The 72089-nt window shown below is 48.3% G+C and overlaps 4 protein-coding genes across 8 annotated transcripts in view; all 4 read right to left on the minus strand.

Moving 5' to 3' along the window:
• Positions 1 to 116, minus strand: part of ILF2 (interleukin enhancer binding factor 2) — a 5825-nt gene extending 5709 nt beyond the window's left edge. Inside the window, exon 1 of the mRNA XM_088460979.1 lies at positions 1 to 116. This exon is cut by the window's left edge and continues 12 nt beyond it. The gene's annotated coding sequence lies outside the window, so the exon portion shown is untranslated.
• Positions 117 to 3016: 2900 nt separating this feature from the next.
• Positions 3017 to 7736, minus strand: SNAPIN (SNAP associated protein). The gene is made up of 4 exons (XM_088460970.1): positions 7455 to 7736; positions 4175 to 4221; positions 3893 to 4011; positions 3017 to 3759 (listed from the first exon to the last, which is right to left on the minus strand). The coding sequence occupies exons 1-4, from the start codon at positions 7580 to 7582 to the stop codon at positions 3655 to 3657; spliced, it is 399 nt and encodes a 132-aa protein (XP_088317096.1). The 5' UTR covers positions 7583 to 7736; the 3' UTR covers positions 3017 to 3654.
• A 7853-nt stretch (positions 7737 to 15589) lies between these two features.
• On the minus strand, positions 15590 to 58351 carry LOC148454353 (SMAD family member 4-like). 5 transcript variants are annotated; one of them, XM_088460977.1, is made up of 13 exons: positions 56665 to 58351; positions 51914 to 52009; positions 49213 to 49461; positions 22456 to 22630; positions 22345 to 22365; positions 22004 to 22255; positions 19896 to 20051; positions 19699 to 19803; positions 19562 to 19615; positions 19295 to 19478; positions 19001 to 19169; positions 16673 to 16811; positions 15590 to 16576 (listed from the first exon to the last, which is right to left on the minus strand). In XM_088460977.1, the coding sequence occupies exons 3-13, from the start codon at positions 49447 to 49449 to the stop codon at positions 16365 to 16367; spliced, it is 1704 nt and encodes a 567-aa protein (XP_088317103.1). In that variant the 5' UTR covers positions 49450 to 49461; positions 51914 to 52009; positions 56665 to 58351; the 3' UTR covers positions 15590 to 16364. The 5 variants fall into 5 exon arrangements, with proteins under 5 accessions (XP_088317103.1, XP_088317102.1, XP_088317099.1 ...); XM_088460976.1 differs by lacking the exon at positions 51914 to 52009; XM_088460973.1 differs by lacking the exons at positions 51914 to 52009; positions 56665 to 58351 and adding an exon at positions 50750 to 51875.
• A 4133-nt stretch (positions 58352 to 62484) lies between these two features.
• The window catches only part of CHTOP (chromatin target of PRMT1), a 15168-nt gene continuing 5563 nt past the window's right edge, over positions 62485 to 72089 (minus strand). The window contains 3 exon segments of the mRNA XM_088461002.1: positions 62485 to 63173; positions 63294 to 63428; positions 63509 to 63692. Coding sequence (XP_088317128.1) covers positions 62971 to 63173; positions 63294 to 63428; positions 63509 to 63692 — 522 coding nt within the window. The 3' untranslated portion in view covers positions 62485 to 62970.

Consider the following 72089-nt stretch of genomic DNA (forward strand, 5'->3'; position numbering starts at 1 on the left):
CTTTCGGTTCCTCACGCTCCCGGACAATGAAAACCCGCTCTACCCGCGAGGCAGAGACACTGGAAAGTCTGGACCAACAATCCGGCGTGCAATTGGCTATAAGCGCCGGGTAGCCGCCCAATCACAGCCGCTCTTATTGAAGCACCACCCCACTAACGCTTTGCCACCAATCACGAGCACTGGAGTGACCCGGTCCCTGTAACGGACATTACCCCTGTCCAACCAAACGGCGGCATCACAGCCCCGCCTACACGAGCTTCTCCGCTGCAGTGGCGGCGGATTCAGCAACAAGGAAAAACTTTATTGATGTTAGACCCTCTGTACACGAACAACCCACAATGTGTGAAAATCAGATGTGGGACTACAAGTGCCAGCAAGCCCTGCCTGTTATGAAGGGAGCCAGCACCAGGCTCCAGCCTCTTTGCTGCTGCTCTATGGGGAATAAAAAGGGGGGGGAGGAAATGGTGGATAGTAAATGATAGCAGCTGCCTCATGACAGGCCCCCTCCCATCCCTGACATTATTATATTATTATTCTCCTCATAGGGGTTTATTTATCAAACTAATTCTGACCCTTAAACATCTGGCAACAGCTGCGTCCATGTTGTAGGCAGAATAAAGTAAAGCGATAGTAATGGCGTTCGTCGCAATCGCCCTCATACTTCACTATGGGCCGGATATTTAGCCATCTCCGAAAAACTTTGTGGTGTCTAGCGCGTTAACCCACTGTTCCCTATGGTGAAGCCCAGCTCGAGCAGGATCCTACGATCCCTCCCAGTCGGCTGGAGAGTCTGCGATGGCCGCCACAACTTTTTCATGCGTGTGTAGTTTCGCGGTCAGGTCCAAACCCATAGCGAAGGTGATCGCGTTACTGACCACCGGGATGGCTCCTATAGAGGGCCGTGCCACGGCGACTTCACAGAGGTAAAGGCCACCGAAGATATATTCCTTATTGCTGTGATACACCGACATAAGGATCGGTCATTTTCAGGGGCTCATATATTATTTTTAATAGTGGTTACAGGGGGTCCACAAACAGGACCACAGCAATATCACATGAGGCGACAACAAGGTCACACACTGCTGAGTAATGGCGGTAATACAAGTCTATTCCCAGCACCGCACCTCCTATTGTCTCTCTCTGTACCAGAGCTCAGCACATCCCCCCTCTGACTGAAGGGTCACAATGGGTCTGATTCAGGTTGGAGTAATATCAAAAGAAAAAACAAACAAAAGAGCAATTTACACCTTGGGAAAACCCGGTTACTGTGCAGGTGCGGCAGATGTAGGATATGCAGAGAGATAGGGATGTATATACACAAAGCAGCTGCTTTTTGCAGGGCCATCGCCACTGAAGGGGATTTGAGCTCCAAATTGAAAGCGGCACTAATATATACTGCAATAAACGCCAGGCTTTGTACTTATCATTATATGTCAGAACAAAGTATGTAATGGTGCCGGCAGTTCTTTCATGTAGTAATAGGAAGATTGTTACCATGACAAATGTATTACAGGTTGAGTCTCCCATAACCAAAATGCTTGGGACCAGGGGTATTTTGGATATCGGAATATTCCGTATTTTGGAATAATTGCATATCATAATGAAATATCTTGGGAATGGGACCCCAATATACACACAGAATGCATGTATGTGTTATATAGACCTTATACACACAGCCTGCAGCTCATTTTATACAATATTTTCAATAATTTTGTGGCTCAAGCAAAATTTGTGTACATACATAAAATACATTTGTTTCATTTACACCCTATACACACAGCCTAAAGGTAATTTTATACCATATTTTTAATAATTTGTACCTTAGACAAAGTTTGTGTACATTGAACCATCAAAAATCAAAGGTTTTATTATCTCAGTCATGCCAAAATTATTCCGTATTTCGGAATATTTGGATATGGGAGACTCAACCTGTATATATGTATATATTCCTAACATCCACTTTTCTTCTTACAGGGAACAAATATTGCTTATTACAGAATACCAAACCCAGTTACTGCAGTTTAACAGTCGGGGGGAAATATTCCATCACAGCAAATGCTGAGTTATATTTCTCATTACAGAAATAAATTGCTCCAGTCCTGACCTAAATTAGGTTTAACCACCAGCTACAAATTATTGTACCCAAAACATCACTTCCTTCATACATTGATTTTCTGCTGCCATCTGTGACAATAAGATTACACTGCCGGCCCTACCCCCACCAGACTACGCTGCACAACATGCAAATACTCTGACGTCTATTGCGTTTTATCGGCACTTGTGACCATTCATTCAAAGCTACCAGCGTGGCGATGTCACTCACAGACATTAGGAACGTAGCGCCCAAGTTGCTTCGCACAATATGTCTTCATGAATATTTCCTCCGAGTTATTAAGTGCCGCACAATAGAAGAATACAGACTTCAGATGGGAGCAGCCATGCGGAATAAACACTGATTTGCAGCAAAAGGGGTTCCCTGGCCAGTGTGAGGGGATCGTTCTTTAATGTAATGGTTTCATCGACCCCCTCCTTGCATTAGAATGCAAGCACAACAAGGCCAGTGGGTACGCAGCCATCCATTCACTATGGAACTACAAGAACCAGCACGGGATGGAACTCACTGAAAGAGGATTGAGCCCTGAGAGTCTCAGCACAAGAGTGGGACCACCTGCAAGATGCTACAACGTGGGAGACGATGGTCACTTGGTGCCTCCGTTAAGCAGCAATTAGCGTAGATTTTAAGTGAATAGCCGACACCCAGCCCATCAGCCCCTGCCAGGTAACTGTGCCCACATTAACGAACCACCACATCTGAAAGAAAGTATTATTTTGTGGCATGTTATTGTGCAGCAGTACAGGGTTGGTGGAATACTGTACACCGCTATCGTAACAGCATGAAACCGTGGGCGTAGGCAAAGAACCGCCATCTGCTCTAATGGGGAAACTGCGATGTTCATGATTTCCACATACGCAACTTACACAAAAGGAATATATATTCACAAACAGATTCAGGCAATGCTTTAGCTGATAACATTTATTGAGATACAAGAGCAGAGATCAGGCAGAGCAGCCACAAGCTGGATATCACAGTACAAAAGATGGGGTCAGCCATGGGATACAATTTATTGCACGATCAAGATGAGGGGTACACCCCACGCACGGACTGTAAACATCCTCCAATGTACTTCGTCTCGGATCACAGCTCTAACCCCCGGTAACGTGACTAACGCAACTGTATACATAACACACTGCTCTACGCAGGACGAGAGGCCGCCTAGCGCACCATTCCCTGTGTGCGGATCACGGGACGCAGGCTAAATCCAGACATACAAATGGAATGCTGGGAAATGCGACAGAATTCTCAGGAACGTCTGATTGGCAGCTGGAGGACAAAGCACCACGCCCCTCTATTGCCATGGGAACGATGATGATTGCTACAATATTAGGTATCATGCATCACACCGGAATATAATTCTCCTAGTGCTGGCAGTTGATCGATTCGGCAGTTGTTGCCCCCCACATTGGGCTGCTAAGCGTTTGGCCCCCTGGAAGGGGTAACAGAGGGCCGCCTGCACACACACCGGGGCTGGCAGAAATCTTATCCACCGATGTTAAAGAGAGAGATGGTGCAGCGCCAGGATTCCCCCCTCTGCCTCATTTGTTAGGGGACGTTGGGGAGGGATGGCCTCCAGAATCCAGCATTGCCCTTCTCCGGGCCGTCTCTTTCGCCACACTGTGATTGAGACGCCTCAGTCTCTCCTACGAGGATAGAGAAACACAGGTATAATGTTAGGGGGTCATAGGAGACGGCTACTCGGGGTCCGAGCTGAGTCCCCCTGGCGCCCAGCCATTACGCACCTGACCAGGCCATGCCCTGTGGTATCAGCCTTACCTGCGCGTTCTGCAGGATGTTATTCACTAAGACGACTCGACGACGTGCGTTTAGCAGCTTTTTCACGTACGGGTCCAGGTCCAGAGCCACCTTTTGGTCCTCATTAATCTTGCAGAGCTCTAAAAGAAGGGAGACATGTATGTTCTGACAAGCGGCGGCACCTGTGTGTACCCTCACAAAGCCACAAGCACTGAGAGGTTGCCCCTAGGTGACGCACTGGGACAATATATGTCGCGGTCAGGCTGGGTCCCATGTTGGTGATCTCCCCGGACTCGCACTCACCTGACGCCAAGCTGTCAATGTGCTCTCGCAGGTCCACCTGGCTCTCTCTGCAAACAGAGGGAAAATAGTAATACAACCAAAACGTACTTATGTGGGGGACACTGGAAGACCCCAAGTCCTGTTTTTGTGAAAATTTGGTCTCATCAAAGGTGGAAGATTTGGGATAGATGATGATAAAGTAATTCCCCAGCAAATATAAACTTGATGGCTGACACCTACCTCTTCACCAGGTGGCACCCTAGCGTTCTCTGTAACCCCCCACACATCATTAGAATAGACAACCCCACCCTCATTTCTTATAACAGGGTTACACAGTGCAAACACCTCATTACAAGTGGACACAGCGCTTTCATCATTCCTCATCACAGTACTCCTCATTACCGGGGGGGACACACCGTCACCAGCACTCCTCATTACCGGGGTACACACAGTCACCAGCACTCCTCATTACGGGGGGACACACTACCAGCACTCCTCATAAACAGGGGGACACACTGTCACCAGCACTCCTCATTACGGGGGGATACACTGTCACCAGCACTCCTCATTACGAGGGGATACACTGTCACCAGCACTCCTCATTACGGGGGGATACACTGTCACCAGCACTCCTCATTACGGGGGGATACACTGTCACCAGCACTCCTCATTACGGGGGGATACACCGTCTCCAGCACTCCTCATTACAGGGGGGGATACTGTCACCAGCACTCCTCATTACGGGGGGATACTGTCACCAGCACTCCTCATTACAGGGGGGATACACTGTCACCAGCACTCCTCATTACAGGGGGATACACCGTCTCCAGCACTCCTCATTACGGGGGATACACCGTCTCCAGCACTCCTCATTACAGGGGGGGATACTGTCACCAGCACTCCTCATTACAGGGGGGGATACTGTCACCAGCACTCCTCATTACGGGGGGATACACTGTCACCAGCACTCCTCATTACAGGGGGGGATACTGTCACCAGCACTCCTCATTACAGGGGGGGATACTGTCACCAGCACTCCTCATTACAGGGGGGGATACTGTCACCAGCACTCCTCATTACAGGGGGGGATACACCGTCACCAGCACTCCTCATTACAGGGGGGGATACACCGTCACCAGCACTCCTCATTACGGGGGGATACACTGTCACCAGCACTCCTCATTACAGGGGGGGATACTGTCACCAGCACTCCTCATTACAGGGGGGGATACTGTCACCAGCACTCCTCATTACGGGGGGATACTGTCACCAGCACTCCTCATTACAGGGGGGATACACTGTCACCAGCACTCCTCATTACAGGGGGATACACCGTCTCCAGCACTCCTCATTACGGGGGATACACCGTCTCCAGCACTCCTCATTACAGGGGGGGATACTGTCACCAGCACTCCTCATTACGGGGGGATACTGTCACCAGCACTCCTCATTACAGGGGGGGATACTGTCACCAGCACTCCTCATTACGGGGGGATACACTGTCACCAGCACTCCTCATTACAGGGGGGGATACTGTCACCAGCACTCCTCATTACAGGGGGGGATACTGTCACCAGCACTCCTCATTACAGGGGGGGATACTGTCACCAGCACTCCTCATTACAGGGGGGGATACACCGTCACCAGCACTCCTCATTACAGGGGGGGATACACCGTCACCAGCACTCCTCATTACGGGGGGATACACTGTCACCAGCACTCCTCATTACAGGGGGGGATACTGTCACCAGCACTCCTCATTACAGGGGGGGATACTGTCACCAGCACTCCTCATTACGGGGGGATACACCGTCACCAGCACTCCTCATTACAGGGGGGGATACACTGTCACCAGCACTCCTCATTACAGGGGGATACACCGTCTCCAGCACTCCTCATTACGGGGGGATACACCGTCTCCAGCACTCCTCATTACAGGGGGGGATACTGTCACCAGCACTCCTCATTACAGGGGGGGATACTGTCACCAGCACTCCTCATTACAGGGGGGGATACTGTCACCAGCACTCCTCATTACAGGGGGGGATACACCGTCACCAGCACTCCTCATTACAGGGGGGGATACACCGTCACCAGCACTCCTCATTACGGGGGGATACACTGTCACCAGCACTCCTCATTACAGGGGGGGATACTGTCACCAGCACTCCTCATTACAGGGGGGGATACTGTCACCAGCACTCCTCATTACGGGGGGATACTGTCACCAGCACTCCTCATTACAGGGGGGATACACTGTCACCAGCACTCCTCATTACAGGGGGATACACCGTCTCCAGCACTCCTCATTACGGGGGATACACCGTCTCCAGCACTCCTCATTACAGGGGGGGATACTGTCACCAGCACTCCTCATTACGGGGGGATACTGTCACCAGCACTCCTCATTACAGGGGGGGATACTGTCACCAGCACTCCTCATTACGGGGGGATACACTGTCACCAGCACTCCTCATTACAGGGGGGGATACTGTCACCAGCACTCCTCATTACAGGGGGGGATACTGTCACCAGCACTCCTCATTACAGGGGGGGATACTGTCACCAGCACTCCTCATTACAGGGGGGGATACACCGTCACCAGCACTCCTCATTACAGGGGGGGATACACCGTCACCAGCACTCCTCATTACGGGGGGATACACTGTCACCAGCACTCCTCATTACAGGGGGGGATACTGTCACCAGCACTCCTCATTACAGGGGGGGATACTGTCACCAGCACTCCTCATTACGGGGGGATACACCGTCACCAGCACTCCTCATTACAGGGGGGGATACACTGTCACCAGCACTCCTCATTACAGGGGGATACACCGTCTCCAGCACTCCTCATTACGGGGGGATACACCGTCTCCAGCACTCCTCATTACAGGGGGGATACTGTCACCAGCACTCCTCATTACGGGGGGATACTGTCACCAGCACTCCTCATTACAGGGGGGGATACTGTCACCAGCACTCCTCATTACAGGGGGGGATACTGTCACCAGCACTCATTACAGGGGGGGATACTGTCACCAGCACTCCTCATTACAGGGGGGGATACACCGTCACCAGCACTCCTCATTACAGGGGGGGATACACCGTCACCAGCACTCCTCATTACGGGGGGATACAGGGAACATAGCACACCTCCCAACCCTCATCACAGGAAGACACAGTACTTCCTCTACCCCTCATTACGGGGGCACACACCACATCCCCCGCCCCTCATTACACCCTACCACCACTAATTACAGGGGAACACCCCCTGATGGAGGCTCGGGGCTCCCCGCACCTCACGGCGTGCACATGGGAGTCCAGCTGCTGCACCGCCGGCTTCAGCAGCTCCAGCAGCCCCTCCGCGAACACATCCCGCCCCGGGGACACCGGCACCGCCATCCTGCACCGGACCGGAAATGACATCACACCACCGGGAGCTCCGGGTGACGCGGTCACTAGAGTACCCTGTCTCCTGTTTCCGCTGCCGCCGCCGCCATCTTGTGGCCCGGAGACCGCTGTCAGCGCAGGAGAGACGTCTACACAAACATGGCGGCGCCGCGCTGAGAGCTGGCAATGCCCGCAGGACACCCCCTCCCCCACACACACTCTGCTTCTCCCACTTCTTTCCTTAATGCAGAAACCGATAATACAGGGGTTCATGTAGAGGTTCCTAAATGCGGTCCTGCAGGCACCCCAACAGTTCAGGTTTTAGAGATATCCCTGGTTGGGCACTAAATGGGTCACCTGTGGTCAAGCATGGATATCCTTAAAACCTGTCCTGGACTGCTAAGCCCCGTACACATTGGATGATGTGTGTATCTGAACGATATAGTCATCGGCGGGCCTGTTGGGGGTGCCAACATGATTACAGCGTAGATGTACCCTGACGCCATCAGTTACTGTCCAACGTCATTCCCTAACATCCGTGTGGGCATAGAGGGGGAATATACTCTTGTAGCGAGAACCGTACATCCGCCCTCACTTATGTCACTTCCAGGTATAAAATCAATAGGGGAAATATACCTTACCGTGCCGGCATTGGCAAGTGCATCCACACCTGCCGATGCTGGCAACGTCGATCATCGACAGCGGGGGAGCGGAGCCATGCTGCGTTCGGCAGCATGGCATTGTTATCGATATCCCCAGATAGGACCGAATGTACAGACAACTGGGGATATCATTAACGACTCGCAGGAGCACGCATTGTCCATTGTTTACTGCATATACACTCAATGATATATCGTTATCGTTCATATAGTTCATAGGAATCGTCCAGTGTGGACGGGGCTTTAGGGTGCCTTGAGGACCAAGTTTGGGAACCTCTGGGCTAGTGTCAAATGCCTGTAACTTCCATTCACTCTCCTGTCTCCTAACATGGCACATTCCTGGACTCCCCCTACATCTGCGACGGATTGGTGGGCGATCAGAAATTTCCGATCACGTCCCTGCATCGTGGCGATCGGTCGCAGCTTAATGTATGATTGTAGCCACCTGTGGGGACCTAGGTCATTGATGAGACAGGTGTTCCCCCACAGGTGGAACATCGGGGAAATGCCCGAATAACGGGACTGTCCCACTGAAATTGTGAGGGGTGCGTGCTCTATGGGGTGGCGCCCCTGTACGACCGCACTGGTCGAACTTGCCTTGAGCCGGCCCTGGTAATCAGTCCCCTTAATTATCCTTACGTCACAGCCGTTTACATCACAGGTTCTCAAACTCGGGCCTCAAGACCCCAAACAGTGCATGATGTTCAAGTCTCCTATCAGAATCACAGGTGTAATAATTATCTCCACTTGTGGATCTTTTAAAATATGTCAGTGAGTAATGACTACACCTATGCACCTGCTGGGTGACCTGGGATATGTGTCAGTGATTAATGACTACACCTGTGCACCTGCTGGGTGACCTGGGATATGTGTCAGTGAGTAATGACTACACCTGTGCACCTGCTGGGTGACCTGGGAAATGTGTCAGTGAGTAATGACTACACCTGTGCTCCTGCTGGGTGACCTGGGAAATGTGTCAGTGAGTAATGACTACACCTGTGCACCTGCTGGGTGACCTGGGATATGTGTCAGTGAGTAATGACTACACCTGTGCACCTGCTGGGTGACCTGGGAAATGTGTCAGTGAGTAATGACTACACCTGTGCACCTGCTGGGTGACCTGGGAAATGTGTCAGTGTGTAATGATTACACCTGTGCACCTGCTGGGTGACCTGGGAAATGTGTCAGTGAGTAATGACTACACCTGTGCACCTGCTGGGTGACCTGGGAAATGTGTCAGTGAGTAATGATTACACCTGTGCACCTGCTGGGTGACCTGGGAAATGTGTCAGTGAGTAATGACTACACCTGTGCTCCTGCTGGGTGACCTGGGAAATGTGTCAGTGTGTAATGATTACACCTGTGCTCCTGCTGGGTGACCTGGGATATGTGTCAGTGAGTAATGAGTACACCTGTGCACCTGCTGGGTGACCTGGGATATGTGTCAGTGAGTAATGATTACACCTGTGCACCTGCTGGGTGACCTGGGAAATGTATCAGTGAGTAATGACTACACCTGTGCACCTGCTGGGTGACCTGGGAAATGTGTCAGTGAGTAATGACTACACCTGTGCACCTGCTGGGTGACCTGGGAAATGTGTCAGTGAGTAATGATTACACCTGTGCACCTGCTGGGTGACCTGGGAAATGTGTCAGTGAGTAATGACTACACCTGTGCTCCTGCTGGGTGACCTGGGAAATGTGTCAGTGTGTAATGATTACACCTGTGCTCCTGCTGGGTGACCTGGGATATGTGTCAGTGAGTAATGAGTACACCTGTGCACCTGCTGGGTGACCTGGGAAATGTGTCAGTGAGTAATGACTACACCTGTGCTCCTGCTGGGTGACCTGGGAAATGTGTCAGTGAGTAATGAATACACCTGTGCACCTGCTGGGTGACCTGGGAAATGTGTCAGTGAGTAATGATTACACCTGTGCACCTGCTGGGTGACCTGGGATATGTGTCAGTGATTAATAATTACACTTGTGCACCTGTTGGGTGATCTGGGGAATGTGTCAGTGAGTAATGGACTACACCTGTGCATAGCATATAGGGTCTCATTCAGACCCGGTCGCAATCGCTGAGCGCTCGCAACCGAGTCGATGTTAAGGCCCTGGGCACGCGTAGCGGCCGCACTGCGCGTGTGGAAGCCCCGGAGCGAGAGAGAAATTCTCTCGCTCCGGAGCTCACTACAAAAGGGGCGGCTGTCGATGTTGATCGACAGCTCGCCCCGTTTTGTAGGCGGGGCTGGGGGTTCCTGACAGAACGCCTGCCGTTTTGTGGGCGGCCGCACTGACATCAGCAGTGATGTCAGTGAGGAGCTTCCTGCTCGATCAGAGCAGGAAGCTCCCTGGGGCTTGCGGTTGCCGAGACCCAACCTTAGGGTCTCATCGCAAGCCCCGATGGACGCGATGGTCTTGACCATCGCGACCATCACCCTGGTCGGTCGTTAAGCTGTGGCTGGTAACCCACAGCTTAGCTAGCGACCAGGCGGCCCCACTTGAAAGGGCAAGAGGCCGCCCTCATTCAGAACGAGCGGTCACTTCTTGCGATCGCCTAGAATGAGGGCCATAGTCCTGAGCATAGAGTTTGAGAACCACTGGTCTAGATCACAGGACTGCACTGCTTTTCCGACACCGTCCCTCCGTACCACCCAGAGGCCTCAGTGTTGGGGGCATTCACAGAGCAGGGAGAGAGGCTGGGGGAAGCACAAGGCACAACTCCAGCGTGACGAGAGACCGTGGTGTGATGCGTGGGCACAGCCACTGCTTGGTGATTCACAATTTGCCAATCCCAATAGTAGGGATGACCATCAAAGGCTCTGCCATAGGTTTTATCCATCATGGTTAAGCCACCATTGCTTTATTTCTGAGCATGCACAGATGGTGCCCACAGCCGGCACTGACCATCTGTGGGTCCCCATCAATGGTGAAAACCCCACCCGGCCGTTGATGGCCAACACTACACAAGAGTTGGGAGGTATGTACCCCCCATATAGCAGGGATCGACCAGTGATAGGCAACATGTGGGCGGCAGCTCCTTAATGCTTTGCCTGCTGGTGTGTTATTATAGATAAGGGTCTTTTCCATTGATGTCCTTAAATACAATTTACATTAACTTTGCAATAGAGATTAAGATCAATGTGCCGGCCAGTGTGCCCTTCCACTGTGTATCTGGTTGTGCCGGCCAGTGTGCCCTTCCACTGTGTATCTGGTTGTGCCGGCCAGTGTGCCCTTCCACTGTGTATCTGGTTGTGCCGGCCAGTGTGCCCTTCCACTGTGTATCTGGTTGTGCCGGCCAGTGTGCCCTTCCACTGTGTATCTGGTTGTGCCGGCCAGTGTGCCCTTCCACTGTGTATCTGGTTGTGCCGGCCAGTGTGCCCTTTCACTGTGTATCTGGTTGTGCCGGCCAGTGTGCCCTTCCACTGTGTATCTGGTTGTGCCGGCCAGTGTGCCCTTCCACTGTGTATCTGGTTGCCTATCACTGGTCCTGGCATGCGTTTGGTGCTTGTGGGAAAGCGTGTCTACAGTCAGAGGTGAGGCTACGCCGCCCCCCCCCCCGGTGCGCTAGTTATTTAATAACTTATACGTTGTGTGCCACTGTGAAGTGGCGTTGTATGCACTGGGGGAGTGGCCACAGCCAAGTGGGGGTGTTGCTATGCCCCCCTGCATTCACAGGCCCCTATAGAGACCTAGGCCTGCGTAAACCTACCCATCTCCCTCTCGGCTCCCCTGTCACTGGTTTAGAGTCACATCTTCTGATCTTGGTCCCATTAACACACTAGTGCAAAGAGGTGGCAAAGCACTGCCTATTTCACAAAAGATGGGATGTGTTAGTATTACAGCAGGAGTACCCAGTGCTCCCAAAATACTAGTTTGCAGCCCAATATATTGTGATACACAATAAAATGAAAGTCATTCCCCAAGCCACCACAAGATGGGGCAAAAACGACGTCAGGAATATCACGCTTTACACATGAGGAGACCTGTGAGGGTTATATAGCGCTGGACACATGAAGAAGAGACCTGTGAGGGTTATATAGCGCTGGACACATGAAGAAGAGACCTCTGAGGGTTATATAGCGATGGACACATGAAGAAGAGACCTATGAGGGTTATATAGTGCTGGACACATGAAGAAGAGACCTGTGAGGGTTATATAGTGCTGGACACATGAAGAAGAGACCTGTGAGGGTTATATAGTGCTGGACACATGAAGAAGAGACCTGTGAGGGTTATATAGTGCTGGACACATGAAGAGACCTGTGAGGGTTATATAGTGCTGGACACATGAAGAAGAGACCTGTGAGTGTTATATAGTGCTGGGCACATGAAGAAGAGACCTGTGAGGGTTATATAGCGCTGGGCACATGAAGAAGAGACCTGTGAGGGTTATATAGTACTGGACACATGAAGAAGTGACCTGTGAGGGTTATATAGTGCTGGACACATGAAGAAGAGACCTGTGAGGGTTATATAGTGCTGGACACATGAAGAGACCTGTGAGGGTTATATAGTACTGGGCACATGAAGAAGAGACCTGTGAGGGTTATATAGCGCTGGGAGCATGAAGAAGAGACCTGTGAGGGTTATATAGTGCTGGACACATGAAGTAGAGACTTGTGAGGGTTATATAGTGCTGGGTACATGAAGAAGAGACCTGTGAGGGTTATATAGTGCTGGGCACATGAAGAAGAGACCTGTGAGGGTTATATAGCGCTGGGCACATGAAGAAGAGACCTGTGAGGGTTATATAGTACTGGACACATGAAGAAGTGACCTGTGAGGGTTATATAGTGCTGGACACATGAAGAATAGACCTGTGAGGGTTACATAACGCTGGGTACATGAAGAAGAGACCTGTGAGGGTTATATAGTGCTGGACACATGAAGAAGAGACCTGTGAGGGTTATATAGCGCTGGACACATGAAGAAGAGACCTGTGAGGGAAATATAGTCCACACCCGATAGGACAATGTAATGCATTGAAGTCATCCTTAAAACGGTAACATAATCCTCAAACTTCTTGCTATCAAATCATGTTAGACCGTGACAAAAGAAGGGTCCAAGAGTAGGACCTGCTGACGTGGATCAGAGATGGCAGCAGTGATTAGTTTTGTTTACCAGGACCATCTGGGACCTAAATTCTAGCTGATGAATAATAACCGCATCACTTATTGCCGGGGGTAGGATCCAAGGAATGAACAAGGTCAGGGTAGAATAGATATATAAACTGGAATGGCAACATAAGTGCCAGTGCGGCAACGAGATATGCCACCAGGTTCAAGCGACAAAGAGGGGAAACTTGTGATTTAGTATCAAACAACAAGAGAGCCAAGTCTAGGGACCACCAGATCAGGAGGGTCCATGCAGTCTGAATATCCGCTCTTTGAATGTAGGTTGCGGATGTAGTAGGAACAAATTGTTCTGTGCACGGTCGGATAGAGAAATCACCATTACAGCATTGTAGACACTGACTGCTCAGTGCTTGTGGGATGTCAGTAAGGTGGACTCCTGAGAAGACCGTGGCACCCGGACACATATGAAAAATTCATTGCTCTCCATCCCAGGAGACTGGCTTCCATAGTGACTTCCTGCTACACTAGAATATGGAAGGATCTTCCTACCCCTCTCCACCCACTACCAAGCAGAGGTAACCATCCTTGCAAAACAGCCAAGTGGGACTCTCAAGATGGCCAACAACGTGTTCTACAAAACAGGAAGCCATTTTGAATGGAGTATATGTGGAATTACATGTAACACACTGCTTCCATAATGAAGACTACGGTCGCCATGTCCATCATACTGCACTGCGCAGGGTTAGCCAGAAGTGGGGATATTGGCGGCTCTAGGGAGTTCCATGTTAAAACGGAGATCCAGGAGCACCCTGGGAGGTAGACAGGGGCTGTGAAGATTTGGGAGGGTTTATGATGCAGCTGTGTGTCTTCTAGGGGTGCATAGAAAGCGGGAGATGGTGAGCTGCCAGCTCCCTGAATTAGGTTTTCACCTGAATATTGCCTATGCATGGAACAATCATGGCTCACTGATGACACAAATGACCCTTGGTTCTAGCTGGTGGTCAACAGGACTTGCTAAGGCCGCCATTGTTTGTGAATCCAGAAACGTACTTTATAGAGATTTGCTGCTCTCAAGGAGGTGACGGAGTAAAAGGAGCTCTACGAACATGAAGTAGTTTAGGCTTATTCTGAGGAAGAAACGGTTCTCACACATTGCATCTCTATCTTCTCCAGTTATGGTCCAAAGAAGAACTTCCATTAAAATAAAAAATACAGTAGAACATCAAAGTATTGTTCACTGACCCACAGGAATTTGTGCACCACCACTAAGCTAAGCCAGGATTTGGCCGCTAGTCTGGCAGAACTATGACCTGCTCTCTCTGTGTGGTTGGGAGAGAATTCGCTCTGCTCCTGGATAGCTGCGAGAACTGCGGGATAGTATAGCATTTCCACAAACTTATGGAGAACATGTTCAAGTTCCGCTGAATAGCATGGAGACCATAAATCCTAGCAGCTGTTTGGGTCTGCAGTCTCAGCACATGCCGTAATGCAATCTGCTTGTCTAGGCAACCCAGGGGAAAACCGTGTACGTCCCGCTTTACGGTGTTTTGCTTCGAAGCGTGGATCTCACTACTGCTTACACGAAGAGCAGAGGCGCGCAGGGAACCAGCATCAATGATCCCACGCCTGCAAACTGGTTCTCTCGCATAGCGTTCCATAAAGAATGCAGCAAGAAAAAGCTAGAGAAATGTCAACTTTTACCCCAATTGTTATAGAGCTTTTCTGCCTGGAAGTAAAACTGGTTATTCTACTGTGCACGGTCACACAGAACACGATGATTTGACCCAGATACGTCTGAAGCGGGCAACGTTACACAGGGTGCTTGTGTAGGCGGCTCTCCCCATCTTTCAAAGGCTTCAGAAAGTGATGGGAGGCTATCGGTAGGCACTAGTGTGGTGTTGCTTTTTATCTCATTATTATTAGGTCTCATCCACTGGAGCCGATTCCGAGTTGGGAGCAAAGCATACCAAGCAGTAACTTTGCTCCTGGACAAACCATTTTGCAACATGAGGGAGTGAATGCTGGCGGCTTTGCATGTAGCCCACAGATGCTGGACATCCTTATTCTTACACAGCAATTTAGATCTGAGTTTGGACACACCATCCTACGTCTAATCTCTGCACATTATATATTACCCCCCCCCCCCCCCCCTGCAGTGCAGTACGATGTTGCCAAGGGGCAAAATTACTCCTCTCTTAGCTTTGCTCCCAACTCAGAATGAGCCCCTTTATATCTACGCCCCCTCCTCACCCCTGAGCGCAATAAAAGCAAATACAAACAAAAACACACATACCGAGCATCAGATCTGTAAGCAATGGTACATAAATAGTTTATTTACGATATGTTAGTTTGTACGTGGAAATCTTTTCTTTATATAAAAAAAAAAACAGATTACTCTCCTCGCTGCGTACTCACTTCGTCTCTGCAATTTTTGGTTGTTTGTTTTTTTCTTTTTGGCCTTGCAGTCGTCTTCATGATAAGACGCAGTCCCCACCGCCCCCCGTAAAACTGACAAAATAAAATTGAAGAAGAGGTGGAAAAGAACAGCGGCCCTCCGACTAAAAAGGTTGGTCTTTAGAGGAACATGTAGGGAGAGACTGCAACTGAGGTAGCCACAAAACAGTCTTTGTAACGGCATATAAAAAGAGAGAATTAACTATAGCAGAAGTCAGAGAGTCTGTTCCCACCAGACGCGTGAAATCTTGTACAGGTTTTTATCTGGCTAGGAAGGGGTTCCACCCGTAGGGGAACGGGATAGAAGGAACCAGCCTCTCTCGAGCGGCGTACATCCATACAGCGACGAGGGGGCAGGTACCACATATCAGAGCCACTGAAGTCTTTGCAGGAGTTGGCAGTCAGTCGTCATTTCAAAAGCGATCCAAAGACGGGCAGAACTTGCTGGCAGTGTTACAGCAGAGCGCGCCAACCTCTGGAATTTAGAGTTCCCTCATTAAGGTAAAAAAAACTAATTGAACTACCCGCAGTGACTGGGTATACGCCATCACAAATATCATTTGGCAGAGATAAGCCCCTGGCAGCCTACAGTTCACCTCTCGCTCGCCGACACCTCTGTGACCAGTGCTAGTTCACCGAATTGGGATCTGCCATTGGCAAAGTATGTAGGACCTCGTCCAGAAGCTGCAGGGCCCGATGGAGATGAACCTCTATCCAACATGGGGTCTGCTTGATGCTCTGCCGCGGATAATCCGGGCCCCAGCCCTTGACGAAACTGAGCCGCAAGATGCATAGGCGGCGGAGATCGTCGACGCCAATTCCTGCCGCTGCCGACAGACCTGGTGAGAGAACCAACTTCAGACTTGTACACTGCGACATATGGGCAACATTTGTGCATGACGCGGCCTACTCCCCCAGAGACACCCTGTACTCACTGACAGCGGGCGCGATGCCGCCCACAGATCCAGGACCGGGGATGGTTCCGGCCACGGCCGCTGCCTGTGCTGCCGCCGCTGCCTGCGCTGTGGCCGCTTGCTGCTGCATTTGGCGGTGACACTGTCGCAGGTCAAACACCTTAAAAAGAAAAATGAAAGGAAATCAAATTACCAATATACAGTCAGGGGCATAAATATTGGGACAGTGACAGAATTGTCATATTTTGGCCTCTAGTCACCACCACAATGGCTTTGAAATGAAACAAACAAGATGTGATTTACCTGCAGACTTTCAGATTTAATTTGAGGGTAATTACATCCATATCAGGTGAACGGTGTAGGAATTACACCGGTTTCTATATGTGCCTCACACTTTTTAAGGGGCCAAAAGTAATGGGACAAACTAAACAATCCTAAATCTAACTTTCACTTTTTAATACTTTGTTGCAAATCCTTTGCAGGCAATTACAGCCTGAAGTCTGGAACGCATAGACATCACCAGACGCTGGGTTTCATCCCTGGTGATGCTCTGCCAGGCCTCTACTGCAAATGTCTTCAGTTCCTGCTTGTTCTTGGGGCATTTTCCCTTCAGTTTTGTCTTCATCAAATGAAATGCATGCTCAATCGGATTCAGGTCAGGGGATTGACTTGGCCATTGCATAACATTCCACTTTTTAGCCTTAAAAAACTCTTTGGTTGCTTTTGCAGTATGCTTCGGGTCATTGTCCATCTGCACTGTGAAGTGCCGTCCAATGAGTTCTGAAGCATTTGACGGAATATGAGCATATAATATTGCCCGAAACACTTCAGAATTCTTTCTGCTGCTTTTGTCAGCAGTCACATCATCAATAAATACAAGGGAACCAGTTCCATTGGCAGCCATACATGCCCACGCCACGACACTACCACCACCATGCTTCACTGATGAGGTGGTATGTTTTGGATCATGAGCAGTTCCTTTCCTTCTCTTCCCATCACTCTGGTACAAGTTGATCTTTGTCTCATCTGTACATAGGATGTTGTTCCAGAACTGTAATGGCTTTTTAAGATGTTGTTTGGCAAACTCTAATCTGGTCTTCCTGTTTTTGAGGCTCACCAATGGTTTACATCTTGTGGTGAACCCTCTATATTCACTCTTGTGAAGTCTTCTCTTGATTGTTGACTTTGACACATATACACCTACCTCCTGGAGAGTGTTCTTGATTTGGATAACTGTTGTGAAGGGGTTTTTCTTCACCAGGGAAATAATTCTTCTGTCATCCACCACAGTTGTTTTCCGTGGTCTTCCGGGTCTTTTGGTGTTGCTGAGCTCTCCGGTGCGTTCTTTCTTTTTAAGAATGTTCCAAACAGTTGATTTGGCCACACCTAATGTTTTTGCTATCTCTGTGATGGGTTTGCATTGATATTTCAGCCTAATGATGGCTTGCTTCACTGATAGTGACAGCTCTTTGGATCTCATATTGAGAGTCGACAGCAACTGATTCCAAATGCAAATGTCACACCTAGAATCAACTCCAGACCTTTTACCTGCTTAATTGATAATGAAATAACGAGGGAATAGCCCACCTGTCCAGGAAATAGCTTTTGAGTTGATAGTCCCATTACTTTTGGCCCCTTAAAAAGTGGGAGGCACATACAGAAACCATTGTAATTCCTACACCGTTCACCTGATTTGGATTTAATTACCCTCAAATGAAATCTGAAAGTCTGCAGGTAAAGCACATCTTGTTTGTTTCATTTCAAAGCCATTGTGGTGGTGACTAGAGGGCAAAATATGACAATTCTGTCAATGTCCCAATATTTATGCACCTGACTGTATAAATTAATATTATCCTGACAATAACAGCACCCGTAAAAGCAAAGAGATCTGTATTACAGTACCCTAAAGGAAAGATTTAATGTCACCGAGATTTATGTACAACATATATGGATTATTCCCGTATGCGCTCGGTGTATTCTACAATAGTCGGTCGCTGCTGCGCTAAATGAGGTGACAGTTTCCCAGGACATTCAACACCTGTGTGATCAATGCTGACAGTACCGGGGTTTTACAACTCGGGGGCATGGAGGGGGGTGTTACACAACAGCAGAAATAAGATGCGCTGTGCTTCCCGTATTATAGCAGACGCTTGGTCATGGTTGAACACACTGGATTACGATGCTTGATGGCACCATCTTCATTTTCTCATACAATTATAAATGAAGCCAATGCAAGGGACACGGGCAAGGTGTGATTTACCCCCCAGCTGTATAGAAGCAGCCGTGGACCACGGCGTTACTGGGTGCGGGGAGCAGTAAAATGTAACGCAGAGGAAATAACAGAATCACCTTAATATAAGCTCCGGGGTAGATTTTATGTACAGCGTCCCCCGGTGCTCGTCCTGCTTCCCTATCCAGATAGTAACTCTGCACAAAGACAGCGTGGTCACTGAGGCACTTCATCCAGACGTCGCCCTCTCCGCGGCACTCCAGCTGAACGCCCTTCCCGATATGCAGCCTGGAACGAGGGAGCTTACAATCAGCCGAGTGCAAAGTGATCCTTTCTGTCCCCTCGAGAGCAGCACTGCGACACGGGAACCAGCAGAGCTGGCGGCCATAAGCAGTACAGCGCGGCCGTCTCACCTCGCTCGCTCGCTCGTGTCTGTACGATGCACATTGGACAGCTGCCCTAGGCAGAACCGGTCACCTCCAGAGGGGTCCACATATCCGTCCACCGTCACCACCGGGCAGTTTGCCGGCACCTTAAATATCTCTCCGACCTGGACGTCCATCTCAAAGTAGGCGACAGAGCACCAGAACTCGGGTCCTGTCAAGGAAAATGAGCAGATTTAAAAGCTGGTGGAACAGAGATCGAAAGATGTGCCCTAAACTCCGGCAGGGGGCACCTACCTGGGTGATTGGATACAGGGTGCTGGAACGGGGGTGAGCTCTGATGGAGAGACCCTACAAGGACACAGAGGACAGTGAAATGTAGCCTTGGCGCAGGGCAGGGGGTATATTAGAGAGTGCGGTGCAGAAAGACGTACAGTACTGGTTTGGGTGGTGAAGCGGAGGCTGCTGGCTTCCCCTGCCATTGGGCTGGGACACCGGGTTGGGGGTATATGCCGCTGTGCTGTTTCCCGTCCAGGTAGCTGTGGAGGAAGAAATGGACATTCGGTAAAACCAAGAACGCCAAGCAGGTCTCACCGATGTCACCGCCTCATGACCAGTCAGAAATACGTACTGTGGTAAGGCTGCTTGGGGGGCGACGAGTACCCGTTGCTCTGCGAGCTTTGGTTTGGTGTGGACGGTGGAGATGTGGAGACCATCTGCTGCGGAGAAGCGATTGATAGGAGCCCTTCACCATGTGTGAGAGGGGCAAGGGGGCAGCCAGAAGCCACTGTGACATAGGGAGACCACATCAGCATAATCACTGTAGCAACATACAATGCCTAGTCCGACTAGAGGTAGCACCAAACTCTACTCAAGCAGATCCCTAGGGGGTACATTTACTAAAGTGACAGTTTTTAGAAGTGGAGATGTTGCCCATAGCAACCAATCAGATTCTAACAACTCTCACTTTGGTAAATTTACCTCCTATACTCTGGGACAAGGGTATTCAATCCTAACCGTCCCTAAGTGCCTAACCCTGTGCCTATACCCCCTGCTTCAGAGATCTTGCACCTCTCCTCCTACAGATCCCTATATGAGGTCTTACCAGTGATAGCACCTCTCTACCTCTCCTCCTACAGATCCCTATACTCTATATGAGGTCTTACCAGCGATCGCACCTCTCTACCTCTCCTCCTACAGATCCCTATACTCTATATGAGGTCTTACCAGCGATCGCACCTCTCTACCTCTCCTCCTACAGATCCCTATACTCTATATGAGGTCTTACCAGTGACAGTACCTCTCTACCTCTCCTCCTACAGATCCCTATACTCTATATGAGGTCTTACCAGCGATCGCACCTCTCTACCTCTCCTCCTACAGATCCCTATACTCTATATGAGGTCTTACCAGTGACAGTACCTCTCTACCTCTCCTCCTACAGATCCCTATACTCTATATGAGGTCTTACCAGCGATCGCACCTCTCTACCTCTCCTCCTACAGATCCCTATACTCTATATGAGGTCTTACCAGTGACAGTACCTCTCTACCTCTCCTCCTACAGATCCCTATATTCTATATGAGGTCTTACCAGCGATCATACCTCTCTAATTCTCCTCCTACAGATCCCTATACTCTATGAGGGTGATAGCACCTCTCTCTCTTCCTACAAATCTCTGGGCCTGATTCAGAGCCGGACGCTCTGAACGAGTGCCCGCTCTGAATCAGGGCGTTTTTTGGTTTTTTTTGGAGCGTCCTCCTGGACGCTCACATAGCTGTGGGTTACCACCCACAGCTTATGCGAGCGTCCATGATGATGGTCGCGGTGGTCAAGACCATCGCGACCATCAGGCTTGATACGAGACCCTGCGGTAGGGTCTTGGTGACCGCAAGCCCTGGAGTGATTTTGGCTCTATCAGAGCCAAAATCACTCCCACTGACATCACTAGTGATGTCAGTGGGGCTGGACCCAGACGGTAGGCGTTCCCATGGGAACGCCTCCGTCTGGCAGCCACGCCCCCGGCACGCCCACCAAAGGGGGCGTGCTGTCACTCAACATGGCTTGGCTGTCGCTATCTGGGTCTCGCGCATGCGAACGACGGAGCTCCCTCCAACGTGCGCATGCGCACTAGGGCACCATCGACCCGCTTGCGAGCGGGTCTGAATCAGGCCCTGTATACGCTATATGAGGTCTTACCAGCGATAGCACCTCTCTAACTCTCCTCCTATAGATCCCTATAATCTATGAGGGTGATAGAACCTCTCTAACTCTCCTCCTACAGATCCCTATAATCTATATGAGGTCTTACCAGTGATAGCACCTCTCTATCTCCTCCTACAGATCCCTATACTCTATATGAGGTCTTACCAGCGATAGCACCTCTCTAACTCTCCTCCTACAGATCCCTATACTCTATATGAGGTAATACCAGTGACAGCACCTCTCTTTCCTCCTACAGATCCCTATACTCTATATGAGGTCTTACCAGTGATAGCACCTCTCTACCTCTCCTCCTACAGATCCCTATACTCTATATGAGGTCTTACCAGCGATAGCACCTCTCTAACTCTCCTCCTACAGATCCCTATACTCTATATGAGGTCTTACCAGTGACAGCACCTCTCTATCCTCCCGCCAATCTTACCAGTGAGGTATATAGTGATATCCCTCCCTCTGTGTATAGAACTAATCACTATACTCCAAGGTTACGGCAGGGAAAATGAAACAAGGTCTTACCAGAGGGTGAAATGGGTACCGGTATATTAGGGTACATGCCGATGGCCGTCTGAGGGCTTTTGGGCAATGTGAGAGGAGGTAAGGGCTGTCTGTAGGTGTCTGAAGGGGGCATTTGAGGTAGGGGCACACGTGTAATGGGTGGTTGGAGTTCTTGGGATGTGGAGAGGCACAAGGGGGCTTCCATCTCACAGTCATTTGTAAACTCCTCTTTTACCGAGCGGCATGGCGTGACTACAAAAGGAAAAGAAAATCCTAAGAAATAATTGGAGAAAAGAGTTGGCGGCTTACTGAGGACTAGAGGAGCACAGAGAGCGAGCGGGAGGTCGGCGACCCACACTTACCCGAGCTGGGGATACTCAGCCCTGCAATGCAACAAAGTCATACTTTAGTTTACATGTAACGTCAAGGTAATAACACCGCACCCCCCACTCTCCGAGGACCCTGGGACTTACCGATGCCCGGGGACACCACTCTCTCGTAGTGATAAGGGTTCACGCACACGCTGTCGTACTTCAGGTCAAACGCATACTGACAGAACTTAACGTGTTTCAGCTCGTTCTTGTGCAGGTCCGGCCAGCGCCACAAGCGGGCGTAGATGACATGGGGAAAGCCCTTCCTGCCGGCCACCTACAGAAAAGGGAACAGTCCAAGTTACCGGCAGCCTGGAATGCGTGTACCGTGTACCTGACACGCCATTCACAGTCACGCAGCTGACAGGGATAATTCACGCGTGCGCGATGGAGTTTTGCATTGGAGGGACCCTAGACATGGGCGCAGGAGTTGGGCAGCCATTACCGACTGCCTTCAAACACGGAAGCTAAAGGAGGGAGTGATCCCTACATGCACACGCTGCCTCCCCCATACAATACACTACTGGCATGTAAGCCGTGACGTCACAGGATTTTGCCTGTGAAAGTGGACGCACGCATTAAAAATACATGCCAGGCAAATGAAGTCGTTCCCAAAGCAAAACATTTTGTTTTTAGCCATCATTACAAATTACATTTTATTTTAACTACCACTATACCGACGCCTAAGGGCCACTGTGCCGCAGGAACTTACATCTGCCGCACACATGCAAATCGCCATACTTCTCATGAGGGCGGCTACAGGGAAAAACAATGGTAAAGTCAGCGATGGAGTGGCGCCAATAATTCATTACAGCTGTATAGCGTTGCTCTAACACTTAGGGCCGGATTCAATTAGTCGCCAAAAGTGCCGTTTGGAGATGAGTTATCGCCGATTTGCGCTTTTCGCCTGTTTTCCAAGTATCTCCGTATTCAATTCCCCGGAGTTTTGGCCTACGCGAAAAACTCCGTAGTCAAAAACAGCCGAAAAAGTTTCTCCAGCAAAAGGCAGGAGAAGAGAAGCGCAAAATCCATATTTTGGGGGACAAATGTGGGGACTCACTCGCTAAGCTGCGTTCGCACGCTGCTGGCCGATTTTCGCTATCTGTGCATGCGTACGCATTACAGTGTGTGAACCAGTATGAGCGATTAGGAAGCGTATGCTGGCTGCGCATAGACTGCTCGGCTGACAGTGACAGGAGAAGCCGTTTGTGCGTGGTGACTGAGGCTGGCCACTAGAAACGGGGGAGCGGAAGTGCGAACGCAGGCGTGCCTGAGCGCCTTAACGCCGATGCAGACGCGTGCATAATTAACAGGCAGCGTCATATTACATCTCACCTGCTTGTATTTCACACTGAAGTGACCGCAGTGCTTGCGGTAGGGTATGGTCAGCCAAAAGCGCTGCGTTCGCTGCCGATGATACTTGATGTACTACCGATGGTTGCATACACTTCCTGGAGATGACGTGCGCAAGTGGGCGTCTTAAGACAGTCTGGTGGGCGTCTCCATACACAATGTGATCGCACGCTGAGACATAGTGGGCGTGCTAATGCCTTACGTGCGATCTCTTGCCTTGGCCAAATTTGCATACGTATCTAGCGTGCAAACGCATCTAGCGAGCGTGTCCGATTCGAGCCCTTGGCTCAGAACCCTTTGGACAGCCTCCTAATGACTAATCCAAAAAATTATATATCTTAATTCACCCCCCCCCCCCCCCCCCCAAAAAAAATAAAAAACCATATGTCATTTTTGGGGCGAAAATGTAAAAAGTGTTGGAAAATGGATAAAAAGTGGGGGTCCTGGTATTTTGGGGGGCTGTATGAAAGAGAGAGGCGATTTTGGGATTGCAGGAGGCAGCAGGTGGTTTTTTGAGATTTTTTAAATCTTCATTGTAGAGACATGAAAATATACACGTACCCCAATGTAACCTCAGTCCTTATTGTTCAGAGAGAACATTGCTTTCTATCATTTTCCCACACATAGGCATAGAACAGCCCTTTGCAACAAAATAAGCTCCCTAAATACCTTTATTAGGGCTACTAGTACTATTCTACACTGATTCCCAGGGTCACAGAGGCTTTCTCTGGGCTACAGACTGATTTCCCCCCCAAAAATGTCCTTTTCGGTAGTTTCCTTTGTAAAATATTCACCTATCCGCGTTTTCGCCAGTTTTACAATTGAATAGGGCAAAAATCCGGGATGCGCATGGAGACGACATTGCGTCAGAACAGGCGAATGAGGCGAATTCAGTCCACTTTTCACCAGACTGCACTTTTCGGCAGCTAGTTGAATTCAGCCCTTAATACCACCCCCTCTGCACTAATATTAATAAGGGATAATCTGCACTAATATTAATGGGGATAATCTGAATGGCACCCCCTCTGCACTAATATTAATGGGGATAATCTGAATGACACCCCCTCTGCACTAATATTAATGGGGATAATATGTATGACACCCCCCTCTGCACTAATATTAATGGGGATAATCTGAATGACACCCCCCCCTCTGCACTAATATTAATGGGGATAATCTGAATGACACCCCCCTCTGCACTAATATTAATGGGGATAATCTGAATGACACCCCCCCTCTGCACTAATATTAATGGTGATAATCTGAATGACACCCCCTCTGCACTAATATTAATGGGAATAATCTGTATGACACCCCCCTCTGCACTAATATTAATGGGAATAATCTGTATGACACCCCCCTCTGTACTAATATTAATGGGGATAATATGAATGACACCCTCTCTGCACTAATATTAATGGTGATAATCTGAATGACATCCCCCTCTGCACTAATATTAATGGGGATAATCTGAATGACACCCCCTCTGCACTAATATTAATGGGAATAATATGTATGACACCCCCCTCTGCACTAATATTAATGGGGATAATCTGAATGACACCCCCCCCTCTGCACTAATATTAATGGGGATAATCTGAATGACACCCCCCTCTGCACTAATATTAATGGGGATAATCTGAATGACACCCCCCCTCTGCACTAATATTAATGGTGATAATCTGAATGACACCCCCTCTGCACTAATATTAATGGGAATAATCTGTATGACACCCCCCTCTGTACTAATATTAATGGGGATAATATGAATGACACCCTCTCTGCACTAATATTAATGGTGATAATCTGAATGACATCCCCCTCTGCACTAATATTAATGGGGATAATATGAATGACACCCTCTCTGCACTAATATTAATGGGGATAATATGAATGACACCCCCCTCTGCACTAATATTAATGGGGATAATATGTATGACACCCCCCTCTGCACTAATATTAATGGGGATAATATGTATGACACCCCCTCTGCACAAATATTAATGGGGATAATATGAATGACACCCCCCTAGGCACTAATATTAATGGGAATAATCTGAATGACACCCCCCTCTGCACTAATATTAATGGTGATAATCTGAATGACACCCCCCTCTGCACTAATATTAATGGGGATAATCTGAATGACACCCCCTCTGCACTAATATTAATGGGGATAATATGAATGACACCCCCCTCTGCACTAATATTAATGGGGATAATATGAATGACACCCCCTCTGCACTAATATTAATGGGAATAATCTGAATGACACCCCCCTCTGCACTAATATTAATGGGGATAATATGGATGACACCCCCCTCTGCACTAATATTAATGGGGATAATATGAATGACACCCCCCTCTGCACTAATATTAATGGGGATAATATGAATGACACCCCCCTCTGCACAAATATTAATGGGGATAATATGAATGACACCCCCCTCTGCACTAATATTAATGGGAATAATCTGAATGACACCCCCCTCTGCACTAATATTAATGGGGATAATATGGATGACACCCCCCTCTGCACTAATATTAATGGGGATAATATGAATGACACCCCCTCTGCACTAATATTAATGGGGATAATATGAATGACACCCCCCTCTGCACAAATATTAATGGGGATAATATGAATGACACCCCCCTCTGCACTAATATTAATGGGAATAATATGAATGACACCCCCCTCTGCACAAATATTAAAGAGGATAATCTGAATGACACCCCCCTCTGCACTAATATTAATGGGGATAATCTGAATGACACCCCCCCTCTGCACGAATATTAATGAGGGATAATCTGAATGACACCCCCCTCTGCACGAATATTAATGGGGATAATCTGCACTAATATTAATGGGGATAATCTGAATGACACCCCCCTCTGCACTAATATTAATGGAGATAATCTGAATGACACCCCCTCTGCACTAATATTAATGGGGATAATCTGAATGACACCCCCCCTCTGCACTAATATTAATGGAGATAATCTGAATGACACCCCCTCTGCACGAATATTAATGGGGATAATCTGAATGACTTCCCCTCTGCACTAATATTAATAAGGGATAATCTGCACTAATATTAATGGGGATAATCTGAATGACACCCCCCTCTGCACTAATATTAATGGAGATAATCTGAATGACACCCCCTCTGCACTAATATTAATGGGGATAATCTGAATGACACCCCCCTCTGCACTAATATTAATGGGGATAATCTGAATGACACCCCCCTCTGCACTAATATTAATGGGGAAAATCTGCATGACACCCCCTCTGCACTAATATTAATGGGGATAATCTGAATGACACCCCCCTCTGTACTAATATTAATGGGGATAATCTGAATGACACCCCCCTCTGCACTAATATTAATGGGGAAAATCTGCATGACACCCCCTCTGCACTAATATTAATGGGGATAATCTGAATGACACCCCCCTCTGTACTAATATTAATGGGGATAATCTGAATGACACAACCCCCTCTGCACTCATATTAATAAGGGATAATATGAATGACACCCCCCTATGCACAAATATTAATGAGGGATAATCTGTATGACACCCCCTCTGCATGAATATTAATGGGGATAATCTGAATGACACCCCCTCTGCACTAATATTAATGGGGATAATCTGAATGACACCCCCCTCTGCACGAATATTAATAAGGGATAATCTGCACTAATATTAATGGGGATAATCTGAATGGCACCCCCTCTGCATAAATATTAATGGGGATAATCTGAATGACACCCCCCTCTGCACTAATATTAATGGGGATAATCTGAATGACACCCCCCTCTGCATAAATATTAATGGGGATAATCTGAATGACACCCCCCTCTGCACTAATATTAATGGGGATAATCTGAATGACACCCCCCTCTGCACTAATATTAATGGGGATAATCTGAATGACACTCCCCTCTGCACGAATATTAATGGAGATAATCTGAATGACACCCCCCTCTGCACTAATATTAATGGGGATAATCTGAATGACACCCCCCTCTGCACGAATATTAATGGGGATAATCTGAATGACATCCCCCTCTGCACGAATATTAATGGGGATAATCTGAATGACACCCCCCTCTGCACTAATATTAATGGGGATAATCTGAATGACACCCCCCTCTGCACTAATATTAATGGGGATAATCTGAATGACACCCCCCTCTACACGAATATTAATGGGGATAATCTGAATGACTTCCCCCCTCTGCACTAATATTAATGGGGATAATCTGAATGACACCCCCCTCTGCACTAATATTAATGGGGATAATCTGCATGACACCCCCCTCTGCACTAATATTAATGGGGATAATCTGAATGACACCCCCCTCTGCACTAATATTAATGGGGATAGTCTGAATGACACCCCCCTCTGCACTAATATTAATAAGGGATAATCTGCACTAATATTAATGGGGATAATATGAATGACACCCCCTTATGCACAAATATTAATGAGGGATAATATGAATGACACACCCTCTGCATGAATATTAATGGGGATAATCTGAATGACACCCCTCTGCACTAATATTAATGGGGATAATCTGAATGACACCCCCCTCTGCACGAATATTAATAAGGGATAATCTGCACTAATATTAATGGGGATAATCTGAATGGCACTCCCCTCTGCACTAATATTAATGGGGATAATCTGAATGACATCCCCCTCTGCACTAATATTAATGGGGATAATCTGAATGACACCCCCCTCTACACGAATATTAATGGGGATAGTCTGAATGACACCCCCCTCTGCACTAATATTAATGGGGATAATCTGAATGACACCCCCCTCTGCACGAATATTAATGGGGATAATCTGCATGACACCCTCTCTGCACTAATATTAATGGGGATTATCTGGATGACACCCCCCTCTGCACGAATATTAATGGGGATAATATGAATGAAACCCCCCTCTGTACTAATATTAATGGGGATAATATGTATGACACCCCCCTCTGCACTAATATTAATGGGGATAATATGTATGACACCCCCCTCTGCACTAATATTAATGGGGATAATCTGAATGACACCCCCCTCTGCACTAATATTAATGGGGATAATCTGAATGACACCCCCTCTGCACGAATATTAATGGGAATAGTCTGAATGACACCCCCTCTGCACGAATATTAATGGGGATAATATGAATGACACCCCCTCTGCACTAATATTAATGGGGATTATCTGAATGACTTCCCCTCTGCACTAATATTAATGGGGATAATATGAATGGCACCCCCCTCTGCACAAATATTAATGGGGATAATATGAATGACACCCCCCTCTGCACTAATATTAATGGGGATAATATGAATGACACCCCCCTCTGCACTAATATTAATGGGGATAATATGAATGACACCCCCTCTGCACTAATATTAATGGGGATAATATGAATGACACCCCCTCTGCACTAATATTAATGAGGATTATCTGAATGACACCCCCTCTGCACTAATATTAATGGGGATAATCTGTATGACACCCCCCTCTGCACTAATATTAATGGGGATAATCTGAATGACACCCCCCTCTGCACTAATATTAATGGGGATAATATGAAAGACACCCCCTCTGCACTAATATTAATGGGGATAATATGAATGACACCCCCTCTGCACTAATATTAATGGGGATAATCTGAATGACTTCCCCCCTCTGCACTAATATTAATGGGGATAGTCTGAATGACACCCCCCTCCGCACTAATATTAATGGGGATAATCTGAATGACTTCCCCCCTCTGCACTAATATTAATGGAGATAATCTGAATGACACCCCCCTCTGCACTAATATTAATGGGGATAATCTGAATGACACCCCCCTCTGCACTAATATTAATGGGGATAATCTGAATGACTTCCCCTCTGCACTAATATTAATGGAGATAATCTGAATGACACCCCCCTCTGCACTAATATTAATGAGGATAGTCTGAATGACACCCCCCTCTGCACTAATATTAATAAGGGATAATCTGCACTAATATTAATGGGGATAATATGAATGACACCCCCTTATGCACAAATATTAATGAGGGATAATCTGAATGACACCCCCTCTGCATGAATATTAATGGGGATAATCTGAATGACACCCCCCTCTGCACTAATATTAATAAGGGATAATCTGCACTAATATTAATGGGGATAATATGAATGACACCCCCCTCTGCACGAATATTAATGGGGATAATCTGAATGACACCCCCCTCTGCACGAATATTAATGGGGATAATCTGAATGGCACCCCCTATGCATAAATATTAATGAGGGATAATATGAATGACACCCCCTCTGCACTAATATTAATGAGGGATAATATGAATGACACACCCTCTGCATGAATATTAATGGGGATAATCTGAATGACACCCCTCTGCACTAATATTAATGGGGATAATCAGAATGACACTCCCCTCTGCACTAATATTAATGGGGATAATCTGAATGACATCCCCCTCTGCACTAATATTAATGGGGATAATCTGAATGACACCCCCCTCTAAACGAATATTAATGGGGATAGTCTGAATGACACCCCCCTCTGCACTAATATTAATGGGGATAATCTGAATGACACCCCCCTCTGCACGAATATTAATGGGGATAATCTGCACTAATATTAATGGGGATAATCTGAATGGCACCCCCTCTGCATAAATATTAAAGGGGATAATCTGTATGACACTCCCCTCTGCACTAATATTAATGGGGATAATCTGAATGACATCCCCCTCTGCACTAATATTAATGGGGATAATCTGAATGACACCCCCCTCTACACGAATATTAATGGGGATAGTCTGAATGACACCCCCCTCTGCACTAATATTAATGGGGATAATCTGAATGACACCCCCCTCTGCACGAATATTAATGGGGATAATCTGCATGACACCCCCCTCTGCACTAATATTAATGGGGATAATCTGAATGACACCCCCCTCTGCACTAATATTAATGGGGATAATCTGAATGACACCCCCTCTGCACGAATATTAATGGGAATAGTCTGAATAACACCCCCCTCTGCACGAATATTAATGGGGATTATCTGAATGACAACCCCCTCTGCACTAATATTAATGGGGATTATCTGAATGACACCCCCCTCTGCACTAATATTAATGGGGATAATCTGTATGACACCCCCCTCTGCACTAATATTAATGGGGATAATATGAATGACATCCTCCTCTGCACTAATATTAATGGGGATAATATGAATGACACCCCCCTCTGCACTAATATTAATGGGGATAATATGAATGACACCCCCCTCTGCACTAATATTAATGGGGATAATATGAATGACACCCCCTCTGCACTAATATTAATGAGGATTATCTGAATGACACCCCCTCTGCACTAATATTAATGGGGATAATCTGTATGACACCCCCCTCTGCACTAATATTAATGGGGATAATCTGAATGACACCCCCCTCTGCACTAATATTAATGGGGATAATATGAATGACACCCCCTCTGCACTAATATTAATGGGGAGAATATGAATGACACCCCCTCTGCACTAATATTAATGGGGATAATCTGAATGGCACCCCCTATGCATAAATATTAATGAGGGATAATATGAATGACACCCCCTCTGCACTAATATTAATGAGGGATAATATGAATGACACACCCTCTGCATGAATATTAATGGGGATAATCTGAATGACACCCCTCTGCACTAATATTAATGGGGATAATCAGAATGACACTCCCCTCTGCACTAATATTAATGGGGATAATCTGAATGACATCCCCCTCTGCACTAATATTAATGGGGATAATCTGAATGACACCCCCCTCTAAACGAATATTAATGGGGATAGTCTGAATGACACCCCCCTCTGCACTAATATTAATGGGGATAATCTGAATGACACCCCCCTCTGCACGAATATTAATGGGGATAATCTGCACTAATATTAATGGGGATAATCTGAATGGCACCCCCTCTGCATAAATATTAAAGGGGATAATCTGTATGACACTCCCCTCTGCACTAATATTAATGGGGATAATCTGAATGACATCCCCCTCTGCACTAATATTAATGGGGATAATCTGAATGACACCCCCCTCTACACGAATATTAATGGGGATAGTCTGAATGACACCCCCCTCTGCACTAATATTAATGGGGATAATCTGAATGACACCCCCCTCTGCACGAATATTAATGGGGATAATCTGCATGACACCCCCCTCTGCACTAATATTAATGGGGATAATCTGAATGACACCCCCCTCTGCACTAATATTAATGGGGATAATCTGAATGACACCCCCTCTGCACGAATATTAATGGGAATAGTCTGAATAACACCCCCCTCTGCACGAATATTAATGGGGATTATCTGAATGACAACCCCCTCTGCACTAATATTAATGGGGATTATCTGAATGACACCCCCCTCTGCACTAATATTAATGGGGATAATCTGTATGACACCCCCCTCTGCACTAATATTAATGGGGATAATATGAATGACATCCTCCTCTGCACTAATATTAATGGGGATAATATGAATGACACCCCCCTCTGCACTAATATTAATGGGGATAATATGAATGACACCCCCCTCTGCACTAATATTAATGGGGATAATATGAATGACACCCCCTCTGCACTAATATTAATGAGGATTATCTGAATGACACCCCCTCTGCACTAATATTAATGGGGATAATCTGTATGACACCCCCCTCTGCACTAATATTAATGGGGATAATCTGAATGACACCCCCCTCTGCACTAATATTAATGGGGATAATATGAATGACACCCCCTCTGCACTAATATTAATGGGGAGAATATGAATGACACCCCCTCTGCACTAATATTAATGGGGATAATCTGAATGACTTCCCCCCTCTGCACTAATATTAATGGGGATAGTCTGAATGACACCCCCCTCTGCACTAATATTAATGGGGATAATCTGAATGACTTCCCCCCTCTGCACTAATATTAATGGAGATAATCTGAATGACACCCCCCTCTGCACTAATATTAATGGGGATAATATGAATGACACCCCCCTCTGCATAAATATTAATGGGGATAATCTGAATGACTTCCCCTCTGCACTAATATTAATGGGGATAATATGTATGACACCCCCTCTGCACTAATATTAATGGGGATAATATGTATGACACTCCCCCTCTGCACTAATATTAATGGGGATAATCTGAATGACACCCCCCTCTGCACTAATATTAATGGGGATAATCTGAATGACACCCCCCTCTGCACTAATATTAATGAGGATAGTCTGACTGACACCCCCTCTGCACTAATATTAATAAGGGATAATCTGCACTAATATTAATGGGGATAATATGAATGACACCCCCCTATGCACAAATATTAATGAGGGATAATCTGAATGACACCCCCTCTGCATGAATATTAATGGGGATAATCTGAATGACACCCCCCTCTGCACTAATATTAATGGGGATAATCTAAAAGACACCCCCCTCTGCACGAATATTAATAAGGGATAATCTGCACTAATATTAATGGGGATAATCTGTATGACATCCTCCTCTGCACTAATATTAATGGGGATAATCTGAATGACATCCTCCTCTGCACTAATATTAATGGGGATAATATGAATGACACCCCCCTCTACACGAATATTAATGGGGATAGTCTGAATGACACCCTCTCTGCACTAATATTAATGGGGATAATATGAATGACACCCCCTCTGCACGAATATTAATGGGGATAATATGAATGACACCCCCTCTGCACTAATATTAATGGGGATAATCTGAATGACACCCCCCTCTGCACTAATATTAATGGGGATAATATGAATGACACCCCCTCTGCACAAATATTAATGGGGATAATCTGCATGACACCCTCTCTGCACTAATATTAATGTGGATAATAAGAATGACTTCCCCCCTCTGCACTAATATTAATAGGGATAATATGAATGACACCCCCTCTGCACTAATATTAATGGGGATAATCTGTATGACACCCCCCTCTGCACTAATATTAATGGGGATAATCTGAATGACACCCCCCTCTGCACTAATATTAATGGGGATAATATGAATGACACCCCCTCTGCACTAATATTAATGGGGAGAATATGAATGACACCCCCTCTGCACTAATATTAATGGGGATAATCTGAATGACTTCCCCCCTCTGCACTAATATTAATGGGGATAGTCTGAATGACACCCCCCTCTGCACTAATATTAATGGGGATAATCTGAATGACTTCCCCCCTCTGCACTAATATTAATGGAGATAATCTGAATGACACCCCCCTCTGCACTAATATTAATGGGGATAATATGAATGACACCCCCCTCTGCACTAATATTAATGGGGATAATATGAATGACACCCCCCTCTGCATAAATATTAATGGGGATAATCTGAATGACTTCCCCTCTGCACTAATATTAATGGGGAAAATCTGCATGACACCCCCCTCTGCACTAATATTAATGGGGATAATCTGAATGACACCCCCCTCTGCACTAATATTAATGGGGATAATCTGAATGACACCCCCCTCTGCACTAATATTAATGAGGATAGTCTGACTGACACCCCCTCTGCACTAATATTAATAAGGGATAATCTGCACTAATATTAATGGGGATAATATGAATGACACCCCCCTATGCACAAATATTAATGAGGGATAATCTGAATGACACCCCCTCTGCATGAATATTAATGGGGATAATCTGAATGACACCCCCTCTGCACGAATATTAATAAGGGATAATCTGCACTAATATTAATGGGGATAATCTGTATGACATCCTCCTCTGCACTAATATTAATGGGGATAATCTGAATGACATCCTCCTCTGCACTAATATTAATGGGGATAATATGAATGACACCCCCCTCTGCACTAATATTAATGGGGATAATATGAATGACACCCCCCTCTACACGAATATTAATGGGGATAGTCTGAATGACACCCTCTCTGCACTAATATTAATGGGGATAATATGAATGACACCCCCTCTGCACGAATATTAATGGGGATAATATGAATGACACCCCCTCTGCACTAATATTAATGGGGATAATATGAATGACTTCCCCCCTCTGCACAAATATTAATGGGGATAATCTGAATGACACCCCCCTCTGCACTAATATTAATGGGGATAATATGAATGACACCCCCTCTGCACTAATATTAATGGGGATAATATGAATGACTTCCCCCCTCTGCACAAATATTAATGGGGATAATCTGCATGACACCCTCTCTGCACTAATATTAATGGGGATAATCTGAATGACACCCCCCTCTGCACTAATATTAATGGGGATAATATGAATGACACCCCCTCTGCACTAATATTAATGGGGATAATATGAATGACTTCCCCCCTCTGCACAAATATTAATGGGGATAATATGAATGACACCCTCTCTGCACTAATATTAATGGGGATAATCTGAATGACACCCCCCTCTGCACTAATATTAATGGGGATAATATGAATGACACCCCCCTCTGCACTAATATTAATGGGGATAATATGTATGACACTCCCTCTCTGCACTAATATTAATGGGGATAATATGAATGACACCCCCTCTCTGCACTAATATTAATGGGGATAATATGAATGACACCCCCCTCTGCACTAATATTAATGGGGATAATATGAATGACTTCCCCCCTCTGCACAAATATTAATGGGGATAATCTGAATGACTTCCCCCCTCTGCACAAATATTAATGGGGATAATCTGCATGACACCCTCTCTGCACTAATATTAATGGGGATAATATGAATGACACCCCCCTCTGCACTAATATTAATGGGGATAGTCTGAATGACACCCCCCTCTGCACTAATATTAATGGGAATAATCTGAATGACACCCCCCTCTGCACTAATAATAATGGGGATAATATGAATGACACCACCCTCTGCACTAATATTAATGGGGATAATATGAATGACACCCCCCTCTGCACTAATATTAATGGGGATAATATGTATGACACTCCCCCTCTGCACGAATATTAATGGGGATAATATGAATGACACCCCCCTCTGCACTAATATTAATGGGGATAATATGAATGACACCCCCTCTGCACTAATATTAATGGGGATAATATGAATGACACCCCCCTCTGCACTAATATTAATGGGGATAATATGAATGACACCCCCCTCTGCACTAATATTAATGGGGATAATATGAATGACTTCCCCCCTCTGCACAAATATTAATGGGGATAATCTGAATGACACCCCCCTCTGCACTAATATTAATGGGGATAATATGAATGACACCCCCCTCTGCACTAATATTAATGTGGATAATAAGAATGACTTCCCCCCTCTGCACAAATATTAATGGGGATAATATGAATGACACCCCCCTCTGCACTAATATTAATGGGGATAATATGTATGACACTCCCTCTCTGCACTAATATTAATGGGGATAATATGAATGACACCCCCCTCTGCACTAATATTAATGGGGATAATATGAATGACACCCCCCTCTGCACTAATATTAATGGGGATAATATGAATGACTTCCCCCCTCTGCACAAATATTAATGGGGATAATCTGAATGACACCCCCCTCTGCACTAATATTAATGGGGATAATATGAATGACACCCCCCTCTGCACTAATATTAATGTGGATAATAAGAATGACTTCCCCCCTCTGCACAAATATTAATGGGGATAATCTGCATGACACCCCCCTCTGCACTAATATTAATGGGGATAATCTGCATGACACCCCCCTCTGCACTAATATTAATGGGGATAATCTGCATGACACCCCCTATGCATAAATATTAATGGGGATAATCTGTATGACGCTCCCTCTGCACTAATATTAATGGGGAAAATCTGAATGACACCCCCTCTGCACTAATATTAATGGGGATAATCTGAATGACACCCCCCTCTGCACTAATATTAATGGGGATAATCTGAATGACACCCCCTCTGCACTAATATTAATGGGGATAATCTGAATGACACCCCCCTCTGCACTAATATTAATGGGGATAATCTGAATGACTTCCCCTCTGCACTAATATTAATGGGTATAATCTGAATGACTTCCCCTCTGCACTAATATTAATGGAGATAATCTGAATGACACCCCCCTCTGCACGAATATTAATGGGGATAATCTGAATGACACCCCCCTCTGCACTAATATTAATAAGGGATAATCTGCACTAATATTAATGGGGATAATATGAATGACACCCCCCTATGCACAAATATTAATGAGGGATAATCTGAATGACACCCCTCTGCACTAATATTAATGGGGATAATCTGAATGACACCCCCCTCTGCACGAATATTAATAAGGGATAATCTGAACTAATATTAATGGGGATAATCTGTATGACACTCCCCCTCTGCACTAATATTAATGGGGATAATCTGTATGACACTCCCCCTCTGCACTAATATTAATGGGGATAATCTGAATGACATCCCCCTCTGCACTAATATTAATGGGGATAATCTGAATGACACCCCCCTCTACACGAATATTAATGGGGATAGTCTGAATGACACCCCCCTCTGCACTAATATTAATGGGGATAATCTGACTGACACCCCCCTCTGCACTAATATTAATGGGGATTATCTGGATGACACCCCCCTCTGCACTAATATTAATGGGGATTATCTGGATGACACCCCCCTCTGCACTAATATTAATGGGGATTATCTGGATGACACCCCCCTCTGCACTAATATTAATGGGGATAATCTGAATGACACCCCCCTCTGCACTAATATTAATGGGGATTATCTGGATGACACCCCCCTCTGCACTAATATTAATGGGGATAATATGAATGACACCCCCCTCTACACGAATATTAATGGGGATAGTCTGAATGACACCCTCTCTGCACTAATATTAATGGGGATAATATGAATGACACCCCCCTCTGCACGAATATTAATGGGGATAATATGAATGACACCCCCTCTGCACTAATATTAATGGGGATAATATGAATGACTTCCCCCCTCTGCACAAATATTAATGGGGATAATCTGAATGACACCCCCCTCTGCACTAATATTAATGGGGATAATATGAATGACACCCCCTCTGCACTAATATTAATGGGGATAATATGAATGACTTCCCCCCTCTGCACTAATATTAATGGGGATAATCTGTATGACACCCTCTCTGCACTAATATTAATGTGGATAATAAGAATGACACCCCCTCTGCACTAATATTAATGGGGATAATATGAATGACACCCCCTCTGCACTAATATTAATGGGGAGAATATGAATGACACCCCCTCTGCACTAATATTAATGGGGATAATCTGAATGACTTCCCCCCTCTGCACTAATATTAATGGGGATAGTCTGAATGACACCCCCCTCTGCACTAATATTAATGGGGATAATCTGAATGACTTCCCCCCTCTGCACTAATATTAATGGAGATAATCTGAATGACACCCCCCTCTGCACTAATATTAATGGGGATAATATGAATGACACCCCCCTCTGCATAAATATTAATGGGGATAATCTGAATGACTTCCCCTCTGCACTAATATTAATGGGGAAAATCTGCATGACACCCCCCTCTGCACTAATATTAATGGGGATAATCTGAATGACACCCCCCTCTGCACTAATATTAATGGGGATAATCTGAATGACACCCCCCTCTGCACTAATATTAATGAGGATAGTCTGACTGACACCCCCTCTGCACTAATATTAATAAGGGATAATCTGCACTAATATTAATGGGGATAATATGAATGACACCCCCCTATGCACAAATATTAATGAGGGATAATCTGAATGACACCCCCTCTGCATGAATATTAATGGGGATAATCTGAATGACACCCCCCTCTGCACTAATATTAATGGGGATAATCTAAAAGACACCCCCCTCTGCACGAATATTAATAAGGGATAATCTGCACTAATATTAATGGGGATAATCTGTATGACATCCTCCTCTGCACTAATATTAATGGGGATAATCTGAATGACATCCTCCTCTGCACTAATATTAATGGGGATAATATGAATGACACCCCCCTCTACACGAATATTAATGGGGATAGTCTGAATGACACCCTCTCTGCACTAATATTAATGGGGATAATATGAATGACACCCCCTCTGCACGAATATTAATGGGGATAATATGAATGACACCCCCTCTGCACTAATATTAATGGGGATAATATGAATGACTTCCCCCCTCTGCACAAATATTAATGGGGATAATCTGAATGACACCCCCCTCTGCACTAATTTTAATGGGGATAATATGAATGACACCCCCTCTGCACTAATATTAATGGGGATAATATGAATGACTTCCCCCCCTCTGCACAAATATTAATGGGGATAATCTGCATGACACCCTCTCTGCACTAATATTAATGGGGATAATCTGAATGACACCCCCCTCTGCACTAATATTAATGGGGATAATATGAATGACACCCCCCTCTGCACTAATATTAATGGGGATAATATGTATGACACTCCCTTCTCTGCACTAATATTAATGGGGATAATATGAATGACACCCCCTCTGCACTAATATTAATGGGGATAATATGAATGACTTCCCCCCTCTGCACAAATATTAATGGGGATAATATGAATGACACCCTCTCTGCACTAATATTAATGGGGATAATCTGAATGACACCCCCCTCTGCACTAATATTAATGGGGATAATATGAATGACACCCCCCTCTGCACTAATATTAATGGGGATAATATGTATGACACTCCCTCTCTGCACTAATATTAATGGGGATAATATGAATGACACCCCCTCTCTGCACTAATATTAATGGGGATAATATGAATGACACCCCCCTCTGCACTAATATTAATGGGGATAATATGAATGACTTCCCCCCTCTGCATAAATATTAATGGGGATAATCTGAATGACACCCCCCTCTGCACTAATATTAATGGGGATAATATGAATGACACCCCCTCTGCACTAATATTAATGGGGATAATATGAATGACTTCCCCCCTCTGCACAAATATTAATGGGGATAATCTGCATGACACCCTCTCTGCACTAATATTAATGGGGATAATATGAATGACACCCCCCTCTGCACTAATATTAATGGGGATAGTCTGAATGACACCCCCCTCTGCACTAATATTAATGGGAATAATCTGAATGACACCCCCCTCTGCACTAATATTAATGGGGATAATATGAATGACACCCCCCTCTGCACTAATATTAATGGGGATAATATGAATGACACCCCCCTCTGCACTAATATTAATGGGGATAATATGTATGACACTCCCCCTCTGCACGAATATTAATGGGGATAATATGAATGACACCCCCCTCTGCACTAATATTAATGGGGATAATATGAATGACACCCCCTCTGCACTAATATTAATGGGGATAATATGAATGACACCCCCCTCTGCACTAATATTAATGGGGATAATATGAATGACTTCCCCCCTCTGCACAAATATTAATGGGGATAATCTGAATGACACCCCCCTCTGCACTAATATTAATGGGGATAATATGAATGACACCCCCCTCTGCACTAATATTAATGTGGATAATAAGAATGACTTCCCCCCTCTGCACAAATATTAATGGGGATAATATGTATGACACTCCCTCTCTGCACTAATATTAATGGGGATAATATGAATGACACCCCCCTCTGCACTAATATTAATGGGGATAATATGAATGACACCCCCCTCTGCACTAATATTAATGGGGATAATATGAATGACTTCCCCCCTCTGCACAAATATTAATGGGGATAATCTGAATGACACCCCCCTCTGTACTAATATGAATGGGGATAATATGAATGACTTCCCCTCTGCACTAATATTAATGGGGATAATATGAATGACACCCCCCTCTGCACTAATATTAATGTGGATAATATGAATGACACCCCCCTCTGCACTAATATTAATGTGGATAATAAGAATGACTTCCCCCCTCTGCACTAATATTAATGGGGATAATCTGAATGACACCCCCCTCTGCACTAATATTAATGGGGATAATCTGAATGACTTCCCCTCTGCACTAATATTAATGGGTATAATCTGAATGACTTCCCCTCTGCACTAATATTAATGGAGATAATCTGAATGACACCCCCCTCTGCACGAATATTAATGGGGATAATCTGAATGACACCCCCCTCTGCACTAATATTAATGGGGATAATCTGAATGACACCCCCCTCTGCACTAATATTAATGGGGATAATATGCATGACACCCCCCTCTGCACTAATATTAATGGGGATAATCTGAATTACACCCCCCTCTGCACTAATATTAATGGGGATAGTCTGAATGACACCCCCCTCTGCACTAATATTAATAAGGGATAATCTGCACTAATATTAATGGGGATAATATGAATGACACCCCCCTATGCACAAATATTAATGAGGGATAATCTGAATGACACCCCTCTGCACTAATATTAATGGGGATAATCTGAATGACACCCCCCTCTGCACGAATATTAATAAGGGATAATCTGAACTAATATTAATGGGGATAATCTGTATGACACTCCCCCTCTGCACTAATATTAATGGGGATAATCTGTATGACACTCCCCCTCTGCACTAATATTAATGGGGATAATCTGAATGACATCCCCCTCTGCACTAATATTAATGGGGATAATCTGAATGACACCCCCCTCTACACGAATATTAATGGGGATAGTCTGAATGACACCCCCCTCTGCACTAATATTAATGGGGATAATCTGACTGACACCCCCCTCTGCACTAATATTAATGGGGATTATCTGGATGACACCCCCCTCTGCACTAATATTAATGGGGATTATCTGGATGACACCCCCCTCTGCACTAATATTAATGGGGATTATCTGGATGACACCCCCCTCTGCACTAATATTAATGGGGATAATCTGAATGACACCCCCCTCTGCACTAATATTAATGGGGATTATCTGGATGACACCCCCCTCTGCACTAATATTAATGGGGATAATATGAATGACACCCCCCTCTACACTAATATTAATGGGGATAATATGTATGACACCCCCCTCTGCACTAATATTAATGGGGATAATATGAATGACACCCCCTCTGCACGAATATTAATGGGGATAATATGAATGACACCCCCTCTGCACTAATATTAATGGGGATAATCTGCATGACACCCTCTCTGCACTAATATTAATGGGGATAATATGAATGACACCCCCTCTGCACTAATATTAATGGGGATAATCTGAATGACACCCCCCTCTGCACTAATATTAATGGGGATAATCTGCATGACACCCCCCTCTGCACTAATATTAATGGGGATAATCTGCATGACACCCTCTCTGCACTAATATTAATGGGGATAATATGAATGACACCCCCCTCTGCACTAATATTAATGGGGATAATATGTATGACACCCCCTCTGCACTAATATTAATGGGGATAATATGAATGACATCCCCCTCTGCACTAATATTAATGGGGATAATATGAATGACACCCCCTCTGCACAAATATTAATGGGGATAATATGAATGACACCCCCCTCTGCACGAATATTAATGGGGATAATATGAATGACACCCCCTCTGCACAAATATTAATGGGGATAATATGAATGACTTCCCCCCCTCTGCACAAATATTAATGGGGATAATCTGAATGACACCCCCCTCTGCACTAATATTAATGGGGATAATATGAATGACACCCCCTCTGCACTAATATTAATGGGGATAATATGAATGACTTCCCCCCTCTGCACAAATATTAATGGGGATAATCTGCATGACACCCTCTCTGCACTAATATTAATGGGGATAATCTGAATGACACCCCCCTCTGCACTAATATTAATGGGGATAATATGAATGACACCCCCCTCTGCACTAATATTAATGGGGATAATATGTATGACACTCCCTCTCTGCACTAATATTAATGGGGATAATATGAATGACACCCCCCTCTGCACTAATATTAATGGGGATAATATGAATGACTTCCCCCCTCTGCACAAATATTAATGGGGATAATCTGTATGACACTCCCTCTCTGCACTAATATTAATGGGGATAATATGAATGACACCCCCTCTGCACTAATATTAATGGGGATAATATGAATGACACCCTCTCTGCACTAATATTAATGGGGATAATATGAATGACACCCCCCTCTGCACTAATATTAATGGGGATAATATGAATGACACCCCCCTCTGCACTAATATTAATGGGGATAATATGTATGACACTCCCTCTCTGCACTAATATTAATGGGGATAATATGAATGACACCCCCTCTCTGCACTAATATTAATGGGGATAATATGAATGACACCCCCCTCTGCACTAATATTAATGGGGATAATATGAATGACACCCCCCTCTGTACTAATATTAATGGGGATAATATGAATGACACCCCCCTCTGCACAAATATTAATGGGGATAATCTGAATGACACCCCCCTCTGCACTAATATTAATGGGGATAATATGAATGACACCCCCTCTGCACTAATATTAATGGGGATAATATGAATGACTTCCCCCCTCTGCACAAATATTAATGGGGATAATCTGCATGACACCCTCTCTGCACTAATATTAATGGGGATAATATGAATGACACCCCCCTCTGCACTAATATTAATGGGGATAATATGAATGACACCCCCCTCTGCACTAATATTAATGGGGATAATATGTATGACACTCCCTCTCTGCACTAATATTAATGGGGATAATATGAATGACACCCCCCTCTGCACTAATATTAATGGGGATAATATGAATGACACCCCCCTCTGCACTAATATTAATGGGGATAATATGAATGACACCCCCCTCTGCACTAATATTAATGGGGATAATATGAATGACACCCCCCTCTGCACTAATATTAATGGGGATAATATGTATGACACTCCCTCTCTGCACTAATATTAATGGGGATAATATGAATGACACCCCCTCTCTGCACTAATATTAATGGGGATAATATGAATGACACCCCCCTCTGCACTAATATTAATGGGGATAATATGAATGACACCCCCCTCTGTACTAATATTAATGGGGATAATCTGAATGACACCCCCTCTGCACAAATATTAATGGGGATAATCTGAATGACACCCCCCTCTGCACTAATATTAATGGGGATAATATGAATGACACCCCCTCTGCACTAATATTAATGGGGATAATATGAATGACTTCCCCCCTCTGCACAAATATTAATGGGGATAATCTGCATGACACCCTCTCTGCACTAATATTAATGGGGATAATATGAATGACACCCCCCTCTGCACTAATATTAATGGGGATAATATGAATGACACCCCCCTCTGCACTAATATTAATGGGGATAATATGTATGACACTCCCTCTCTGCACTAATATTAATGGGGATAATATGAATGACACCCCCCTCTGCACTAATATTAATGGGGATAATATGAATGACACCCCCCTCTGCACTAATATTAATGGGGATAATATGAATGACTTCCCCCCTCTGCACAAATATTAATGGGGATAATCTGAATGACACCCCCCTCTGCACTAATATTAATGGGGATAATATGAATGACACCCCCCTCTGCACTAATATTAATGGGGATAATATGTATGACACTCCCCCTCTGCACGAATATTAATGGGGATAATATGAATGACACCCCCCTCTGCACTAATATTAATGGGGATAATATGAATGACACCCCCTCTGCACTAATATTAATGGGGATAATATGAATGACTTCCCCCCTCTGCACTAATATTAATGGGGATAATATGAATGACACCCCCCCTCTGCACAAATATTAATGGGGATAATCTGAATGACACCCCCCTCTGCACTAATATTAATGGGGATAATATGAATGACACCCCCCTCTGCACTAATATTAATGTGGATAATAAGAATGACTTCCCCCCTCTGCACAAATATTAATGGGGATAATATGAATGACACCCCCCTCTGCACTAATATTAATGGGGATAATATGTATGACACCCCCTCTGCACAAATATTAATGGGGATAATATGAATGACACCCCCCTCTGCACTAATATTAATGGGGATAATATGAATGACACCCCCTCTGCACTAATATTAATGGGGATAATATGTATGACACCCCCCTCTGCACTAATATTAATGGGGATAATATGAATGACACCCCCCTCTGCACTAATATTAATGGGGATAATATGAATGACTTCCCCTCTGTACTAATATTAATGGGGATAATATGAATGACACCCCCCTCTGCACTAATATTAATGGGGATAATATGAATGACTTCCCCCCTCTGCACAAATATTAATGGGGATAATCTGAATGACACCCCCCTCTGCACTAATATTAATGGGGATAATATGAATGACACCCCCCTCTGCACTAATATTAATGGGGATAATCTGAATGACACCCCCTCTGCACTAATATTAATGGGGATAATATGAATGACTTCCCCTCTGTACTAATATTAATGGGGATAATATGAATGACACCCCCCTCTGCACTAATATTAATGGGGATAGTCTGAATGACACCCCCCTCTGCACTAATATTAATGGGGATAATCTGAATGACACCCCCCTCTGCACTAATATTAATGTGGATAATAAGAATGACTTCCCCCCTCTGCACAAATATTAATGGGGATAATCTGCATGACACCCCCCTCTGCACTAATATTAATGGGGATAATCTGTATGACACCCCCCTCTGCACTAATATTAATGGGGATAATATGAATGACACCCCCCTCTGCACTAATATTAATGGGGATAATATGAATGACACCCCCCTCTGCACTAATATTAATGGGGATAATATGAATGACTTCCCCCCTCTGCACAAATATTAATGGGGATAATCTGAATGACACCCCCCTCTGCACTAATATTAATGGGGATAATATGAATGACTTCCCCCCTCTGCACAAATATTAATGGGGATAATCTGAATGACACCCCCTCTGCACTAATATTAATGGGGATAATATGAATGACACCCCCCTCTGCACTAATATTAATGGGGATAATATGAATGACACCCCCTCTGCACTAATATTAATGGGGATAATATGTATGACACTCCCTCTCTGCACTAATATTAATGGGGATAATATGAATGACACCCCCTCTGCACTAATATTAATGGGAATAATCTGAATGACACCCCCCCTCTGCACTAATATTAATGGGGATAATATGAATGACACCCCCCTCTGCACTAATATTAATGGGGATAATATGAATGACACCCCCTCTGCACTAATATTAATGGGGATAATATGTATGACACTCCCTCTCTGCACTAATATTAATGGGGATAATATGAATGACACCCCCCTCTGCACTAATATTAATGGGGATAATATGAATGACACCCCCCTCTGCACAAATATTAATGGGGATAATATGAATGACTTCCCCCCTCTGCACAAATATTAATGGGGATAATCTGAATGACACCCCCCTCTGCACTAATATTAATGGGGATAATATGAATGACACCCCCTCTGCACAAATATTAATGGGGATAATATGAATGACACCCCCCTCTGCACTAATATTAATGGGGATAATATGAATGACTTCCCCCCTCTGCACAAATATTAATGGGGATAATATGAATGACTTCCCCCCTCTGCACAAATATTAATGGGGATAATATGAATGACACCCCCCTCTGCACAAATATTAATGGAGATAATCTGAATGACACCCCCCTCTGCACTAATATTAATGGGGATAATCTGAATGACACCCCCCTCTCTGCACTAATATTAATGGGAATAATCTGAATGACACCCCCTCTGCACTAATATTAATGGGGATAATATGTATGACACCCCCCTCTGTACTAATATGAATGGGGATAATATGAATGACACCCCCTCTGCACTAATATTAATGGGAATAATCTGAATGACACCCCCCCTCTGCACTAATATTAATGGGGATAATATGAATGACACCCCCCTCTGCACAAATATTAATGGGGATAATATGAATGACTTCCCCCCTCTGCACAAATATTAATGGGGATAATCTGAATGACACCCCCCTCTGCACTAATATTAATGGGGATAATCTGAATGACACCCCCCTCTGCAGAAACAGTGAGAGATGGGGGTACGCCTTTACGCTGCTCTGTTTATATGATCCCTGAGAGCTCAGCACCAGCCCCTCCCTCACACTCTTCCCCCTGGAGGGTTCTACACAGTCAAAACATCCCCCTCCGCCCTGCCAGACAGTGACTCATCAGTACAGCAATGCAGACCCTAATTACAGGAGGCGGCTGCCACAGCCGGGGGAGGCCATGGAAGAGACAGGGACCGGATAGAGAGAGACAGGAGACAGAAACAAGAGAGAGAGAGAGAGAGCTGAAAGAAAAGAAAGGATACAGGGAGACAGAGACGAGAGAGGATGGCAATCACTGATGGAACGCCCACCAATGGCCATCCCTAGACAGAGGACAGAGAGCAAGTGACAGACGACAGAGAGAGAGAGAGGACGGGGAGAGAGAGAGAGAGAGAGAGAGAGAGAGAGAGAGAGAGGAGAGAGAGAGGGAGAAAGAGAGAGAGAGAGAGGAGAGAGAGAGGGAGAAAGAGAGAGACGAGAGAGGAGAGAGAGAGGGAGAAAGAGAGAGACGAGAGAGGAGAGAGAGAGGGAGAAAGAGAGAGACGAGAGAGGAGAGAGAGAGGGAGAAAGAGAGAGACGAGAGAGGAGAGAGAGAGGGAGAAAGAGAGAGACGAGAGAGGAGGGGGACAGACAGAGACGAGAGACGAGGGGGACAGACAGAGACGAGAGAGGAGGGGGACAGACAGAGACGAGAGAGGAGGGGGACAGACAGAGACGAGAGAGGAGGGGGACAGACAGAGACGAGAGAGGAGGGGGACAGACAGAGACGAGAGAGGAGGGGGACAGACAGAGACGAGAGAGGAGGGGGACAGACAGAGACGAGAGAGGAGGGGGACAGACAGAGACGAGAGAGGAGGGGGACAGACAGAGACGAGAGAGGAGGGGGACAGACAGAGACGAGAGAGGAGGGGGACAGACAGAGACGAGAGAGGAGGGGGACAGACAGAGACGAGAGAGGAGGGGGACAGACAGAGACGAGAGAGGAGGGGGACAGACAGAGACGAGAGAGGAGGGGGACAGACAGAGACGAGAGAGGAGGGGGACAGACAGAGACGAGAGAGGAGGGGGACAGACAGAGACGAGAGAGGAGGGGGACAGACAGAGACGAGAGAGGAGGGGGACAGACAGAGACGAGAGAGGAGGGGGACAGACAGAGACGAGAGAGGAGGGGGACAGACAGAGACGAGAGAGGAGGGGGACAGACAGAGACGAGAGAGGAGGGGGACAGACAGAGACGAGAGAGGAGGGGGACAGACAGAGACGAGAGAGGAGGGGGACAGACAGAGACGAGAGAGGAGGGGGACAGACAGAGACGAGAGAGGGGGGGGACAGACGAGAGAGGGGGGGACAGACGAGAGAGGGGGGGACAGACGAGAGAGGGGGGGACAGACGAGAGAATAAAGAGAGGAAGGAGACAGTGAGACAAGGATTGGGAGGCAGTGGGGAAGAGAGAGAGAGATATGGAGGAAAGGTAAAGAAAGTGAGGAGGAGAGAGGGACAGAAAGATACAAAGGAGAGAGAGAGAGGGACAGAGGCAGACAAATGGGCGACAGAGGGGAGACCGAAGGGGCGGGGCGACAGAGGGGAGACCGAAGGGGCGGGGCGACAGAGGGGAGACCGAAGGGGCGGGGCGACAGAGGGGAGACCGAAGGGGCGGGGCGACAGAGGGGAGACCGAAGGGGCGGGGCGACAGAGGGGAGACCGAAGGGGCGGGGCGACAGAGGGGAGACCGAAGGGGCGGGGCGACAGAGGGGAGACCGAAGGGGCGGGGCGACAGAGGGGAGACCGAAGGGGCGGGGCGACAGAGGGGAGACCGAAGGGGCGGGGCGACAGAGGGGAGACCGAAGGGGCGGGGCGACAGAGGGGAGACCGAAGGGGCGGGGCGACAGAGGGGAGACCGAAGGGGCGGGGCGACAGAGGGGAGACCGAAGGGGCGGGGCGACAGAGGGGAGACCGAAGGGGCGACATGCAGAGAAAGCTTATGATCAGAGAGAGACAGGTTAGGAAGGAGGAGAGAAATGCAGAGATTTGGGTACAGAGAGAATCTTCCTGACTTATGTGCAGAAGAAAAAAGGAGACTGTCATAAAGAGGAAAAGGACACACACAGACACACACAGCCAATACACACACACACAGCCAATACACACACAGCCAATACCTGCAGCCGCCCGTCCAGCGTGCGCTGGATGGTAACACACTTGCTGGGGTGCACCCCGTTGGTGGTGATGGCAGTGATGAGAGAGTCCAGCTCGTCCTTCTTCTCCTTCAGCTTCTTCACCAAACTCTCGATGGCTCGCTTGGCAAAGCCCTCATTTTCCCCCCCCTGCCGATGGCACATCAGACTGTGCACGATACTCAGACAGGCATCGTTACTGTTGGGGGGGGTGAGTGACATGGCGGGGATGGCCTGCAACATACGCACAATTAGGATCCAGGACCATTATACACAGCAGCAGCCCCTGAGCGCTGACCCCACACACATGCCTCCATTCCTGATCTGCACGGAGCGAATGGAGGATTTCTCAGTGAGTCACCCAGCCCCAATGCACAGCAGGATTGTACCAAGGCACACTTCCTAACAAGCCCCCTGCCATACAGCCAGAGGCCGAGGGCCAAAGAGCTTACAATCAACTAGGCATTTATGGGAAGAACGTCATTGTACTAGTCTATGAGAGAACCCCATGCCGGCAACAAGAGTGCACCCATCCCCAAAATGCAGTACAACCAGCTCTTTTCAAATCGGTGAAACTGCTGCATCACTGAGGCATGAGGCACTTACACCTCATGCCTCAGTGAGGACAATAGTCTGTAGCCAAATCACAGGCTGCATTCTCATGTACTCTGGTCCAGCCCACCAAATGCTAGGTGACGCAAACGCTGTATGGGGGTGGGGGGAGAGGCAGACTGACTGGAGAGGGGGAGAGACACATAGGGAACATGAGGAAATGCCAACGAGAGAACAGACAGACAGAGCCAGCCGCAGACAACACAATTCAGCACAGCAGGGAATATCCGGCATGTAACCAGTGCCCCAGGAGCTTACAATCTTAGGGTAAAATACGAGACCTTGCAGTTTAGAGGAGTAATATATATATATATATATATATATATATATACACACACACAGCTCACAATATACTGGTTATATAATCCCCTGGTTACAATGTACAGACAGGCGTTTCTGAGGATGTGTTAGCCCGGGAATCTTGTCCCAAGAACTTACCATACAGCTTTGCTATTAGAGTCCCCAGGCCAGAGGGGCTTACAATGGAGTGTCCCGGATATGTCTGCGCTCTGTAGAACACGAGAGGCACAGTCGTCTACCCCCACTCTCCTTAATATTTATTATTTTTAATGCAGGTTTTCTCTTGCCGAGAAGGGGGATGGGGGTCCGAGGAATGTGCTAGGAGCAGTAGTGTGTAATAATATGACTAAAGGAGGACAGGGACCACACACAAACCAGGGACTCTCTCCTAGGACTGATAGAGGCAGCAGTCAGTGACTAGGGACACAAGGCCTGGCACACATAGCTATCATACAATCCTGTAATCCAGCACTGTGCCGTGACACAACTAATAACCAATGTGTAATAAGTGTATACTGGGACTAAAGAACCACACGGCCCCCACAGGTGATAATAGCATACAGAGCAACACACAATAATTATATATATATACACACAGAGAGAGTCTTACCCCTTCAGAGAGACCTTCCCCAAATATCTCCTCATCGGGGCAAGCTGCCGGCAGCTGCCCCCCCACGTCTAGGCTCATGTATGACATAGTCTGTTGCATTACACGTGTGACATTACCATGACACACGCAGTGTCCTCATAGCATGAAAATAAAGAAGGGAGAGAGAGGCAGGCGCCCAGCCCTGACACAAGTGGCCTCAGGTGATCCCAATCACCCCCTCTGACACTTAACCCTTTGGTGCAGCCAGGATAGGCCGGTGGGGGTAACATGCCTGGGGTAGTATATCACAGCTGCTAAGGCCTTGGCCCTATTGGCGGAAGCTGTGGTCAGCGCGGAATAGGGAACGCTGGGGCTGATTCAGATGCGAAAGCTCGTAGCTGGCCGATAGTCGCTTTCTGCATACACATCGCAGTGCGCGAACCAGTGCGAGAGATCGGGAAGCGTTCGCTCGTTGCGCACAGACAGCCCAGCAGAGTGAGTGACAGGAGAGGCCGTTTGTGGGTGGTAACGGGGGCTGGCCACTATAAACGGGGGAATGGAGGTGTGAACGCAGGCGCGCCTGAGCGTCTCAACGCCGTATAAGAGGCGTGCATAATTACCAGACAGCGTCATAGTACACGTCACCGGGTGGGATTTCACTCTGAAGTGATCGCAGTGCTTGCGGTAGGGTATAGTCAACCTCAAGCGCTGCGTTTGCTTCCGATGGTTCCCGATGTACCGATGGTTGCATACACTTCCTGGAGATGACGTGCGCTAGTGGGCGTCTCCATACACAAAGCGATGGCACGTGCTTATGCCTTGCCGTGCGATTGCCTGCCATGCCGTCACTTAGCCGGATTTGCATACGCTGGGTGCGAGCGGGTCTGAATGAGCCCCTCTGATACCTACAGTAGATGCGCTGGTTTGGGAGCCCAGCTTACTCTGTGCGTGAGTTTGGTTATACATGCGGTAAGTAAATAGCAGGTGCCTGCACGTGTATGTGTAGGTGCTAAACAGGCATGTAAGAGGCCTCACATACAACAAGATTAGGATAGATGGCTGTTTTACGTACAAGAGGTCAGGAGGAAGCCATGCCCTGCTGTATATAACGCTGTCTACAGGGCATCTAATTTACTGTTACATCAACTACTGGAGAAATATGGCAGCACGCGAGGAGCAACTTACAACAATTTATTTATACTTCAAGACAACCATGCGTGTTCTCCACAAGAAGACCTGTATCGCCTGGGTCCCGTCATTCCGCGGATTATTGGGGCACTTCTACATAATACAGTGGGAGGGACACTCATATAATATTTATTCTGTGAGTCTATCTATACATACACAGGAAGCAGTTATTAGGGAATAAAGTACAATGCAATCAGCTCTGGCTTCAGCAATGGAGAGTGTACATAATATCATCTCACTAACCGTCATCTGACATTTCTCATTGTATACTATCAGCAATGATAGGGGGGGGGGGAGGGGGACTGAGGAGAGAGGAGGGGGGGAGGGATAGGGACTGAGGAGAGAGGAGGAGATGGAGTAGGGACTGAGGAGGAGATACAGATGGAGTAGGGACTGAGGAGAGAGGAAGAGATACAGATGGAGTAGGGACTGAGGAGAGAGGAGGAGATACAGATGGAGTAGGGACTGAGGAGGAGATGGAGATGGAGTAAGGACTGAGGAGAGAGGAGGAGATGCAGATGGAGTAGGGACTGAGGAGAGAGGAGGAGATGCAGATGGAGTAGTGACTGAGGAGAGAGGAGGAGATGCAGGTGGAGTAGGGACTGAGGAGAGAGGAGATGCAGGTGGAGTAGGGACTGAGGAGAGAGGAGGAGATACAGATGGAGTAGGGACTGAGGAGAGAGGAGGAGATGCAGATGGAGTAGGGACTGAGGAGAGAGGAGGAGATGCAGATGGAGTAGGGACTGAGGAGAGAGGAGGAGATGCAGGTGGAGAAGGGACTGAGGAGTGAGGAGATACAGATGGAGTAGGGACTGAGGAGAGAGGAGGAGATGCAGATGGAGTAGGGACTGAGGAGAGAGGAGGAGATGCAGATGGAGTAGGGACTGAGGAGAGAGGAGGAGATGCAGATGGAGTAGGGACTGAGGACAGAGGAGATGCGGATGGAGTAGGGACTGAGGAGAGAGGAGGAGATGCAGATGGAGTAGGGACTGAGGAGAGAGGAGGAGATGGAGATGGAGTAGGGACTGAGAGAGGAGATGCAGATGGAGTAGGGACTGAGGAGAGAGGAGATGCAGATGGAGTAGGGACTGAGGATAGAGGAGGAGATGCAGGTGGAGTAGGGACTGAGGAGAGAGGAGGAGATGCAGATGGAGTAGGAACTGAGGAGAGAGGAGGAGATGCAGATGGAGTAGGGACTGAGGAGAGAGGAGGAGATGCACATAGAGTAGGGACTGAGGAGAGAGGAGGAGATGCAGGTGGAGTAGGGACTGAGGAGAGAGGAGGAGATGCAGGTGGAGTAGGGACTGAGGAGAGAGGAGGAGATGCAAATGGAGTAGGGACTGAGGAGAGAGGAGGAGATGCAGGTGGAGTAGGGACTGAGGAGAGAGGAGGAGATGCAGGTGGAGTAGGGACTGAGGAGAGAGGAGGAGATGCAGATGGAGTAAGGACTGAGGAGAGAGGAGGAGATGCAGATGGAGTAGGGACTGAGGAGAGAGGAGGAGATGCAGATGGAGTAGGGACTGAGGAGAGGAGGAGATGCAGATGGAGTAGGGACTGAGGAGAGAGGAGGAGATGCAGATGGAGTAGGGACTGAGGAGAGAGGAGGAGATGCAGATGGAGTAGGGACTGAGGAGAGAGGAGGAGATGCAGATGGAGTAGGGACTGAGGAGAGAGGAGGAGATGCAGATGGAGTAGGGACTGAGGAGAGAGGAGGAGATGCAGATGGAGTAGGGACTGAGAGAGGAGGAGATGCAGATGGAGTAGGGACTGAGGAGAGAGGAGATGCAGATGGAGTAGGGACTGAGGAGAGAGGAGGAGATGCAGATGGAGTAGGGACTGAAGAGAGAGGAGGAGATTCAGATGGAGTAGGGACTGAGGAGAGAGGAGATGCAGATGGAGTAGGGACTGAGGTATAGGAGGAGATGCAGATGGAGTAGGGACTGATGAGAGAGGAGGAGATGCAGATGGAGTAGGGACTGAGGAGATAGGAGGAGATGCAGATGGAGTAGGGACTGAGGAGAGAGGAGATGCAGATGGAGTAGGGACTGAGGAGAGAGGAGGAGATTCAGATGGAGTAGGGACTGAGGAGAGAGGAGATGCAGATGGAGTAGGGACTGAGGTATAGGAGGAGATGCAGATGGAGTAGGGACTGATGAGAGAGGAGGAGATGCAGATGGAGTAGGGACAGAGGAGATAGGAGGAGATGCAGATGGAGTAGGGACTGAGGACAGAGGAGATCCAGATGGAGTAAGGACTGAGGAGAGAGGAGATGCAGATGGAGTAGGGACTGAGGAGAGAGGAGATGCAGATGGAGTAGGGACTGAGGTATAGGAGGAGATGCAGATGGAGTAGGGACTGATGAGAGAGGAGGAGATGCAGATGGAGTAGGGACTGAGGAGATAGGAGGAGATGCAGATGGAGTAGGGACTGAGGAGATAGGAGGAGATGCAGATGGAGTAGGGACTGAGGACAGAGGAGATCCAGATGGAGTAAGGACTGAGGAGAGAGGAGGAGATGCAGATGGAGTAGGGACTGAGGAGATAGGAGGAGATGCAGATGGAGTAGGGACTGAGGAGAGAGGAGATGCAGATGGAGTAGGGACTGAGGAGAGAGGAGGAGATGCAGATGTAGTAAGGACTGAGGAGAGAGGAGGAGATGCAGATGGAGTAGGGACTGAGGAGAGGCAGGATAGGAGAGGATGCAGCGGGAGAAGGTGGGACAGGAGAGAGGAGAGGATGCAGCGGGAGAAGGTGGGACAGGAGAGAGGAGAGGATGCAGCGGGAGAAGGCAGGACAGGAGAGAGGAGGGGATGCAGCGGGAGAAGGCAGGACAGGAGAGAGGAGGGGATGCAGCAGGAGAAGGCAGGACAGGAGAGAGGAGGGGATGCAGCGGGAGAAGACAGGAGAGGAGAGAGGAGAGGATGCAGCGGGAGAAGGGAGGACAGGAGAGAGGAGGGGATGCAGCTGGAGAAGGCAGGACAGGAGAGAGGAGAGGATGCAGTGGGAGAAGGTGGGACATGAGAGAGGAGAGGATGCAGCGGGAGAAGGCACGACAGTAGAGAGAATAGGATGCAGCGGGAGAAGGCAGGACAGGAGAGAGGAGAGGATGCAGCGGGAGAAGACAGAAGAGAGGAGAGGATGCAGCGCGAGAAGGCAGGACAGGAGAGAGGAGAGGATGCAGCGGGAGAAGGCAGGACAGGAGAGAGGATGCAGCGGGAGAAGGCAGGACAGGATAGAGGAGAGGATGCAGTGGGAGAAGGCAGGACTGGAGAGAGGAGAGGATGCAGCGGGAGAAGGCAGGAGAGGAGAGAGGAGAGGATGCAGCGGGAGAAGGCAGGACAGGAGAGAGGAGGGGATGCAGCGGGAGAAGGCAGGACAGGAGAGAGGAGGGGATGCAGCGGGAGAAGGCAGGACAGGAGAGAGAAGAGGATGCAGCGGGAGAAGGCAGGACAGGAGAGAGGAGAGGATGCAGCAGGAGAAGGCAGGACATGAGAGAGGATGCAGCGGGAGAAGACAGGAGAGAGGAGAGGATGCAGCAGGAGAAGGCAGGACAGGAGAGAGGAGAGGATGCAGCGGGAGAAGGCAGGACAGGAGAGAGGATGTAGCGGGAGAAGGCAGGACAGGATAGAGGAGAGGATGCAGCGGGAGAAAGCAGGAGAGGAGAGAGGAGAGGATGCAGCGAGAGAAGGCAGGACAGGAGAGAGGAGGGGATGCTGCGGGAGAGGGCAGGACAGGAGAGAGGAGGGGATGCAGCGGGAGAAGGCAGGACAGGAGAGAGAAGAGGATGCAGCGGGAGAAGGCAGGACAGGAGAGGAGAGGATGCAGCGAGAGAAGGCAGGACAGGAGAGGAGAGGATGCAGCGGGAGAAGGCAGGACAGGAGAGGAGAGGATGCAGCGGGAGAAGGCAGGACAGGAGAGAGGAGGGGATGCAGCAGTAGAAGGCAGGACAGGAGATAGGAGAGGATGCAGCGGGAGAAGGCAGGACAGGAGAGGATGCAGCGGGAGACGCAGGACAGGAGAGGATGCAGCGGGAGAAGGCAGGAGAGGAGAGAGGATGCAGCGGGAGAAGGCAGGACAGGAGATAGGAGAGGATGCAGCGGGAGAAGGCAGGACAGGAGAGAGAAGGGGATGCAGCGGGAGAAGGCGGGACAGGAGAGAGAAGGGGATGCAGCTGGAGAAGGCAGGACAGGAGAGAGAAGGGGATGCAGCGGGAGAAGGCAGGACAGGAGAGAGGAGGGGATGCAGCAGGAGAAGGCAGGACAGGAGAGAGGAGGGGATGCAGCGGGAGAAGGCGGGACAGGAGAGAGGATGCAGCGGGAGAAGGCAGGACAGGAGAGAGGAGAGAATGCAGCGGGAGAAGGCGGGACAGGAGAGAGGATGCAGCGGGAGAAGGCAGGACAGGAGAGAGGATGCAGCAGGAGAAGGCAGGACAGGAGAGAGGATAGGATGCAGTGGGAGAAGGTAGGACAGGAGAGGATGCAGCGGGAGAAGGCAGGACAGGAGAGAGGATAGGATGCAGTGGGAGAAGGTAGGACAGGAGAGGATGCAGCGGGAGAAGGCAGGACAGGAGAGAGGATAGGATGCAGCGGGAGAAGGCAGGACAGGAGAGAGGAGGGGATGCAGCGGGAGAAGGTAGGACAGGAGAGAGGAGGGGATGTAGATAATCAGGAGAGCAGCAGGTGCTGACATACACTGTTGTATAGGTGCAATATATATAGAAATGTGCTGGATGTATCATGCTGTACTCACGTTTCGGACAGCTTCCCTCCCTCAGCTGGCTGAGCCAGAGACCCAGAACATTGTTACATGTAGAGCATTCCCCTATCACCCCCTCCAAGTCTCTGGCTGGATTTCTACCCTCGCACACTTTCTCTATCCCTTCCTACCTGCTCACTTCTTTCTCTGCCCTGAGAGTCCCTCTGCTGCGTCTCTGCCCTGAGCGTCCCTCTGCTGCGTCTCTGCCCTGAGCGTCCCTCTGCTGCGTCTCTTCCCTGAGCGTCCCTCTGCTGCGTCTCTGCCCTGAGTGTCCCTCTGCTGCGTCTCTTCCCTGAGCGTCCCTCTGCTGCGTCTCTTCCCTGAGCGTCCCTCTGCTGCGTCTCTTCCCTGAGCGTCCCTCTGCTGCGTCTCTGCTCTGAGCGTCCCTCTGCTGCGTCTCTGCCCTGAGCGTCCCTGTCCTGAGCTCTACTCCGCTATCTCTGCCCCGTGCTTGTCTCTGCCTTCTTTCTGTTTTATTGCTCTCCCAATACACAGCCTAACCTTTCTCCTCCAGCACCTGTGTAACCAGTTCTTCCCTCTCTTACCCCTCAGTGCCCCCCGTAGTACCCTGCTTGAGTCTGTGACGTACCCTGAGCCTGTCACTCCACCATAGTCTACAAACCTACATTGTGTCTCCTGTCTTCTCAATTCTCTGGCCTCCCCAGACTCGGTCTCTCCTGTCTCCCCCTTTTAGACAGCCTCGTATGTGTCCCCCACACTCCCCCTCCGGTCTCCTCCAGTCACAGCCTAACCCAGAGTCAGCCTCTTCTGTCTCCCCCAGACTTAGACTTACGTCTACCCCGGTCTCAGCCTTCTCTCCTCAGTGTCCCCCAGATTCAGCCTCCTCTCCCCCAGACTCAGCCTTCTCTCCTCAGTGTCCCCCAGATTCAGCCTCCTCTCCTCAGTGTCCCCCAGATTCAGCCTCCTCTCCTCAGTGTCCCCCAGATTCAGCCTCCTCTCCTCAGTGTCCCCCAGACTCAGCCTCCTCTCCTCAGTGTCCCCTAGGTTCAGCCTCCTCTCCCTCAGACTCAGCCTCCTCTCCTCAGTGTCCCCCAGATTCAGCCTCCTCTCCCTCAGACTCAGTCTCCTCTCCTCAGTCTCCCCCAGACTCAGCCTTCTCTCCTCAGTGTCCCCCAGATTCAGCCTCCTCTCCTCAGTGTCCCCAGACTCAGCCTTCTCTCCTCAGTGTCCCCCAGATTCAGCCCTCTCTCCTCAGTCTCCCCAGATCCAGCCTCCTCTCCTCAGTGTCCCCAGACTCAGCCTCCTCTCCTCAGTCTCCCCCAGACTCAGCCTCCTTAGTCTCCCCCAGACTCAGCCTCCTCTCCTCAGTCTCCCCCAGTCTCAGCCTCCTTAGTCTCCCCCAGACTCAGCTCTTCCCTCTCCTCAGTCTCCCCCAGACTCAGCCTCCTCTCCTTAGTCTCCCCCAGACTCAGCCTCCTCTCCTCAGTCTCAGCCTCCTTAGTCTCCCCCAGACTCAGCCTCCTCTCCTCAGTCTCAGCCTCCTTAGTCTCCCCCAGACTCAGCCTCCTCTCCTCAGTCTCAGCCTCCTTAGTCTCCCCCAGACTCAGCCTCCTCTCCTCAGTCTCAGCCTCCTTAGTCTCCCCCAGACTCAGCTCTTCCCTCTCCTGAACTTGTTTTTGCTCCGCTACAACAATAGGTGAAGCCGGGGTTCGCGTCAGTCGCATCTCTGGAGTCTGCAACCAATCAGAACAAGGCTTCGATCCGTTAGATGCTCCCTCGTCCAATCACAGAGCTCGTTTCATACGGGTGCTGACTGACTGACTGACGCGGCTCGCGCTTGTTTACTGTAAATTTAAGGTGGAACCGAGAGAATCAGCGTGATATAGATATAGTGCGGGGGCTATAGGTGTCCTATATGTACACTGGGTGGGGGGCTATAGGTGTACTATATGTGCACTGGGTGGGGGGCTATAGGTGCCCTACATGTACACTGTGCGGGGGCTATAGGTGCCCTACATGTACACTGTGTGGGGCTATAGGTGTCCTATATGTACTGTGCGGGGGCTATAGGTGCTCAACATGTATACCTGTGCTGGGTAGCTATAGGTGCCTACACGTACACTGTATGTGCTATAGGTGCCCTACATGTATACTGTGCGGGGGCTATAGGTGCCCTAAATGTATACTGTGGGGGGCTATAAGTGCCCTACATATATACTGTGCAGGACTATAGGTGCCCTACATGTACACTGTGTGGGGAGCTATAGGTACCCTACATGTACACTGTGGGGGCTACAGGTGCCCTACATGTATACTGTGCAGGACTATAGGTGCCCTACATGTACACTGCGGGGCTATAGGTGCCCTACATGTACACTGCGGGGGGGCTATAGGTGCCCTACATGTACACTGTGCGGGGGGGCTATAGGTACCCTACATGTACACTGTGGGGGCTACAGGTGCCCTACATGTATACTGTGCAGGACTATAGGTGCCCTACATATACACTGCGGGGCTATAGGTGCCCTACATGTACACTGCGGGGGGGCTATAGGTGCCCTACATGTACACTGTGCGGGGGCTAGATACTGTGTGGGGCTATAGGTGTCCTACATGTACACTGTGCTGGGGCTATTGGTGTAGTATATATACCGTGGGGACTATAGGTGTCCTATGGGGAGTATTCAATTACAGGTGAAGTGTCAGAGGATGGACTTTTCGCCATCATCGCTGCTTTTTCTGGGATAAAGTATCGGGCACGTGCCCGCCTTATCCCAGTATTCATTTAGGATCCGGCGAAAACAGGACCCAGCGGAAAGGTAAGTATCGAAAAAAGTCCTGGGAATTTTCAGGTATTCATCCTGGCACCTCCCCTAAAAATGGTCTGAGATGTGGGATCACTACAGGTACCCCCGATATGGCCTGCTGAAGGTAGTCTGGGTTTTAAAATAGCCGCGGCAGGTGCATAAATGCGCCTGTGAAGGGGTTAATAGCATTTAGCTTTATTTTATGTATTGTTTTAAATAACTATGCCCATCAAATTTGGGGTACATGAATATAGGTGCAACCATATTTTGAAGTCCCTAAAGTTATTTTTTAAAATTCTTCAAAAATGCACCTGCCGCACGCACCTGCAATGAAGAAAACACCGGCCACATATGTGGGGAACCCCCCTGAATCAATTTCGCTAGTTTAAAACTTTGTTCCCCAATATATATTTTCTTCACCCCCAAAATGAAAACATTTTTTGGGGTGTCCTCAGCATTTTTTTTTTACACAGATTACTTTTAGAGGACACACCCAGGGCTGCAGGCTATTTTATTTAAACGCACCCCTACACCCCAATACTGCACTTTCTTCGCTATGTATTACATGGTGAAAACTTGTCCCTGTTTTTTAACAAAGACTTTGTAACTGAATATGGGGATAAGTGATACAGGCGAAAATGACGTCATCGGTGATAAATTATCGCCGATAACCCATTTTCGCAGCCTAATTGAATATGGCTGTGTGTCTAAGGATTATAAGAGACTTATACCTGGTGTACAGAGTATTGGTGCCTTCTACATGAAGACACTATAGGTGCCTCATCTTGTGTGTACAGCGATTACAGGTGCCGTATACATGTATAGACTTTATAGGTGCCTTGTCTTGGATGTACAGAGACTATATGTCACATACCAGGTGTAGAGACACTGTAGAAGCCTTGTTCCTGGTGTACAGACTATTGGCGCCCTATACCTGGTTTATAGAGACTATACAGGACTCATAGGCTCATACCAGGTGTACTGTCTATAGGGGCCACATACAGCATGTACAGGAATCATAAGCATTTATGGGTGCTTCATATCAAGTGTACTGTCATAAGCGCTTTATAGACAGTGTACACCTGGTATACTCATAATGGCTATACACAAGCTATAAGTGCCTTCCACCAGCTGTATATTCTATAGGTGCCTTAATCTCTGTATGTGACAGGTACTTTCTCTACATGCTATAGGGCCAGGTACAATAGGCTGAGATTTGCTGGTCCTGTGCCTGTTTGTGTCTTAGACCTAATCGCTGCTTTATCTCTGGCTAAATCCCCTGGATGGCGTAGAGACCAGCACACCTGAGCCTATAACATACCTAGGCGCCTTATAGAGACACTATGGGCCTGACTCTCAGCCCCAGGCAATGTCGCTGATGATTACGTAGTGGAGCGATTAGTTTGTTACGGCACGTGTCATGCAGCGCGCACAGCCGCTGCTGTGGTAACACTGCGCGGCATCAGAAGTGTCCTTGGGCGTTCCTGGGAGGTGGTTTAGCGCACGCACACGGAGATGCTATAGGTGCGGAATACGTACTTGCAGACTGTAGGTGCCGTGCACTGAATGTACATAGATAGCATGTGAGATATGTCTACAGATAGAGCACGCATATATATCTTGTACACTAAACCAATAGGTGCTATATACAGATTCTCATACTAACCCATACAATAGAGCTCCTGCTAAGCTGTTTTAGCGGCCCGATTTTGGAAGGGCAAAATGCACCCTGCCCTTTTATTGGTTCCCCACTAAAGCAGCCTGCCCTGCGCCATCCCCACCCGCAGGCTGGTGTCACCCACGGGTGGGATACATTTCTGAATTTGGCACCAGATTCACACCTGCTCCTATACAACCATAGTAGGAGGAGCTGGAATTGGATAGACCAATCACCAGCCTAGCACATTCTGCTTGTGTACATTTATAATGTGTACCTGTCCCCTTTATCTATGGACCTTATTTTACAATGGACAGAGCCTGCATGGTATTGTGTGAATTACTCTAGTCTACATGCCATAAAAACAGAACCGCAATTATACAAAGACATACTGCAGTGTACAGAACGAGAAGACGGGAGTGGTCCATGCTTTGGCCTTAGGGACAGATGATAGCCCACCTACCCTAGCCCCACCAATAGCAGGCATCTCACAGAATTAGGATAAGACCTATGTAAGGATCAGTGATCCCAAGTAACCCACTGCTGCCACCTGGGGGCGAGTGTAGACAATTCCTATATTATACAAGCATCAGATAACACCCAGCTAGTTAATGTCCTATATACTGCTCCTGGGCCTGTGCTGAAGATGGCTGTCACAGCACCCAGTCAGGGAAAACCTAAAAACCAGCACACCAAGAAAAGTCCTGCAATCCCTTCATATATATATATATATATATATATAGATGGTTCCACAAACATCCTGAGCGCCAGCTCCCTGACGACGAGGTCACAGCTGATGTGATGAAACTACTCCGCTAGATTACCCTGATCAATTTAATGGGCAACATTGGCAAAACGAAGCCTGAATCTGTATACAAAGTGCTACCATGCAGCAGCGCAGCTTTTTCTCACGCAAGGTACCGTTGCGCTTCTGCGACTGTACGCGTTTCTGTGCGGATAAAGTCACAACCCAGCGTCTGTAGTACAATGAGCAGAGTCTCCCCGCGTCTAATGTCGCAGAATTTAGAGTAAAAGACTGTACGCTACACCTCGCTGTATGGCGTATAGGTTTCTGGGGAGACATCTGTAACATGGGATTGCTTTATTTAGCTTACAGCACCTGTAGATCATATACCAGGTGTGTCCTTCTCCATCCCTGAAACCAATGGACGTTCGGAAGGTGGGCAAGCAGCAATATGTAATATATAACAGGTGCAGCCATGTACTTTACTCTCGTGCCAAGCGCAGGGTTTCATCTTTAGCGTTTTGCATACAAGTCCACCATTTTCATAACACTACGGCCACTAGGTGGCGCCTGGCCGGTAGCTGAACGCTCCTTTAGGCAGCACTCACGTGTAGCGTCACATGTAAGACAATGATCGGGTCAGATTTATTCAACGTGTTTAATGATTGTATAACAGTTCTAAATACAACACGACGGTGTTCTAGGTACCGCTTTCTTCACGGGAGGTACACCTCATTTTTGGGGAGGGGGCGTCTGAACATCAGATTTAAAACTCACTTTGCCAAACTCCCAGTAAAAACAGGGTCTGGAAAATAGGGATAGCTGTGAAAGATTTGGCAGTAATAACCACGGGAAGAAATGGTCTCCGCAGCAGTCAGCGGGAAAGTCAGGACCTCTCCATGGAGGAACGCAGGGGGGTGGATGGGGACGGGGACGGGACATCTTCATACATTCATTAATAAAATAAACTTAAAAAGAAAACCAAAAAAAAATAAAAAAAAAAATATAGAAGTTCAAAGTATCAAAAAAGTAAAAAGGAACTGGCAACACCCAGCCGCCGTGCCCCCGCTCAGGCAGGCGCTGGTAGAATGAGGTTCCTTACATACAAGTAAGCGCTTTATTCAAAAAAGTCAGTCGTTTGCCTCTGGGTCGGCCTGGGCCATGTATGCGTCGAGCTCTGCGTCCAGGTGACCCTTCGTCTTGGACATGTAGGCGTCCAGTTGGTTGTCTAGCTGCTCTCGGGTTAGCTTTGGGCGCACAGGCCCCCTTCCTCTCCCGCGTCCTCGCCCACGGCCAAAGCCTCCTCTCCCCCGGATCATCATGCCTCCGCGGCCTGTGAGTAGGGGACGATAAAGGGTCATTAGACTGGATGATTTCTACATACTAATACATGAAAGGAGAGGAAGACGCATGGTCATGGATACAGGATTAGTGAGCATAGGTTAGCACTGACCTCTCCCCGACATGCCTCCACGGCCCATTACTCCTCCTCCTCTCATCAGTCCTCGTCCGGGACCTCCACGGCCACGGATTCCTCCTCTCCTCAGTCCCATTCTGGGGACACCACCGCGCCCTCTGAGGTTTTGACCTGGACAGATTAGAACGTGTTAAAGACGTAGGAAAGCTGGACTCATTACATACAACGGATACCGGTGTGAAGTCACTGACCTCGCATCACCATGCCGCCCCTCTGCATGCCACGGCCTCCGCGGCCAATTCGCAACATCCCCCTCGGCGATCCCCGCATTCCCATTCCAGATCCTCTCATTCCCATTGGGCCGCGTTGAATCCCTCCCATCGGCCTTCCTAACCGCGCCTGGATGTTGCTCTTACCCAGCCGCTGTTTTAAGCTCTACCGAGAGAAAATAAGTGAATTACACTGGTGAAGCGTAACAACCTCCGCTGGCCAACTAACGACAGGACAGAGAAAATACAGTAGATAGACGTCCCGATGGCATGGTCCGGTATTGCCTATCAGAATAGAGAAATCAACCCTCATGAATTGGTTTAGGTCCATGTATCATACAAAAACCACTGCCCGAGGAAGCCTACTGGCTAATGTGTAAGACAGGTAAAATAATGTATACAATGATGCCGGGGACACTTCCCTACACAGCAGATTACAACTTAAGGGGTTGGGGGGTCTTTCAGGGACAAGTTTTGCAGCCCTTTAGTGTTGGATGTGCCAACCCAGAGATCTGACTCTTACAAAGAGCAGGATTTGTATGGGACAAATATCCACTGCTACTTGCTCCCATTAAGGCAATTTCAGGGGCCACATGGGAAGGCATTACTAGTCAATCCGTGCTGTCGGAATTGAGCGATTACTTATGCCTCAGACACTGTCAAAATGATAGTACAATTCCAGGAAATAACTAAAGTGCTGAGTGAACATCACCGCTGATAGAATAAAACCAACGCTCCGTTTCTCCATACAACCTGTAAATAAAGTTATTCCCATGAAACATCCTGGAGATGTGAAAGAATGGACCATCCCAATAAGCGTTACTGGCATACCTTCAGATGAAGGGCAAAGTGCTGCTCTTTATGTACCTGGTCAGTAAATGCAGCACTCAGACATCTGACGCGCAGGGTATCGCTCACATGCTTTCATTGCTCACTATGGTATCTGAGGATCACTGAGTTTAATTTTGTTCTTTCCTGATTGTACAGCGCTGCAGAGTGTTGGCGCCATGTGACAGGAGTAACAATACTGATGGTTTAACAAGTCTCATTTATACTGCTATAAATAATCTCCCCCAGTACCCTCCCACGTGCCAAGCTATCTCCCCCAGTACCCTCCCGCGTGCCAAGCTCACTCTCCTGCACCCTCCCGCGTGCCAAGCTCACTCTCCAGCACCCTCCCACGTGCCAAGCTCACTCTCCAGCACCCTCCCACGTGCCAAGCTCAGACTCTCCAGCACCCTCCCAAAAGCCAAGCTCAAAATCAGTAGGGACATGGGGGACAGAGGCTGGTGGGTGGATCAGGGAGTAGTACGTATAAGGAGTCCAGGACTCAGTAGAGACATGGGGATAGAGGCTGGTGAATCAGGGAGTAGTACGTATAAGGAGTCCAGGGCTCAGTAGACACCTGGGGGATAGAGGCTGGTGGATCAGGGAGTAGTACGTATAAGGAGACCAGAGCTCAGTAGAGACCTGGGGGACAGAGGCTGGTGGATCAGGGAGTAGTACGTATAAGAAGTACAGAGCTCAGTAGAGACCTGGGGGATAGACGCTGGTGGATCAGGGAGTAGTACGTATAAGGAGACCAGAGCTCAGTAGAGACCTGGGGGATAGAGTCTGGTGGATCAGGGAGTAGTACGTATAAGGTGTCCAGGGCTCAGTAGAGACCTGGGGGATAGAGTCTGGTGGATCAGGGAGTAGTACGTATAAGGTGTCCAGGGCTCAGTAGAGACCTGTGGGATAGAGTCTGGTGGATCAGGGAGTAGTACGTATAAGGAGACCAGAGCTCAGTAGAGACATGGGGAGAGGCGCTGGTGGATCAGGGAGTAGTACGTATAAGGAGACCAGAGCTCAGTAGAGACCTGGGGGATAGAGGCTGGTGGATCAGGGAGTAGTACGTATAAGGAGACCAGAGCTCAGTAGAGACCTGTGGGATAGAGTCTGGTGGATCAGGGAGTAGTACGTATAAGGAGACCAGAGCTCAGTAGAGACCTGGGGGATAGAGGCTGGTGGATCAGGGAGTAGTACGTACAAGGAGACCAGAGCTCAGTAGAGACCTGGGGGATAGAGGCTGGTGGATCAGGGAGTAGTACGTATAAGGAGACCAGAGCTCAGTAGAGACCTGGGGGATAGAGGCTGGTGGATCAGGGAGTAGTACGTATAAGGAGACCAGAGCTCAGTAGAGACCTGGGGGATAGAGGCTGGTGGATCAGGGAGTAGTACGTATAAGGTGTCCAGGGCTCAGTAGAGACCTGGGGGATAGAGGCTGGTGGATCAGGGAGTAGTACGTATAAGGAGTCCAGGGCTCAGTAGAGACCTGGGGGATAGAGGCTGGTGGAACATTTAGTAGTACGTATAAGGTGTCCAGAGCTCAGTAGAGGCTGGTGGATCAGGGAGTAGTATGTATAAGGAGTCCAGGGCTCAGTAGAGACCTGGGGGATAGAGGCTGGTGGATCAGGGAGTAGTACGTATAAGGAGACCAGAGCTCAGTAGAGACCTGGGGGATAGAGGCTGGTGGAATAGGGAGTAGTACGTATAAGGAGACCAGAGCTCAGTAGAGACCTGGGGGATAGAGGCTGGTGGAATAGGGAGTAGTACGTATAAGGAGTCCAGAGCTCAGTAGAGGCTGGTGGATCAGGGAGTAGTACGTATAGAGGGCAGGGTTCAGTAGAGGCTGGTGGATCAGGGAGTAGTACGTATAGAGGGCAGGGTTCAGTAGAGGCTGGTGGATCAGGGAGTAGTACGTATAGAGGGCAGGGTTCAGTAGAGGCTGGTGGATCAGGGAGTAGTACGTATAGAGGGCAGGGTTCAGTAGAGGCTGGTGGATCAGGGAGTAGTACGTATAGAGGGCAGGGTTCAGTAGAGGCTGGTGGATCAGGGAGTAGTACGTATAGAGGGCAGGGTTCAGTAGAGGCTGGTGGATCAGGGAGTAGTACGTATAGAGGGCAGGGTTCAGTAGAGGCTGGTGGATCAGGGAGTAGTACGTATAGAGGGCAGGGTTCAGTAGAGGCTGGTGGATCAGGGAGTAGTACGTATAGAGGGCAGGGTTCAGTAGAGGCTGGTGGATCAGGGAGTAGTACGTATAGAGGGCAGGGTTCAGTAGAGGCTGGTGGATCAGGGAGTAGTACGTATAGAGGGCAGGGTTCAGTAGAGGCTGGTGGATCAGGGAGTAGTACGTATAGAGGGCAGGGTTCAGTAGAGGCTGGTGGATCAGGGAGTAGTACGTATAGAGGGCAGGGTTCAGTAGAGGCTGGTGGATCAGGGAGTAGTACGTATAGAGGGCAGGGTTCAGTAGAGGCTGGTGGATCAGGGAGTAGTACGTATAGAGGGCAGGGTTCAGTAGAGGCTGGTGGATCAGGGAGTAGTACGTATAGAGGGCAGGGTTCAGTAGAGGCTGGTGGATCAGGGAGTAGTACGTATAGAGGGCAGGGTTCAGTAGAGGCTGGTGGATCAGGGAGTAGTACGTATAGAGGGCAGGGTTCAGTAGAGGCTGGTGGATCAGGGAGTAGTACGTATAGAGGGCAGGGTTCAGTAGAGGCTGGTGGATCAGGGAGTAGTACGTATAGAGGGCAGGGTTCAGTAGAGGCTGGTGGATCAGGGAGTAGTACGTATAGAGGGCAGGGTTCAGTAGAGGCTGGTGGATCAGGGAGTAGTACGTATAGAGGGCAGGGTTCAGTAGAGGCTGGTGGATCAGGGAGTAGTACGTATAGAGGGCAGGGTTCAGTAGAGGCTGGTGGATCAGGGAGTAGTACGTATAGAGGGCAGGGTTCAGTAGAGGCTGGTGGATCAGGGAGTAGTACGTATAGAGGGCAGGGTTCAGTAGAGGCTGGTGGATCAGGGAGTAGTACGTATAGAGGGCAGGGTTCAGTAGAGGCTGGTGGATCAGGGAGTAGTACGTATAGAGGGCAGGGTTCAGTAGAGGCTGGTGGATCAGGGAGTAGTACGTATAGAGGGCAGGGTTCAGTAGAGGCTGGTGGATCAGGGAGTAGTACGTATAGAGGGCAGGGTTCAGTAGAGGCTGGTGGATCAGGGAGTAGTACGTATAGAGGGCAGGGTTCAGTAGAGGCTGGTGGATCAGGGAGTAGTACGTATAGAGGGCAGGGTTCAGTAGAGGCTGGTGGATCAGGGAGTAGTACGTATAGAGGGCAGGGTTCAGTAGAGGCTGGTGGATCAGGGAGTAGTACGTATAGAGGGCAGGGTTCAGTAGAGGCTGGTGGATCAGGGAGTAGTACGTATAGAGGGCAGGGTTCAGTAGAGGCTGGTGGATCAGGGAGTAGTACGTATAGAGGGCAGGGTTCAGTAGAGGCTGGTGGATCAGGGAGTAGTACGTATAGAGGGCAGGGTTCAGTAGAGGCTGGTGGATCAGGGAGTAGTACGTATAGAGGGCAGGGTTCAGTAGAGGCTGGTGGATCAGGGAGTAGTACGTATAGAGGGCAGGGTTCAGTAGAGGCTGGTGGATCAGGGAGTAGTACGTATAGAGGGCAGGGTTCAGTAGAGGCTGGTGGATCAGGGAGTAGTACGTATAGAGGGCAGGGTTCAGTAGAGGCTGGTGGATCAGGGAGTAGTACGTATAGAGGGCAGGGTTCAGTAGAGGCTGGTGGATCAGGGAGTAGTACGTATAGAGGGCAGGGTTCAGTAGAGGCTGGTGGATCAGGGAGTAGTACGTATAGAGGGCAGGGTTCAGTAGAGGCTGGTGGATCAGGGAGTAGTACGTATAGAGGGCAGGGTTCAGTAGAGGCTGGTGGATCAGGGAGTAGTACGTATAGAGGGCAGGGTTCAGTAGAGGCTGGTGGATCAGGGAGTAGTACGTATAGAGGGCAGGGTTCAGTAGAGGCTGGTGGATCAGGGAGTAGTACGTATAGAGGGCAGGGTTCAGTAGAGGCTGGTGGATCAGGGAGTAGTACGTATAGAGGGCAGGGTTCAGTAGAGGCTGGTGGATCAGGGAGTAGTACGTATAGAGGGCAGGGTTCAGTAGAGGCTGGTGGATCAGGGAGTAGTACGTATAGAGGGCAGGGTTCAGTAGAGGCTGGTGGATCAGGGAGTAGTACGTATAGAGGGCAGGGTTCAGTAGAGGCTGGTGGATCAGGGAGTAGTACGTATAGAGGGCAGGGTTCAGTAGAGGCTGGTGGATCAGGGAGTAGTACGTATAGAGGGCAGGGTTCAGTAGAGGCTGGTGGATCAGGGAGTAGTACGTATAGAGGGCAGGGTTCAGTAGAGGCTGGTGGATCAGGGAGTAGTACGTATAGAGGGCAGGGTTCAGTAGAGGCTGGTGGATCAGGGAGTAGTACGTATAGAGGGCAGGGTTCAGTAGAGGCTGGTGGATCAGGGAGTAGTACGTATAGAGGGCAGGGTTCAGTAGAGGCTGGTGGATCAGGGAGTAGTACGTATAGAGGGCAGGGTTCAGTAGAGGCTGGTGGATCAGGGAGTAGTACGTATAGAGGGCAGGGTTCAGTAGAGGCTGGTGGATCAGGGAGTAGTACGTATAGAGGGCAGGGTTCAGTAGAGGCTGGTGGATCAGGGAGTAGTACGTATAGAGGGCAGGGTTCAGTAGAGGCTGGTGGATCAGGGAGTAGTACGTATAGAGGGCAGGGTTCAGTAGAGGCTGGTGGATCAGGGAGTAGTACGTATAGAGGGCAGGGTTCAGTAGAGGCTGGTGGATCAGGGAGTAGTACGTATAGAGGGCAGGGTTCAGTAGAGGCTGGTGGATCAGGGAGTAGTACGTATAGAGGGCAGGGTTCAGTAGAGGCTGGTGGATCAGGGAGTAGTACGTATAGAGGGCAGGGTTCAGTAGAGGCTGGTGGATCAGGGAGTAGTACGTATAGAGGGCAGGGTTCAGTAGAGGCTGGTGGATCAGGGAGTAGTACGTATAGAGGGCAGGGTTCAGTAGAGGCTGGTGGATCAGGGAGTAGTACGTATAGAGGGCAGGGTTCAGTAGAGGCTGGTGGATCAGGGAGTAGTACGTATAGAGGGCAGGGTTCAGTAGAGGCTGGTGGATCAGGGAGTAGTACGTATAGAGGGCAGGGTTCAGTAGAGGCTGGTGGATCAGGGAGTAGTACGTATAGAGGGCAGGGTTCAGTAGAGGCTGGTGGATCAGGGAGTAGTACGTATAGAGGGCAGGGTTCAGTAGAGGCTGGTGGATCAGGGAGTAGTACGTATAGAGGGCAGGGTTCAGTAGAGGCTGGTGGATCAGGGAGTAGTACGTATAGAGGGCAGGGTTCAGTAGAGGCTGGTGGATCAGGGAGTAGTACGTATAGAGGGCAGGGTTCAGTAGAGGCTGGTGGATCAGGGAGTAGTACGTATAGAGGGCAGGGTTCAGTAGAGGCTGGTGGATCAGGGAGTAGTACGTATAGAGGGCAGGGTTCAGTAGAGGCTGGTGGATCAGGGAGTAGTACGTATAGAGGGCAGGGTTCAGTAGAGGCTGGTGGATCAGGGAGTAGTACGTATAGAGGGCAGGGTTCAGTAGAGGCTGGTGGATCAGGGAGTAGTACGTATAGAGGGCAGGGTTCAGTAGAGGCTGGTGGATCAGGGAGTAGTACGTATAGAGGGCAGGGTTCAGTAGAGGCTGGTGGATCAGGGAGTAGTACGTATAGAGGGCAGGGTTCAGTAGAGGCTGGTGGATCAGGGAGTAGTACGTATAGAGGGCAGGGTTCAGTAGAGGCTGGTGGATCAGGGAGTAGTACGTATAGAGGGCAGGGTTCAGTAGAGGCTGGTGGATCAGGGAGTAGTACGTATAGAGGGCAGGGTTCAGTAGAGGCTGGTGGATCAGGGAGTAGTACGTATAGAGGGCAGGGTTCAGTAGAGGCTGGTGGATCAGGGAGTAGTACGTATAGAGGGCAGGGTTCAGTAGAGGCTGGTGGATCAGGGAGTAGTACGTATAGAGGGCAGGGTTCAGTAGAGGCTGGTGGATCAGGGAGTAGTACGTATAGAGGGCAGGGTTCAGTAGAGGCTGGTGGATCAGGGAGTAGTACGTATAGAGGGCAGGGTTCAGTAGAGGCTGGTGGATCAGGGAGTAGTACGTATAGAGGGCAGGGTTCAGTAGAGGCTGGTGGATCAGGGAGTAGTACGTATAGAGGGCAGGGTTCAGTAGAGGCTGGTGGATCAGGGAGTAGTACGTATAGAGGGCAGGGTTCAGTAGAGGCTGGTGGATCAGGGAGTAGTACGTATAGAGGGCAGGGTTCAGTAGAGGCTGGTGGATCAGGGAGTAGTACGTATAGAGGGCAGGGTTCAGTAGAGGCTGGTGGATCAGGGAGTAGTACGTATAGAGGGCAGGGTTCAGTAGAGGCTGGTGGATCAGGGAGTAGTACGTATAGAGGGCAGGGTTCAGTAGAGGCTGGTGGATCAGGGAGTAGTACGTATAGAGGGCAGGGTTCAGTAGAGGCTGGTGGATCAGGGAGTAGTACGTATAGAGGGCAGGGTTCAGTAGAGGCTGGTGGATCAGGGAGTAGTACGTATAGAGGGCAGGGTTCAGTAGAGGCTGGTGGATCAGGGAGTAGTACGTATAGAGGGCAGGGTTCAGTAGAGGCTGGTGGATCAGGGAGTAGTACGTATAGAGGGCAGGGTTCAGTAGAGGCTGGTGGATCAGGGAGTAGTACGTATAGAGGGCAGGGTTCAGTAGAGGCTGGTGGATCAGGGAGTAGTACGTATAGAGGGCAGGGTTCAGTAGAGGCTGGTGGATCAGGGAGTAGTACGTATAGAGGGCAGGGTTCAGTAGAGGCTGGTGGATCAGGGAGTAGTACGTATAGAGGGCAGGGTTCAGTAGAGGCTGGTGGATCAGGGAGTAGTACGTATAGAGGGCAGGGTTCAGTAGAGGCTGGTGGATCAGGGAGTAGTACGTATAGAGGGCAGGGTTCAGTAGAGGCTGGTGGATCAGGGAGTAGTACGTATAGAGGGCAGGGTTCAGTAGAGGCTGGTGGATCAGGGAGTAGTACGTATAGAGGGCAGGGTTCAGTAGAGGCTGGTGGATCAGGGAGTAGTACGTATAGAGGGCAGGGTTCAGTAGAGGCTGGTGGATCAGGGAGTAGTACGTATAGAGGGCAGGGTTCAGTAGAGGCTGGTGGATCAGGGAGTAGTACGTATAGAGGGCAGGGTTCAGTAGAGGCTGGTGGATCAGGGAGTAGTACGTATAGAGGGCAGGGTTCAGTAGAGGCTGGTGGATCAGGGAGTAGTACGTATAGAGGGCAGGGTTCAGTAGAGGCTGGTGGATCAGGGAGTAGTACGTATAGAGGGCAGGGTTCAGTAGAGGCTGGTGGATCAGGGAGTAGTACGTATAGAGGGCAGGGTTCAGTAGAGGCTGGTGGATCAGGGAGTAGTACGTATAGAGGGCAGGGTTCAGTAGAGGCTGGTGGATCAGGGAGTAGTACGTATAGAGGGCAGGGTTCAGTAGAGGCTGGTGGATCAGGGAGTAGTACGTATAGAGGGCAGGGTTCAGTAGAGGCTGGTGGATCAGGGAGTAGTACGTATAGAGGGCAGGGTTCAGTAGAGGCTGGTGGATCAGGGAGTAGTACGTATAGAGGGCAGGGTTCAGTAGAGGCTGGTGGATCAGGGAGTAGTACGTATAGAGGGCAGG

The sequence above is a fragment of the Taudactylus pleione genome, unplaced genomic scaffold, assembly GCF_031769625.1.
Source record: "Taudactylus pleione unplaced genomic scaffold, aTauple2 ptg000997l, whole genome shotgun sequence".
In the NCBI taxonomy this organism is placed as follows: domain Eukaryota; kingdom Metazoa; phylum Chordata; class Amphibia; order Anura; family Myobatrachidae; genus Taudactylus; species Taudactylus pleione.

Excerpts from the sequence above, each read along its gene's own strand:
- SNAPIN (XM_088460970.1), bottom strand. The coding sequence starts at position 7,582 with ATGTCATTTCCGGTCCGGTGCAGGATGGCGGTGCCGGTGTCCCCGGGG. Across the intron at positions 4,012-4,174 it reads CATTGACAGCTTGGCGTCAG|AGCTCTGCAAGATTAATGAG; the intron begins GTGAGTGCGAGT and ends CCCTTCTTTTAG. Across the intron at positions 3,760-3,892 it reads ACATCCTGCAGAACGCGCAG|GAGAGACTGAGGCGTCTCAA; the intron begins GTAAGGCTGATA and ends CTATCCTCGTAG.
- LOC148454353 (XM_088460973.1), bottom strand. The coding sequence starts at position 50,848 with ATGCAACAGACTATGTCATACATGAGCCTAGACGTGGGGGGGCAGCTG. Across the intron at positions 22,366-22,455 it reads AGTGGTGTCCCCGGGCATCG|GGCTGAGTATCCCCAGCTCG; the intron begins GTAAGTCCCAGG and ends GTTGCATTGCAG. Across the intron at positions 19,616-19,698 it reads TCACCACCCAAACCAGTACT|GGTCTCTCCATCAGAGCTCA; the intron begins GTACGTCTTTCT and ends GTGTCCTTGTAG.